General features: G+C 47.0%; 1 protein-coding gene and 1 pseudogene across 1 annotated transcript; one reads left to right on the top strand and one right to left on the bottom strand.

Annotated features, from left to right (window-relative positions):
• Positions 1–23,161: 23,161 nt before the first annotated feature.
• LOC146200037 (uncharacterized) lies at positions 23,162–27,330 on the bottom strand. Its single transcript, XM_084592851.1, has 4 exons — positions 27,290–27,330; positions 27,029–27,079; positions 25,710–25,843; positions 23,162–23,500 (listed from the first exon to the last, which is right to left on the bottom strand). The coding sequence occupies exons 2-4, from the start codon at positions 27,072–27,074 to the stop codon at positions 23,186–23,188; spliced, it is 495 nt and encodes a 164-aa protein (XP_084448977.1). The 5' UTR covers positions 27,075–27,079; positions 27,290–27,330; the 3' UTR covers positions 23,162–23,185.
• Positions 27,331–44,491: 17,161 nt separating this feature from the next.
• On the top strand, positions 44,492–52,562 carry LOC146200036 (uncharacterized; annotated as a pseudogene).
• The last annotated feature ends 19,527 nt before the right edge of the window (positions 52,563–72,089 follow it).

The raw sequence follows: 72,089 nt of genomic DNA, 5'->3' as shown, positions 1-72,089 counted from the left end.
GAGTGTCTACATGTGTGCGGCATTGAGTAGTGGTGTGTGTTTTGTTAATCATGAACAGAATTGTTTGTTCAGCGCTCGACGCTGGAATGGGTTCACCCAAGGTGACCGATGCCACAGCTGGAGGCGCATTGGGTTCACATCCAGTTGGTAAAAGGACCTGTTGAGATGAAAGCATTAAACGCAGATACCAAACAGTGTGCCACTATAACATTGCACTTTAAGCAGGTCGAATGCACTGGTTCTACTAGCACTTCAAACATTTCACCTTTGCCAAGGGCACCACTGCCCTTTGCACCGGAAAACACACTGCAGCCCGCTATGGTACGATGGAATCTTGAGATGCACAAAGTACCGTTCTGGTGTCACAAGTCTTTTTCATGAGACTGGGCACATTCGTATGCTCAAAATAAACTTCACCACTTGCGCAATCGACAGTAGCTCCGCAAAACTTCAAAACGTCTATTCCTAAGATGATGTCATGAGTAGAGCTAAGGATAACGACAAATTCCGCTAGCGAAACGACTCCACACAATTGAAATTCAAGATTACACACTCCAAGAAGACGCAGCGGCTTGCCATTCACACCACAAAACATTGAGGTTTTGTGGAGATGAACCACAGACACTCGTTATAAGGTCTCCACAAATATATTTGGGCAGGACCCGCTGTGCCAGGTGGTTTCGATAGAGGCGAAACGAAAGGCGCCCGTGTGCTGTGCGATGTCAGCGCACGTTGAAAAACCCCAGGTGATCGAAATTTCCGGAGTTCTCCACTACGGCATCTCTCATAGCCGGAGTTGCTTGAGTACGTTAAACCCCACAAACCAAATCAAACCGCTGTGCCAAGCGGCGATGGGACAGCGAACCGCTGTTCTGCGTAGAACGAACTGCGCGTGCTTGGCTGGCGTGCTGAGGCTGTCGTCTTCTTCGCTAAGACGGCAATGACATGCCAAAGGGGTCCCCCTCCTTTTAGCGATGAAGCCATGAGCGAAATGTAATGGCGAAAAGCGGAAACTGGAAGTGGGAACCGTACGCGCCGAGAAGTGGCATGATTGGGAGGGGTTGCAATAGCACAGTTTGCAATGACATCTGAGTCAAGGTTGGCGGGTTTAAGGCGGTCAACGAAGATCGTGTCCTCCTGGTCGTTGATACGCAGAAGGAAGTACTTAGGGGCATGCCGGAGCACCTCGTATGGACCATGGTATGGCAGCTGTAAGGGTGGACGTACAGCGTCGTGGTGAACGAAGACGTGTGGGCACCGCTGCAGGTCGTGGGGAACGTGGATATGGCGGGAATCCTGGCGCTTACGTGGTGGAATAATATTGCTCATAGCGTTACGTAGTTATCAGGCGTAATCTCTGACGTCAGGAGGCGTGAGTCGCGATGGCTCGAAGAACTCGGCAGGGACACTGAGAGTGGTGCCAAATGTTACCTCTAAAGCACAGGTGGAAGAATGACCGTGAATTGGGGTGCGGAGACCAAGCAGGACGAAGGGTAGGTGCTCAATCCATGGTGCAGGGAAAGCGGACGCCATAAGTGTAGCTTTCAACTGCCGCGGGAACATTTAATGTTACCATGCGAAATAGGGTGGTAAGAGGTCGTCTTAATGTCACTGATGCCTAGGAGCCGAGATAGGGTAGCAAATAATGCTGAGTCAAACGGACACCCACGATCAGTCGTAATGGTGGAAGGAATGCCGTATCCGCTCAACCCGTGTGTGATGAGCGCTCTTGCGATCGACTCCGCTGTTATGTCCAGAAGGGGCATAGCTTCGGGCCACCTCGTGAACCAGTCAATGCAGGTTAACAAGAAGCCGTGGTTCCCGCAGAGAGGAAAAGGACCGAAAATGACGTGCAGATGGCTAAATCGGGCGTCAGGGTACGGGAAGAATCCACGAGTAGTCGCAGTGGGTCGGTGCACCTTACTTTGCTGGCAGCTGAGGCACGTGCGCGAACAGCGGCGAACGTCGACGTTGTTGCGAGGCCAGAAATAACCAGCCATGATGAGGCGCTGAGTTGCGCGGATGCCTGGATGGGCCAAAGAATGGAGGGCATCAAAGACGGTTCAGCGGTATGCGGAGGCATGTAGGGGCGAGGGCTACCGCTAAACGTATCGCAGGCGAGAGGAACATCACAGTCTGAAAGCAAGACTCCCAATACACGAGAGGTGTGGCTCGTGCGAAGCTATTGCAGCTCGGCAACGGCTTGTTGAGCAGCAGCCATAGCCGTGAAGTCGATGATTGGCCGTCCATTGCCCGTCGCATTGACTTCAGCGCAAGAGCATCGGCAACAATGTTCGACTTGCGGCTGCCGTGACGAATGTCGCAGGTAAACTCGAAATTTAGGCGAGCTGCTTGATTTCCCAAGGAGCGCAGGAGGAACTTCTGAGAGCCAGCGCAGACGTCAGAGGTTTCTGGTCAGTGAAGATATGAAAAGTGCTTCCTTCGAGAAAATGGCGGAAGGGCTTCACGGTTGCAAATATTGCAAGCAGCTCTCGTCCGAAGGTGCTCTAGCGGCGCTCAGAGGGCGCAAGATTCGTGAAGAAGAAGGCGAGTGGCTACCAAACGTCAGCCACAAACTGTTGCAAGACCGCGTCGAGAGTATAGTGACTGATGCATCAACCATCAGAGATGCGGGCGCGTCACATTTGTGTGCGACGAGGAGCGTGGCGCCGGCGATGGCAGCTTTGATACCGCTTAATGCGTGGTCAGCGGTATCGCTCCAAGCGACAAGAGCTGTCGGCTTGCTGTGGCCTTTGATAAGGTAGTGTAGAGGCTGCAGTATTGCAGCACAACGAGGAATGAAGCGCCGATAATATTTGGCGAGACCAAGAAATTCGTGCAGCTGGCGGGTGGTAGTGGCAGGGGAAATTGAGTGATGGCAATAACATGGGCCAGTAACGGGCCGATGCCACGGGCGTTCACGTGATGGCCGAGAAAGTCCAGCTCTAGAAAGCCAAGCTCGCTTTTCGGCCCATTGACCACAAGACCAAAGCGGCTGCGCCTGGCGAGTACTTGACGCAGGTGGAGCTCGTGGGCCTCTGCTGAAGTGCTGAAGACGAGAATGGTATCAAAATAGGCAAAGCAGCACGTAAAACAGCGTAGGACATGGTCAACAAACCGCTGAAGTCTGTCGGCATTGCGAAGACCGAAAGGCATCCTCAGATATTCAAACATGCTAAAAGATGTACTAATAGCGGTCTTCGAGGTATCCCAGGGCTTTACAGGAATCTGGTGATATGCCTTCACGAGATGAATCTTGCTGAAGATTGTGCAGCCATGAAGGGATCATGTAAAATCCTGGATATATGGAATCGGGTAGCAGTCAGGGACTTTGGCCTTGTTGTGAGCCCGGTAATCGCCGCACAGGCGCCAGTCGCCCTTCCTTTTGGGTACCTTGTAGAGAGGCGTTGCCCAAGGAGTGGAGGAGGAACGAATGAAGCCAAGCTCCAGCATGTGCTAGAAGTTTTCTTAGCAACGGAGAGGCGATTCGTTTTGAGGCGACGAGTGCGAGCAAACACGAGTGCGAGCAAACACGGGAGGCCCAGCCGTCACAATATGGTGAGTCATGCTGTGTGCAGGCGGTGCTTGAAGGGACGGAGGTCGAAAAATGTCCGGAAACTCGGCAATGATGCAGGAACAAGGGTCGGGAACTGTTCTGTGCGGCTGGAGGAGCTGGAGTGGTGGATCGCGGCAAGAGACACCTTGGATGACCAGGCTAGTTTCGGAATCCAGGATTTGCGAGCGCAAGACCGCGATTACAAATACCCAGCGAAAAGTACGGCGGAATCCGATGTCGAGAGTCACCGACGTCTGGCCGTATGTCCGTATGGTCGATCCGTTGACTGCAATCAGAGGCGGAAAGTATGAAGAAAGGCGTCGCTGAGCCAACGTAAGCGGAAGAACACAGGTCTCGGCACTGGTGTCAATTAGGTAGCGGACTGTTGTTATACGGTGAGTAACATGGAAGAGGCGACTGGATCGTGAGCCGAGAACACCGGCCGCGTTAAGTGTTCGGCCGGACCGTTTCCCGCGAAGAAGCAGGGCTGGTGGCATTGGCGTGCGCTAGAGCCATAGCGGCGGTGGTACAAGCAAAATATATTGCAGGGCGGAAAACGGTTGCCAGGCGCACTGGGGCTGCTACGGCGAGGTAGAGATGAGGAACCTGGCCGCCGCTTACTAAGGGCTGCAACTTCAGCTGTAAGCCGCGCTACTTGCCGAGTGAGCTCCTCATTAGTATCGGTGAGGCGGGCATAGTGATCGTTAGGAGCTGCGATGGGCAACATAGGGGTAAGATGACGATGCATTGTCGCCACAGAGGGAGAACCGGCGTCCATGATCTTATCTGCCAGCGTAGCGAGGAATTCTAGTGTCTTAGATGAAGACACGATCAGGATCATGAGCACCTGTGGTGGTAGACCCTGCAGAAGAGTTCTCGCAGGAGTGCACTGTCGTGTGAAGCAGCGGAGTCTCAAGCCAGGGCATTCATGGAACGCAACAGCTCGGTAGGCTTGCGGTCTGCGAGCTCTTCTAATGTAAACAGCTGCTTCAGACGACGCGGCTCTGTTTCAGAAGTTCGCTGGATCTGCGTCACCCGGAGATGATCGTAAGGGCGATCGACAGGTGGAGCGCGCCGGACGTCGCGAAGAATCGCCGCAGTAGTTGGCGTGAGCGCACAATGGCGTTGTCGAACATGGTCACTCGAGAAGTGATGCGGTTACGGCGGAACAAGGCCTCGATGGTGAGGAACCAAAGTTTCGAGTTCGATGATCAGAAGTCAGGGAGCCTCAGAGCGTTGACCGCGGACTCATGATAAGGCGCCTTGTGAGGCGACGGAGACGGTACATGAGTGGGGGAATCCGGGGTACTGGCTTACCGGATCGAACGTAGGCAGCATCTCGAGCTCCGGGCGCTGCTAGACCTAGCGAAGCGGCTGATGCAAGCGCAGGGCAGGACCAGAGAGCGAAGAAGCTAAGTCCGGAGTCACCAATTTTGTGGAGCTAAACCACAGACACTCGTTATCGGGTCTCCACAAATATATTTTTGCAGGACCCGCTTTGCCAGGCAGTAATGGGACAGCGAACCGCCGGCACAGCATTCCACTTTTGAGCTCAACGTTCGAAGTGGGGTACGCGTTTCGTGGGTCTAGGCAATAGCGCCGGCGTCGAGGTGGCGTTCGGCTTGTAATTACCTGGTCTTGTTGGCCGCAACAGATGACTTCCCGTTGAAGCGTGGGCTGAAGCAACGTTGGCGTTCGTGGCGGCGTTGAGGTGAACCATCTGGGCGATGCTTGTGGACGGTGGTACGAGATTTGGAGGTGCCCCTAGACGTAACAGATGGCTGAGCAGTCGCTCAATCTCCGGAACCTATTCGAGAACAGCACGGAGTCTACAGTGCAGTGCCGTAGAACAAGAGGCCAGTGGTACAGCAGCCGGCGTTGCTCACTCACAGCCAAGGCGCTCCTCACCTCCCGGAGCCCCCGCATCTCTGGCTTCCTTTCCCTTACTCATATTCCCGAGAAATTGGTGTGCAATCTGGGCCACCTCATCTAATGAACACAAATTTCTCTATTTCGGGAATACCGCTATATTTGGACTGCAGCATACTAGGAACGGCTTTGTCTTCAACTTGCCACGCACACCTTCAAAACTCCTTTCTGTGTTCGACATCTGAAGCCTCCTGTCGAAATAGTTGGCTAGCTGACAAGAAAACTGCTTAGCAGTTTCAGAATCCTGAGGTTTCGCGGTGCTTAAACGCTCGCGAAAACTCACTGCTCTTAGCCTGAATCTTTGAAAAAGTGCCCTCAAGACTTTATTGTAATCCATGGAATCAGACGCAGGCATCCTACCAAACACATTCAGCGCTTCACTGACTAAACACATGCTCAACGCTGTTGCCCATTCACAGCGCTCCCAACCTTTCCCTGAAGCTATCCGCTCAAATGGTTGCAGATATGCGTTGTCATCAAAGAAGCCATCAAAGAAGCTCTTTTGTCGTCAAAAGAAGCCATCAGCTTCCCCGGACAAACTCTCGTCGATCTAAGCGCCCCTATTCCTACCTCGTAGCACCGATTGTCACCCGCGCTCTGCTCGCGTTTCCGCTCAACTGCTGCTGTTTCCACAGCAAAACTCCTTCTCTCGTTCAATTCTTCTTATTTCACATTTCTCTGTTTCCCTCGCTTCTGCCTTATCACGCGCCACTCTTCTAACCTCGCGTTCCTCTGCTTCATTTGCTTCACGCGCTATTCTTCTTGCCTCGCGTTCCTCCGATTCCTTCGCTTCTTTCGCTTTGATTTCTGCTTCTCGTTCAGCGCCTTCACGCGCTGCTCCACGCTCTCGCTCCGCGGCTTCATGCGCATCTTCACATGCCTGCGCTCTTTCACCTCTTAGACGTTTCACTCCTTGCTCATAGAGACTTATCGCCTCCTTTTTGCTTAGCCCTAGCTAGTGAGCCACCTCTATTGTCTTCGCCAAGTGCATCGTTACTGCCGTTGAGAAATTCGAAAGATCCGAGACAAATAGAAAACAAACAAGAAAATGTATCCTGGCAGGCTCGCCACTTCATTGTCCAGTAGCGTTTGCTCCTCTTTGAGCTGAGGAACTTTGGCTGGTGTAATAAGTTTTCTTTAAATCAACAGTACATGCAGCTCGGTCCTGCGTTCCATATTGGCATTCTTCCATAGTATGCTCTCTCCTGTTGCAACCATGGCATACGACCTGTGTCCTCTGGGCCGCACTGCTAGATCTACAGTCAGCTGCACGGTGTCCCACCCAAATACAGAGGAAACATCTCAGTTAAACGCCCCGCCAGAGGGTATTGGTTTTGCTGAATTTCATTTTGAAATCTTCTGATTTTCTTCCTATGTATCGGTTGTATCCAGAATTTCATCTTGAACATCACTTGAACATTATTTTGTGCCTCAGCAGGAATTTAAATCTCATACTAACCACAGAAACAGTTGCACTGGTATCAAACGAGAGCTAGTGCAGACACGCCATTAATAATACATAAACTTTGTTCTTAAGCATTAAGACGGAAGAAGGATTATCGGAACAAAGCGAGGTTCCAGCGGCCTCATCTTCATCGGTCGCGCTGACTAGTTTTCCGGAAAAGTTGACGAGGGCCGGCGACGAGGTGACAAAGATTGCCGCGTACAAAACATGAGAGGAGGAGTCACGCTTCGATTTGACACCGGGGACAAATTTCGAAGGGTAGGATGTCGAAGTTCTGTTGAAGGAGATGAGTATACAGCCAAGGTAGATTCAACCTGGTAACCCGTTTGGTAACACGTTCGCACTGGTGACATTGGTGGCCCGTATCGATAACAGCAATGCTGATGACTGAGTCTTGCTATATGGCCGGGATTTCAAAAGCGGAAGGAAACCATAGGTGGAGGATCATCGGTCCTTGCTTGGCATTCTTCATAGGAGCGATCAAAGGTCCATGTCTGGTAACGTTAATTGGTGCCAGGATCCATTGAGAAGACGTCACACCTTGCGTTCTGGTCATAAACAGGTGGTGGCCGCTCATAGTAGCGTTTGACCTCGGTGCGTGTATGGTCGAGAATGGTTAGACGTGTGGTGGACCACCACAATTCGCTCCGTTAAATACAAAAAGACTCTCCCGATCGCTGCATAGATGTGGGGGTGTGATCACAAGTGAGTGCCTGGAGCGGCACAGTTCTTCTCGAACTATCCGGCGGATAGTGGAGGCAAGATCAGTGGCTTCGGAAGTTGTTTAAATGACAGCGAATGTTGTCACTGAGTCCAAGCGAACGAACTTTGGTGTTCTTCGGCGCATCTTCATGTTTTCAAATGTTCGGCAATGTTATAGGACATTGTCGACTGTGTTCAGGCTTTCCTTATTGATAACAATCTTATAGATGTCCTCAGCAATGCCCTTGATGAAATGTCCCACTGCATCTTCGTCGAACATACGAGCCAAGGTTACCTTGCAGAACCTCAGTGCTGCCTGAATATACTGTGTACACGTCTCACCAGGAAGTTGAACCCGATGAGCCAATGCCTGCTCACCATTCTTTTTCGCCGAGAAATCACCAACGCACTTTGTTAGTTGTTCCACACAAATGAGGCTATGATGCTAAGGTATCCTCGTGATTTGAGGGCCGTAAACGAGAACGAGGAAACGGCATTCGCCAGTTCGTTATTATTGTCCCACCTGTTATAGCGGCTGACTCATTGGTAGTGGGTCAGCCGTTCGTACACGTACTCACAAGCTGCTCAAGCGAAGGAGCGGGGCTGTCGTTAGGGCGGTCAGTAACCTCTGAGTGTAGACCTAAGTGGGGCTTCTCCGTCGAGCTCGGGCACTTTAGGTGGAAGGCCGGCAAGACGTTGACTCCGACGAGGCTCAGGTTGACCCGTTGTTAATTAGAACGTATACAGAAAACCTCTACGAAGATGTTAAAATGTGAATTAAGCCTGTGCAAAGATCGGGGTCACGTAAGACGTTGGAAGGCAGATCTTAGTTTCGCTCAGCACCGCACTTCCACTTCTTTCACCAGGCACACCTGTGTACTTTCACCACGCACGCCTTCGTTCCTCCGTCGCAATATTATTTCAGCATCAGTGTGCATGTCAAACACGAATTATTACGTCACACGCCCCACTTCTCATTGACCAGGTACACTCTAACAACCTGTAGTTTGCGAGCTCACCTGGCGTGCAGGAGATTAGGTTCGACCTCCAAAACGAAAAGTCTTCTTTATCGGATTCATTGTAAATTCTGAAATAACGCCATTAGAGGGACCGATGCTTCAATTTCGGCTTAACGTGGTCCTTGCTGAATTTCGTTACCTTTATTTAAACGTGGTGTTTGCGAAACTCCCCCTTTAGGTGATTTGATGTGATAACAACTTTATATTTCCACCAGATAAGCAGGCCCCAGTGAAAGGTTTGTGACGTCATGTCCCTGTCAACTGACCTAGATTTATGCCGCCGCAGTTTGTAGCATTTCTCGGCGGCTTTTCGGTGGAATGATTTACGTACGTTATCACATAATGTAAGGCTCTATTACGCGCACATTACAGATGAATTAGCTAAGATTCCGATGGATGACTAAAAACGACCAAAATCTTTCCTGGTTCTTGTATAGTATTTAAAGCTGAATGTTTTTTGTGGTCTGTAGTTTGCGAGCTCACCTGGCGTGCAGGAGATTGGGTTCGAGCTCCAAAACGAAAAGTCTTCTTTATCGGATTCATTGTAAATTCTGAAATGACGCCATTAGAGGGACTGATGCTTCAATTTCGGCTTAACGTGGTCCTTGCTGAATTTCGTTAGCTTTATTTAAACGTGGTGTTTGCGAAACTGCCCCTTTAGGTGATTGGATGTGATAACAACTTTATTTTTCCGCCAGATAAGCAGGCCCCAGTGAAAGGTTTGTGACGTCATGTCCCTGTCAATTGACCTAGATTTTTGCCGCCGCAGTTTGTAGCATTTCTCGGCGGCTTTTTCGTGGAATGATTTACATACGTTATCACATAATGTAAGGCTCTATTGCGCGCATATTAGAGGTGAATTAGCTAAGATTCCGAAGGATGGCTAAAAACGACCAAAATCTTTCCTGGTTCTTGTATAGTATTTAAAGCTGAACGTTTTTGCACAGCGTTTTGCTTCTACAGGGAAAGTGCTAAGTATGCTTTTAGGAAAAATTGTTCTCCGGCTCAAGCCAAATTTTTTGGCCCTATTTTCTGAACTGTAGTGTATAAGTAGTTAGATAACGAAGAAAGGAGTAGCAGAACCTGTGTTTGATATCCCAATAAAGGAAAATCTTTAATATCTGTTGAATATATATTTGCTCTCTCTTGTATGTATTGCCAGCTCAAGGCATTAAGTTCAGTTGGTCAAAATAATGCAGAGCTTGACCGTTCTATTTGTCAGAGATGTTATTTGGCATGGAGGGTCCGATCCAACCATTTAATAATTTTTTAGGCTCGCCAAAGGAGTGTAACATTTTCTCTCAAAGCCAAAGCTTTACGAGCATTATTGGTCAAAAACTGCACAGGAAATGCTGCCATTTTCGAGACTGCAAAGCTCAGCTGCTCATCAGCTGAGCTTTGCAGCTGATGAGCAGCTGAGCTTTGCAGCTGCTCATCAGTAGCGCTATGAAGCCAGCATGCGCTTGCGGAAATGCACAGAAGCAGCCCATCGAATCTTGCGTACGCGTGGTTATGGTACCGCGAGTGCTTGTTGCAGTATGAGTCAGTGGCGACCGTTTTGGGTCATTTCGCCGGAATTACCTAAAAAGAGGTTTTTATATCTCAAGTCATAATGCAGATGTGATGTCATTTATCATATACGTCGTTCGTATTGTATAGTGCTTAAATATTGGATGTCGTTCTCTGTATATTCCTGACTTTTTGGCGCCCCAGTTTTTATTAAGGCGAAACCCTTTCTAGGCTCATGGTAGTATCTCGTGTCTGCTAGATGTATCCATGAGATTCCGCTAGATGTGTTCGCCAGACGTCGCAATTGGTTCTGACTTTAACGTAATGATGCGCACGTCTCAATGGTTGCCGACAACGCAGCCAAAGAAAAGAAAGTTATTAAATTATGTCAAGTATACAAACACGCAAAATATAGGAAGAGAACAGGGAGACTGAAGAGGAAGAATAGAAGGAGGAAAGCCTTCCACTAATAAGGTATAAAACAAAGCTAATTGTATTGCTGTAATTGTTTTATTTCTGCATAATATATTGTGATCACTGTGTGGCGCTTCATCTTCCACACGGCTGAAAGTGCTGCTTCATCTTCACCCTGCTCCCTCTTGTAGATACCCATCGTCATCGCGGAGTGTGTTTGGCTGCAGTGTGCGACCAAGGCTTCAGGTCTGCAATAAAGCCTGATCCCCCAAGTAAGACCTTCGCGTTACCGTACACGTGGTGGAGGTGCGCCTTGATTTCCCCGCTGCTTCGTCACCTACATCCACCTGGAGCTTCGTTCTGGCCGCCGTTTGACCCCGACCACCATCGTCATGAGTCCGCTATTCCGGCTTCTACCAACTCGACTCCAGCTCCCCTTGCCACTTGTCAGTAGCCGTCAGCGCGACCCGCAGATGTTCGCCGGTCTCCGCGGCGACGACACTGATGACCGGCTCGACAGCTACGTCCGGGTCAGTGCTTTCAACCAGTGGCACGATTCTCTTAAACTAATTAATGTGTCCTTTTATTTGACGGATGTGGCCAAAACGTGGTTCCTAAGTCATGAATCGACGATTTCGGACTAGGCTACCTTTAAACAAAAGTTACGCCAGATTTTCTGCGCTCCTACTGTTCGCACGGAGTCCGCCAATAGAAGCTAGAAGCCAGACTTCAGCGGTCCAATGATACCTATACCTCTTATATCGAAGATGCTCTTGCACTTTGTCGGCGCATAAATGACACCATGCCAGAGGCCGAGCGGGTTCGGCACGTCCTTAAAGGTATTGGACCACTCGCCTATAACGCCCTGGCCGTGCAGAACCCTACCACAATCGACGCCATCATATCGACTTGTCAACGCCTTGACGAACTACAGTCAATACGCCTGCAGCCTGATCCCACTTCATTTGGTTTCACTGCCGAAGCTGACGTCCGTGCGCTTATTCGCGGATTAATTCGTGAAGAGCTCTCGGCTCAAGGTAATTTGTGCCGCCCTGCATCTGAGCCACATCCTTCAAGTGCCGGCCTGCGTAGCATTGTCAAAGAAGAGCTGGCCTCAATTACCTATTCCCCCCCAACATCGGTCGCTCCTACCATCTGTCAGGTGCCAACGTACGCCCAGGTCACGTCCTTGCTGCCTGCAGTTGGAGCGCCTACGCCACCGGCGCTTACCACTGCTCATGTCGCTGCATTGGCACCACCTGCCGCGCCGCCGACATACTACCCCAACTGGCGCCCAGCCCGCCCTGTTTGTTATTACTGCGGGTACCGAGGCCATATTTCCCGCTTCTGTCGTCGCAGGCTCCAGAATGAACGCCACGGCTACGAATCATTTGAAGCAGACAACCCTCCTCGCTTTTCCGGCTCTAACCACCGTTCATTCCCTGATTATCCCTCGACGTTCATCACCCCCGCCAGAAAGCCCCGCTCCGCCTGCTGGTTACAGGCCTTCAAGACGCCGTTCTCCTTCGCCTTTTCGCCGCTCAACATTGCCTCTCCGTCAAGCTTCTCTGACGATCCCCCGCCTGTCGGAAAACTGACCACTGCAGTTTTAGGAGGGAAAACTGCACTCTGCGGCCATCCCAAAAATCCTCCGGAACGTCAATGGAATATTATTTTAGTGTGAGTTGAAGGTTTATCTCTCGAGGCTATGGTTGACACGGGCGCTGCTGTTTCTGTGATACACACTGACTTGTGCTCCTGCTTGCGAAAAGTGAAAACGCCTTATGATGGACCTGAACTCCGTGGAGCTAATGGTACAATAATTCGGCCTTTTGCTAAGTGTACTGTGCGAGTTTTTGTTGATGGTGTCCGCCACCATGTACAATTTGCCGTGATGTCACCGTGCGCTCACCCAATTATATTAGGCTGGGACTTTCTGTCTGCCGCATCAGCCAGCATTTCGTGTCGCGACAGGGTCATTTACATGAACGAGAGCGATCCGTCTTCTGAACCTTCTGAGCCCCGTCATCGCCTGCTCGCCGCTACTAACTAAGTGTTGCCCCCTGGATGCGAACAACTTGTCGCGCTTACTTCTACTGACATTGATAAAGGAGATGTGCTAATCGTGCCATCTGATCGCCATCTCACCCGTGGAATCGCGCTACCACCAAGTCTTGTTCGGTTTGAGCATGGCACAGTGCTTGTCGCTGCTTCGAACACTTCCCCAGAGCCCATTCTGCTGAATATAGGGACATGTTTTCCTTGTGCCCAGGTCATTCACCCGGTGTCCGTTACCACCCTTACCGCCCCCTCTTCCTCGCCAGCAGCTTTTTCCGATGCTTCTCTCTGTGTTCTCTTTGGCACCATCAATCCTGACCTTCCTGCGACTCACCGCCAAGCTTTGCAGGAATTACTTCAAAAATACCAAGCCTCCTTTGATGTCACTTCTCCGACCTTGGGCCGAACGTCTTCTGCACAGCACCGCATTATTACAGAAGGTACTTCTATTGTTAGCTGCCGCCCTTACCGTGTTTCCTTATCAGAACGTAAAATCATAGAAGATAATGTGAATGATATGCTCCGACGAGACATTATTCGGCCCTCAGCTAGCCCCTGGTCATCTCCGGTCGTCCTGGCAAAAAAAAAGGATGGGTCCGTGCGTTTTTGCGTTGATTACCGCGAACTTAACAAAGTCACTCGCAAAGATGTTTACCGTATGCCACGAATTGACGACTCCCTCGACTGTCTTCAGGGCGCCGAATATTTCCCCACTTTGGATTTGCGTTCCGGTTACTAGCAGATACCGATGCACGAAGCCGACAAAGAAAAAACCGCATTCGCTACTCCCGATGGGCTTTACGAATTCAAAGTCATGCCTTTTGGACTTTGTAATGCCCAGCCCCGCTACGTTTGAGCGCTTGATTGACACTGTTCTTAGAGGACTTAAGTGGAAAACATGCTTGTGCTACCTGGACGACATAGTTATTTTCTCTGCGAATTTTTCTGATCATTTATGCCGCCTTGATCAAGTATTAGCGTGCCTGGCATCCGCCGGTCTCCAGCTGAACACAAAAAACTGTAATTTCGCCAAGAAAGAAATCCAGATCCTGGGCCACCTCGTCAGCTGCGATGGCATTCGGCCCGACCCTGACAAGCTTGCTGCAGTTTTGAACTTTGCACGCCCTCAGCGGACTAAGGAACTACGCAGTTTCCTTGGCCTATCTTCATACTTTCGCCGTTTCATTCGCAATTTCGCTACCATTGCTGCACCGCTCCGCTGCCTCCTTACCAACCGTACTACTTTCAAATGGTCCAAAGAATGCGAAAGAACTTTCCAAACCCTAAAGAATACCCTCACTACGGACCCTGTTCTCGCTCACTTCGACGACACTGCTGCCACCATTCTTCACACCGATGCCAGCAGCCTCGGTATCGGCGCCGTACTTCTGCAACGTGATACCGCTTCTCGGGAAAAGGTAATTGCGTTTGCCAGTCGAACTCTAACACCAGCGGAACGCAACTACACCATCACTGAGCAAGAGTGCCTCGCAGTCGTTTGGGGAGTTCAGAAATTCCGCCCTTATCTCTACGGCCGCCATTTCACGATCGTTACCGATCACCACGCTCTGTGCTGGTTATCAACCCCCAAAAATTTGACTGGACACCTGGGCCGTTGGATTCTGCGTTTGCAGGAATACCACTTCGATGTCATATTCCAATCGGGTCGCAAACATCGAGATGCCGATGCTCTTTCCCGCAGCCCGCTATCAGAATCACCACCTAGTGCTTCTTCGCGCCTTCCTGCCTGCACCCTCGACGTCCCAATGTCGCCCAGAGCTCTAAACATCACCTGTGCTACTCCTGCCGCTACTCAAGATCGCTACGCCATTATTTCACACCAGCGAGCAGATCCCTACTGTCTTTCCCTAATCAACCTTCTCACCGGTGCTTCTCACCCTCCTACCGCTAGGATGCGCAGGCAACTCCAGAAGTTCAAACTTGACAACGGCGTGCTCTCCCGTTATATTTATTGCTCTGAAGGCACCCGTTGGGTCCCCGTTATTCCGAGAGCGCTTCGCAGCCGTATCCTGGCGGCTTTCCACGATGATGCTACAGCCGGTCACTTAGGCTCTCATAAAACTTACCACCGTGGGAAAACCCGTTTCTTCTGGCCAGGCCTCGCCTCAAGTGTGGCGAAATACGTCGCCTCTTGTCTGCCTTGTCAGCGCCGCAAACGGCCCACTTCTCCTCCTGCTGGCCTACTACAGCCGCTACCTTGCCCTGCTACTCCTTTTGCCGTTGTTGGCATAGACTTATACGGGCCACTTACATTGTCCGCACGAGGTAATAGCTGGATCGTCACCGCCGTCGGCCACCTAACACGCTACGCTGAGACCGCTGCCCTGCCTAATGGCTCAGCACATGACGTCGCGACCTTCTTTTTGGAATCGCTCGTACTGCACCATGGGGCCCCTCAAGTGCTTCTCAGCGATCGTGGTCGGACATTTCTGTCGACGATTGCAGCCGAAGTTATTGAGGCCTCAACCACACATCCCAAATTGACCTCTAGCTGTCACTCGCAGACCAATGGGTTGACTGAGCGGTTCCACCGCACGCTTTCTGACATGTTGTCTATGTACGTCGACCAGGACCACCGAAACTGGGACGTAATACTTCCTTTTGTTACGTTCGCCCTCAATACGGCTGTACAGCGGACCACAGGTTGCACCCCGTTTTTCCTCGTTTACGGCCGTTCTCCCGCTACCTTTCTTGATGCCTATTTCCTTTCTACACATGCCAGTTCCTCATCCTCTCTTCCTGACCAGTTCATTTCCCGAGTGGCCAAATCTCGCCGGCTTGCTCGCGTGAACACGGAAGCTAGCCAGGAAGACCGCAAGTGCCGCTATGATGCAACCCATCGCCAAGTTTCGTTCCGTCCCGGCGACGAGGTGTTACTTTGGACCCCATTACGCACTCCTGCCTTTGTGACAAGTTACAGCACCGTTACATTAGTCCTTACACAGTTCTTGGAAAAACCTCCCCGGTCAACTATCGCGTCTCCCCTGTTTACCCTCCTCCGGACTGTCGTTACCGTGGCACTGGAGTTATCCACGTTTCACGTATGAAACCTTTTATTCGGCGCAATCGTGCGGACTAATTGCGGCCAGGCTGGCCGCTTCAACTGCGCGGGCGAAATAGTGTGAGCACTGTGTGGCGCTTCATCTTCCACACGGCTGAACGTGCTGCTTCATCTTCATCCTGCTCCCTCTTGTAGATACCCATCGTCATTGCGGAGTGTGTTTGGCTGCAGTGTGCGACCAAGGCTTCAGGTCTGCAATAAAGCCTGATCCCCCAAGTCCGACCTTCGCATTATCTTACAACATTTTCACAAGCTCTAGTCCCGCCACGGTGGTGCAGTCCTTAGGGCTCCCTCTTTCTGTGCCCAAGGAGGCCGGGTTAAATCCCGGCGGTGACTGCCGCCTTTTGGTGGAGGCAGAAAGGAAGGCACTCGTGTCCTGCGCGAAGGGATGTTTAAAAAAAGCAAACGACATGAAGACAACTGACGCGGCACTGGTCCATATTAATGGGCAATCATATTTATAGTCACGCATTGCCTACTAGACAACATGAGTACGTAGTGTGAAAACACGTCAACCATGGTGCGTTAAAGCTAAATCCAGATCACCTAATTTAGCGTGACGTGTAACAACTGTGAGCAGCTCACCGGGAAAAATAATACACCAATCTTATACAGCTCATTCGACGAAATTTCGTCGCTGTTGCCGTAACTGAACGCCTTAAATATTCACGTGATTTCGTTAAAACATTTTCAAGTAATCGTGCTTGTGAAGCATGAAGGGTAGCAGAACAGTTTGCTTCACATTCTGCATTGATATTCTAGCCACAGTGGAGGCTAGTGTCTGGCCGGGATTCGAAACAGCAACATATACACCTTTGAAAAGTCTAAGTACTTGCTGCAAAATATACACCACATTTATTTGCTAGAATGTCTCCGAATGCAATAAAATATTAAATTATTTGCGAAAATAAAGACGCTGAGAGATAATATGCTTTCCTTCAGTAAAAACCAGCCTAACCACAAATGCATGAAAATATTCGCGAAATGAAAAGACAATAGAAGTTTTCTCTGACAGCGAGGCTTTAATCACCTTCATATGTTTAAAAACAAAATAAATCAAATATATTCAATCAATTTAAAGGCTGCATTCAGCTGAAGTAAACTGCAATTGACGCTAACCCTCCTCCCCTTTTCCCGCACCCGCTCAACCCTCTAAAAGAGTAAAAATATTTCTAGCTGTATAGAAACTCCTCTCAAAGTTTGTCAAGCTGTATTGATGTCAGAAATCAATGACAATCGTTCTTGATTAAATCGCTGAGCTAGTATGACTTGCGCGGGCATAGGTCACTTACGGTAGTGTTAAAGTTCCTGCACATAGTTTAAAAATACATTTGGTGCACTCCACAACTTCAGGCATGGTGCTAGCGCACAAGGAGGACACACACGGTGCGTAGGCGGACAGGACAAATGCTAGTCCTACCCGCCGTGTGTGTCCTCCTTGTGCGCTAGCACCATGCCTGATTTCGTTCACCAACTAGCCCAGTTAAGAGCATTGGCGCTCCACAACATTGTACGTCGTCAACAGCGCCAAACGGTGACTGCACAATTTGGTGCATAGCTTGCCGCAGTTTAATTCACGCAATTAATCTGCGGATCCAAGTTAGATGAAAAGATAAAGGACTTGATAATCAAATTAGCCGAAAATTAACGGTCGCTGCGAGGGGTTTACATTGCAGTATGCCTATTGATATTTTTAGACGCAGGCGCGCAAATATTTTATTCAGTTACACCGGAACAAAGGTTTGTGGATTCATATAAACATGCGTATACTTTGACTGTTGTTCTAAGCGGTACCTTCACTCCTAATATGTACTTTTCTGTGACCTACGATAAAAAGTAGCTGATTATCAATTATATATAGCGCTGAGTGTTTTCGTCTCAGCATCGTTGATGAAGAGATGAATGATCAGCCAAGTAGAAAGAGCGCTAGACTTATGTATTATTTGGTGGCGTTACCGGCCTATCTCTCTTCTCGCATCAGTCGCTCCTCAGCCGTTACGGACAGCAGACGTGCACGCGCGGTGCTCCCTGGATCTCGGCTCCGAGCCGCTCGCCGCGTCGTATAGCTGCTTGTGCTTACCTCCGGCCTTTGCTGGCGCTCACCTTCAAGCGCGTTTCCTTCTCTCTTTTCTGCCCCTCTGATCCCACCCCAGACCGCTCGGCCGCAGAGCAGTACATTGTAAAGAGGTACAACGTGCCTATTTTCGTTCATTTCTGATGATGGTGTAAGGAAAGCTGTGGCCGCGGCTGTGCCGCGCGCTTGCTTCGCGTCGCAATGGATGAAGCCGGACCGTCAGGCACTGCGGCGCAGGCTCGCCATGCTTGATGTGCTGAACTAGAACGGTTAAACAGTGCTACGCACCTACTTTGCATATCATTAAATCAAATCGACCGTAACGTTTTTTACCTCACCGGGGTGACACAGTGGCTGCGACTACTGATTCGAAGAACGCGGAATGGAATCCCGGCCTCGGCGGCCGCTTTTCGTTGCGAGCGAAAAGCAAGGCACCCGTGTGCTGTGCGATATCAGTGCAAGTTAAAGAACTGCAAGTATTCGAATTTTCCGGAGTCCTTCATTACGGCGTCTCTCATAGCCTGAACCGCTTTGGAACGTTAAACCCCACAAGCCTAACGAAATCTTTTTCTGTATGTTTTATTGGGGCCTGGCAGCTTCAAAAATGAAGAAAGAAGTTCCCAGCAAGACAAAGAAGCAGGTATTTTTCTCATGTTATGAACAAAACAAGACTGAATATTTTTGATACAGGCTAGCTGAATATGCCACAGTCATAAACGTACTGTTAGAAAACATGAATACTGTATTGTACTGAATTTAAAGACTTTGTGCACAGATGAGTGTGTGACCACAAACAATATATATTGGCTATGTTGCACAACAAATAACTCTGCAATCCAGTACACTGTGAACAAAAATACATTGTCTTGAAAATGATAACTTCTGGTATTCTTTATGCTATATAGCGGCAAATAGGGTACGATGTAGTAAGGCGCAAGTTACAGGTATACTGAGTGCGATGCATGAGCGCACTAAAGCATTATATGATATGTTCAACATCAGCAAACATCTCCATGCTTTATCTCCATGTTTTTCGCTTGAAAAAGATATCTGCGGAAAAACTCGGATGTCGGCAGTGCATTCCACCTTCATCACTTACTTAAGACTCCTAATGCATGAGTAATCATTATATATTGATTGGTGCATGATTTCACCCCTTCATGGATCACTGCCTTGTCGTGGCGGAGGGGCTTGCGAAACTCGATGAAGTCGTGAGCTGTGCTGCGTAGGGCCACCCAAGATAGACAGGTCACGGCAGAGAGTTCTGACAAAATGTGATTCACTGGGGAAGGTAATGACAACCCACTCCAGTATTTCCTGCCAAGAAAACCCTATGGCCAGTCACAATAGCATTAATGATATGGCGCCGGAAGATGAGCCCCCCAGTTGGAAGGCGTCCCACATGTTACTGGGGGTGAACAAAGGGCGCTTCCTAGTAGCTCCAGGACGAATGAAGCGGCTGGGCTAAAGCCAAAAGGACGCTCTGTTGTGGATGTGTCGGGAAGCGACCGGAAAGTCCGATGTTGCAATTAGATATATCACGTAGCAACATGGAATGTAAGATCTATGATGCAAGGCAAACTGGATGTCGTCAAGCGAGAAATGGACAGATTGAACTTTGATATCTTGGGTATCAGCAAGCTTAAGTGGACCGGAATGGGAGAATTTAACTCCGGCGACCATTATGTCTTTTACAGTGGGCTCGAATTCAAGAGAAGGAATGGGGTCGCTATCATAGTAAACAGAAGAATGAGCAGAGCAGTGCTAGGGTACAACCCCCAAAACGACCGAATGATTTCACTTCGGATCCAAGGTCACCATTCAACATAACAGTTATCCAAGTCTATGCACCAACCACTACTGCTGAAGAAGCTGACGTTGAGAGATTTTATGCGGACCTGTAATGCCTTTTAGACCGCACTCCATCATCAGACGTCGTTTTTCTCATAGGAGACTCGAACGCTAAGGTTGGGAGTGCAGAAATACCTGGAGTTACAGGCACGTTCGGTCTTGGTGAGCCAAATGAAGCTGGGCAGAGGCTAGTAGAGTTCTGTCAAGAAAACAACCTGACCATAGCGAATACTCATTTTCAACAGCCCAAGAGGCGCATGTACACATGGACTTGACCGGACGGTCTGTACAGGAATCAGATCGATTATATTCTTTGCCGACAGAGATGGAGAAGCGCTATACAAGCAGTAAAAACAAGGCCTGGGGCCGATTGTGGCACCGATCGTCAGCGTCTTGTTGCCAAAATTAAGCTTCGATTGAGGAAAATGCAGAAAACTAGAAGATCTTTCAGGTATGATCTGGATCAAATTCCTTCAGAATATGCTATGGAAGTGAGGAATCGATTTCAAGAATTAGATCTAGAAGACACAGAGCCTGAAGAGATGTGGACTGATCTTCGTGATATAATACAAGAAGTTGCTACTAAGGTAGTTCCAAAGCAAAAGAAATGCAAGAAAGCAAACTGGTTATCGAAGAGGCTTTGCAAATAGCTGAAGAAAGGAGGATGGCAAACGTTATGGGGGAAAGAGAAAGATACAAGGTTCTCAATGCGGATTTTCAGAAAATAGCAAGGAGAGATAAGAATGCCTTCGTGAACATACAGTGCCAAGCCGTTGAGGACAACAGCCAATTAAGGAACACAAGAGATCTGTATAAGACAATCAAAAATATCAAAGGAAGCTTCTGTGCTAAGCTGGGCGTGATAAAGGACAAATGAGGCAAGTACCTCACTGAAGCCTCAGAGATAAAGAAGAGGTGGCAGGAATACACAGAAGAACTGTACAAGAAGGACCCGGATGTGCAAACCCAACATAAGACGGTTGTGATTACTGATCTCGAGCCGAGAATCCTGAACAGTGAAGTTGAATGGGCCTCAGCCAGCCTTGCTAAGAACAAAGCTAGCGGAATTGATAGAATTCCAGCTGAGTTGCTTCAAAACCTCAATCACGACGCTGTTAACATTCTGCGTACATTATGTCAGAAGATTTGGACAACCCTGCAGTGGCCACAGGATTGGAGGAGGTCAGTTTACATCCCCATTCCAAAGAAAGGCAGTGCCAAAGATTGTTCCAACTACCGCACGATAGCGCTTTTTTCGCATGCTACCAAGGTGATGTTGAAAATCCTCCAAGGTAGGCTGCAGCAGTATGTGGATCGGGAGCTTCCGGACGTGCAAGCTGGGTTTCGCAAGGGCAGAGGAACTAGAGACCAAATTGCCAACCTTCGCTGGATCATGGCAAAAGCAAGAGAGTTCCAGAAACCCATCTACTTCGGCTTTATTGATTATGCGAAAGCGTTTGACTGCGTAGATCACAGCAGATTGCAGCAAGCTCTCCAAAAGATGGGAGTTCCAATTCACCTCATCTGTCTCCTCAGGAACCTGTATGAAGGGCAAGAGGCCACAGTCAGAACGGGGCATGGTCTTACTGATTGGCTTCCGATTGAGAAAGGAGTGAGGCAAGCCTGCATACTGTCGCCCTGCCTATTTAACCTATATGCAGAGTGCACCATGAGGAAGGCCGGTCTGGACGAGTCTTCAGCTGGAGTGAAGATTGCTGGAAAACGTATCAACAACCTTAGGTATGCGGATGATACCACTTTGATGGCAGAAAGTGAAGTGGAACTCAAGAGACTTCTGATGCGCGTACAAGAAGAGAGTGAGAAGTTTGGGCTTAAACTGAATATTAAAAAGACAAAGATCATGACGTCTTGCCCTGTCAAGTCCTGGAGCATCAAGGGACGAGAAGTGGAAGTTGTGACAGATTTTCTCTTCTTGGGCTCCAAGATTACTCCGGAAGGAGACTGCAGCCATCCAATTAGGAGACGCCTGCTTCTGGGAAAGAGAGCCATGGTTAGCCTTGAACGCCTAGTAAAGAGCAGAGACATTAGTCTGTCAACCAAGATCCGTATAACTCGTGCTATGGTCTTTCCAGTTGTGATATATGGATGCGAGAGTTGGACTGTGAAGAAGGCTGACCGCCGAAGAACTGACGCGTTTGAATTGTGATGCTGGCGGAGACTCTTGAGAGTTCCTTGGACTGCCAGAAGATCAAATCAGTCGATATTGTCGACCATAAACCTTGACTGCTCATTGGAGGGTCAAATTCTAAAGTTAAAGCTCAGATACTTTGGCCATCTGATGAGAAGAGAGGAGTCGCTGGAGAAAGACGATGTTGGGAAAGGTTGAGTGTCGCCGGAGAAGGAGTAGGCAGCGAACGCGATGGTTAGATAGCATCCTCGAGGCGCTGCAGATGAAGTTATGTGATGTTAGGAAGAGAGTGAGAGACCGGAAAGCGTGGCGTGACATGGTCTTATAGGGTCACGAAGGGTCGGACACGACTGAACGACTGAACTGCATTGATTCAGGTGCATTGGTGGCCCCTCCACCAGTGTCACGACTGAAAGGGCCAGGGCCCTGCGAGTAGGCGTAGGGTGTACAAGGAGTTGAAGGCTGAGCCAAGAATCACTCTTTTTAATCTTCGAACCCAGTCCTGCCAAAGCCCTTCCCGCGCACCAGCAGCCGCTTCGTCGTCGTTGTGGCCCAGCATGGAGGCCGCGTAGTGTTAGACACGTGGCAATATAAACACCTCAAGCTTTGCTATAAAAATTCAATTTTATGACCCCTGCTCTATTACGTAATTATATATATTTTTAATTTCGCCATCTCAAAATATTCAATATGAAGGCGGGAGCTCATCGAGCGTGAAATGTTCTGTATAGCATTTACCAGTAGTCACATTTCGGGAAACCTTAATGCAGTATTTCTGCACCGATCGCGAAAAGCGACAAGGCCAGTCTCACGAGATCCATTCATTGAGATATCAGAGCGCGTTAAAGATCCCCAGGTGGTCAAAATTACTCCGTAGCCCTCCACTACGGCTCCCCATTCTCTCTTTCCACTTTCACAACCACCTTCATTCCTTCCCTTACGGCGCGGTTCAGGTGTCCACAGAGCAAGTGTGACAGATACAGCGCCTTTCCCTTCCTGTGAACCAATTATTATTATTATTATTACATTCATTCATATAGGCCACTGTACACATTACGTGCCAGTGTATACCAATTTTATTGCTAGTGCCCTGACAAGTTAGCAAAGGTAGCTGCTCTGCATCCGTACTTAGTCAAAATCCTTGCTGGTCAAAGGTACAGGCCAAAAGATCCAGAAATACAGGCACAATATTGCAGTGGTTCAGTGGTTTTCGTAGCAACTCATTCGGACAATTGGCGATCCTGTGGAAAGCAATGGCAGGAGAAAGGTGGTTGAAGTTCACTTGCTTGTATGTACTGATTTCTGGACCGAGATGTTATAAACAACAAGAAGTGCTCATCTCTTTCCAGTGGCACAAAGCAAACACGACTGTTTATTTCAAACGTCTGTGTCGTACACATTCAAAATTTTCTCGCCCTGCTCGGTGATTCGTCGCCCAAGTGTTTCCAAACGTGCGTTCAAATTTTTTACAGAGTGTGCACTACTGCTATAATCCTGGGCTGAGTAGGCGGGCGTCGACTTCTCAAGGACTTTTGTAAGAATCTTCGTAGTTCGGTCTTCGAGCTTTTCTTGCATGCTGAAGGAACCAATCTTGTCTCCAGCACCCTTCAGGACATCCCCGGCTGTTGCCACCACAGCTCCAATTACATTCTTGATCTTTCCTAAGAGTTTCCCTATAAAGTACTCGTCAACCTGAAAAATGGGAAGATAGTAGCCAACGTTACATCTATTTGCCTTCAAGGTAAACATCTATATCTGCATGCTTTTGCTGACCTTCTGTCCGATGTTTGAAAATCCGTCTATACATTAACCGTAGCGTTAGAACGTTTTATTTGCGTCACGCAGGGTGAAGAATCTGGCGTTTTCGTTCTTCTACACAGAGCAATCAATCCGCACGCATACACGCACGCGTGCATTACTATATTTGTGCTGCACACATGAAATACACGTCCTCTTGTTTTCTCTATTATAAAGCAAATCTCGAGCATATTTTTTGGCGCAATGAGTCCACCATATTTGCGTCGACCATATATTTAAATGTATATGGTTAGTTGATTTGTGGGGTTTAACGTCCCAAAGGAACTCGGGCTATGAGATGCCGTAGTGGAGGACTCCGGAAATTTCGACCACCTTGGGTTATTTAACGTGCACTGACACCGCAGAGCACACGGGTGCCTTGCTTTTCGATAATTATATATATATATATATAACCATATTTAACTCGAATTAACTTCCTGGATTTATTATTCAATTTGAAGAGGGGGCACTCATCACCAATGTCCACAGAAAACCCACGGACAGACAACAATACCTTCATTTTAAAAGCTGCCACCCGCGCTCCTGCAAAACATTAATTTCTTGCTCTCAAGCAATAAGATTCAAACCATTCTCCTCAAGCTTAAAATAGTTTGCGGAAAATTCTAACCGCATTCGGGAAGTATTGAAACACCATCACTATCCGCCCCTTATTATTGACGATGCCATTTGAAAAGCGGGATTAATTTATTGCAATGGGTCCCGCCGGGGTGGCGCGGTGGTTACGGCGCTCGACTACTTTTCCCAAGAATGCGGGATCGAATCCCGGCCACGGCGGCCGCTTTTCGATGGAGGCGAAAAGCATGGCGCCCGTGTGCTGTGCGATGTCAGTGCACGTTAAAGAACACTCAGGTGGTCAAAATTTCGAGTCCTCCGCTACGGCGTCTCTCATAGCGTGAGTTGCGTTGGGACGTTGAACCCCACAAACTTAACCAAACTAACATTTGATCACAATTTCAGCGCTAACTTCTTGAAAGGCAAATAAATCTGTACGACTTTGTCGCTCGCCCAACATGTCAAGCATACTTTTTTTGGTGTGGCTCCACACGCCAGAATTACAATGCTGCAATATTCCCCTTCTGTGCGTATATGTATATTATTATTACTATAGGGTGATAAACTGTTGCTTCTGTTTTTTTTGGAGTACCTGTCTTCAAGTACCCCGTTAGGCAGTTTAGCACGCAGGAAACTTACAAAAAAATTTTAGTATGTTTTAGCTGAAAATTTAGATGACAAGTAAACTACAGCGCACCTAATTTATTTTACACATTCTCCACTAGGCACAATAGACGGACTACATTGATACAGTTAGGTGTAGATTTAAATCTGAAGAAAAAGCACTCGATTTAAAGGGCCCCGCGAAATGTTAGGCACTCTGAACTGCAGCGCCTCGTATCGCCCCAATTGTCTTGTCATAATTTATATCCAGGTGAGTGCATTAGTTATGGTAAATAAATAGGTCATCAGTGTGCATGCATATTTGGCGATACATTTTCTTCTATTTTGCCACAGCTTGAGCTCTGCCTTCCATACGTAAATCTAGACATCGTACGCATATTCTGGTTCACAATGATTTCGATGTAATCTAATAGGACAAAATATATTCATTATGTTTCTTTGCTCAGACTCATACTTTACGCAATGGTGAAGACCTTTCATGAAGGCTCCAATATCGAGAATAGAAAAAATATTCTTTCGGGTAGCACAGCGCCGTAATCTTATATACGTGATTGCGGACACCACTAAGAATATTTTCGTTTCATACGATCGCTTGAAAAATTATCAGTTTGCTTTTGTCGCGTGTAAGAAATATCACGGGCGCATAAAATTTCAGTTATCACTTTATTTAGCTGTCGTAGGTTTTGGCCTGCCAAAACAGAACTCAAGCCGCCATTTGCCCCGTCTCCACAGTGAAGACGGCATCGCTTGTTATTGATTTTACTAAATATACCATGCGTGCATGCAGTATTGCGAAAACCAAGCTTTACTGCCCGCAACCTACATTTATGATCGCTTCATATAGGTGAAATGAGCGTAATGTCCTCGAACAATGTCTGAAACCTCAGGACAGCGGTACACTTCTCACCTCGCTGCCAAGCGTCTCATCTTCAGCCAGTTGACGAGCCGTTTCTTGAAGAACCTGCCCAACGAGTATGGCTTCCGTAGCGACATGTATAGCCTCAAAATCAATTACCGCTTCATCATGAGCAACCTTGTATGCTGATGGTAAATTTGAAGAATAGATACATCGTCATTAGCTCAGGAAGGACAAAAATATAAAAGGACAAGGCAAAATTATTGCAACCTGATTTAGACACCAAAACATAGGGCTAGCATAATACAAAACTCAAATGGAGATTTTGAGTTTTAGTAAACACTTGAAAAATCATTTCATACTTTGTACAAATTTTTGGATAAGTTGGTGGCCACATAATTTAACTAACATGCGAAATGCCTGTTTTAAACTTATTCATAATAAGAGACAGTGTATGTTTAATTTAAATTAGTATCTTCTGCCTATAGAATTCATTTGAAGAATGAAGTGGCCAGAGCAGCAAGGTTTATCGTTCCAGAACTGTTGTTAAAGGCTGGTAATCATTAAGGTTACACAGGAAGGACCAAGTAAAAATCTATGCTGATTGAAAAAAAAAACTGTGTTCGGTAAACTATTTCATTACACAAGATATCATATGTTCAGCAAACAGCCAAGATATTTTGGATAAAATATTGACCAGTTTTGTTAACAAACTTGCTAATCGCCTGCTTTAAATTTACCCATAACAATAGCAACCCTTAACGATGAGGTACCAGACTGCTTAAATAAACTGAAAACAATCTTTGCTACTCAGTTTTGGTAACTTAATTATTTTGGAGATACACCGTCTCGACCAAGGAGCTAGATAATTTGAATTCTACCCTACGGAATAAGCATTGCTACAAAGCGGTTTAAATGTGAGAAATGACTTTAACAGCTAAACTGACGTTATTTAGCTGGAGACGTTGGTGCTACATTGTGTAACTTATCTTGACCCTAGTAAACCTTTTTACGCGTATTTTCAATTTTTGAAACACATTTTAAACTGAGTTGAAATATTATACATAATTGAGAGGCTTGGGCGTGTCCTTTTCTTCGCCATGTTTTTTGTTTAATTACAGCTGTGCTTTTATGAGAGTTAACACATTGGGAAAACTTTTATTCGGACTCGTGCACTCTAGGAATCGACGTAAACAAAAATAAGGACACCGCCATTTCTCTTCACCACGAGGAATTCAAGCACAAGACAAGAAATTTCACAGATTAGTTACCTCTTCGGACGGGATATCATAGGACACCAGTGTTGTTTGCCATAGGTTAGTTATTTCACGCGTCAAAATGTGCTCAAATGCGCAAGCTTTATTACTCACCTGCGACGATGGAGAAGACGCAGAGGGCAGCAATGATTTCTTTCATGATGCCTGTAGCAAATTTTGAAAAATATTGAGGCTCCGAATGAAGGAATTTCCTTTCTTTCTCCCTAATATCTCTTTAGCAACACTTTTTACAACCCCCGAACACTACCATTAATATCGCTTCTAAAATACTAAACTTTATATGCGGGCGCATAACCATGCAATTTTTTAAGTTTAGAGATTTAAAAAAAAAAAAAAAACATCAGTTTTACTTGCCGTTTCAGTTAGCACCGCTGGTGGATCTTTTGCTTAGCAGTGGTGCTTAGTCAAAACCCGCTCCTATATATGCGAAACTTTACTAGATAGGTTAGCGCCTTTTTCGCTATCATATCTGGCCGTTCAACAGCAAGAAGAGACAAAAAGGAAAAGATACGTCTCCCATGTTCATATCGAGAAAAAAATTCAGAACAAGCAATTTGAAAGACCCTGATAAGGAATATCTTGTTGCATTCACACGATTCACGGCGAATATGTGGCGTGACTCCTGAGTGGCATTCCTCTTATCATGCCCAGAGATGAACTCTCTCTATTATCACTGAAATATTCGACATTTTGTTTTCTTTCTCTCGTCCTCCCATTTGGTACTTGATATAGATTCCGGCTACCGCAATAAAGCGAAATAACAGGTACGTGATGGCATCTTCTAATCTAGAAGGAACTAATTCAAGTGCTCCTCTGTGATATGCTGTGATTAGCAATGCCATAATCTGCTCGCAAGACTCAAGCAAGAGCCGTGTAGCGTGTGTGATGCGCTTTACAAACTTGTAAATTTGTTCTGAATTCAATTACTGCTTTGTGCTTAAGAAATTGCGTTCTCTCTCTTCTTGATGCACAGAAAAATGTTTAACCTATTAATACTGAAATAAGCAATGTCAAGCTTAGTTTATGTCATTGTTGGATTTAAGAAACAGACGCGTTGTTGTCATCAAAATGAAATATCGTGTGGGGTGTATAGGATTTGTTTAACGTATCTGAGTTTGTGGGTTTTATTTGAAACATAAAGCTGTGGGTCTTTGGTTCAGGCAGTGCGAGACATTGTGATCGATATTTTGTGATTCATGAGACCTCCGGAGCTGAGAGAGGCGTCGCTGTCTACGTGGTTCAAGTAATTTGCACCCCCTCCCCCTGGCGTTGTTTTACGCTTACTGGCCGAGGAAATCATGGGAGTGCATTCGCATATCACCCCCAATTGGTGGTGCCATCATGGCTGCAGATGGTACTAACAATATATTTAAGTGAATAACATGCCTCAGTTGACGAAAACCATTCAGAGATGGCTATTTATTTATTTGCTTTTTGTTTATTACCACGATATTGCCGGCCTCAGTCTGGGGCCTTTGGCAGGAGTTACCAGAACAAAACATGAGATGTTTTGTTCTGGGATGAACGATATGTAATCCTCGTCCTTCAGTCTTCTGTATATTGCGTTTCTTTGGATACTGATGACGTAATTTGATCACGGCGCCTTTGGATTTGTGAACAGCTATGTACTGCCGCCAAAATTATTTCATCATTTGAATTGTTTGTTGTTATTACACATTCAATTGCTCGCTAATGGGACAAGGGAGACGTTTGCTCCGTACTGGAGGCTGAAACGTCATTTCTGGGAATGCAAGAATTGAGAACAAATTATTCGTTCTTCTTATTGCTCTCTTCGCTTATCTGAGGCATTGGTAGTATAACCCGCTGTCTGTAATACCTCGCTGCAACGAGGGGAAGTAGCACTGTTTCTTGATAAAAAGCATATTTTAAGTGATTCGCAGTTTGGCTTTAGAGCTGGTAGGTCAACAGAGACCGCATTGCTAGCATTTAAAGAAACAATATTGCAAACTATTGAAAATAATTTTTCCACCGTAGGCATTTGCATCGATTTTAGCAAGGCGTTTGATTGTTTAGACCATAATATCCTAATCAATAAGTTATAGTCAGGTGGGATACGCGGAAAGCCACTATTATTACTGAAAAGTTATCTCAGTTGTAGAACACAATCCGTAATCCTCCATAATCTAACGTCTGAGTTTCTACCCATCCGCTCCGATGTACCGCAAAGTAGTGTTCTGGGGCCCTTGCTGTTCAATATATTCATTAATGATATTATCAACACAGATAGCAAAGTTCAGTTTATAATATACGCTGACGACACTACAATGCTTGCTTCTGGTAGAGACTTTAACAATGTCTTAAAGAAATGTAACACTACTCTAGATAAATTATCAGTTTAGTGCGGCTTAAATCGACCTAAATTAAATGCAGCAAAAACTAAAGCAATCATTTTTCGGGCAATAAATAAAAGTTTGCACCACAATTATGTGTTAAAATTTGAAAAACAGGTGATTGACATTGTTGAAGAGCATAAAACATTACGAGTATATTTTTCATCTAACTTGAGCTGGGAAACGCACAACAATTATATTTGCAAAAAACTTTCTTCTGTTGTAAGTGGACTGTCACGGTGTCGCTGCACTTTGCCCTTAAAATGTAAAATTCAGATTCATTATGCACTCTTCCATTCCCATTTGACTTACTGAAATTTAGTATGGGCTACGACGACAAAGACTAATATGGACAAATTAAATGTACTACAAAAAAGAATCGTTCGTCTGATTGCTAACCTTGAACGATCATTTCCCACAACAGGCGGCTTTCAATCACATATTATCAGTAGCATCGACAATCTTTATGTATTCCGTCTTCTGAAAACAATGTATTTTTCTTCCACCAATGTCACAAATCATTTATCAACTTTGGCATCTTTAGAATTGCGCCATGCTTTGGCGGACACAAGGAATCCAGACACATGGACAATACCGTCTTTTCGTAATAATACAAATTGCAGTCTTTAATTCATAACCTCCCTCGCACTTTGAATACTTTTAAAAACACTGCTGGCTTTACCAAAAAAGATCTACTAAGCTATTTTGTTAAATTATGAAATGAATAAATGTTGCTTTAATTTGTTTATCTATGCATTATTTTCGTATGTATTGTGTTATCTTTGAGCAGATGGCTGTACGGTTCTCTTGTTTACTTGATTTACATTATTATAGCAATCTTCTATTTTCTCTTATTACCTTACAGCTCTATTACTTGTGTAAGAAACTTTTTTTTTTACACGTGAGTCTTTCTGATGTTTCTTTTCTGTTGTATATTGCGAGTTTTCATTATGTTTGTATTATTTCATTGTTACGTTTTTGTTCACACGCTTGCTGTGTACGCCTTGCCTTGCAACGGTTTTCTGGACTTAGTCAAGCTGCTCCAGCAGCTTTTATCCAGGAAACCTTCCAGCAAAACTGGAAAATAAACTGAACTGAAACTGAACTGTTAGGGCCAGAAGACTAGCTTCGTCATTTCTGTTCGTGTGTTTAAAATGATTGGACACCACACCGTATCTTCGTTTTTTACACTTTATAATGCGAGCTTCAGAGCTTCAGTTAGCTAACGTAGCAAAATTAAGGTAAGGAATCGTTTCCGAAAGCAAACTTGACCGCTGCACTCTCGTATGTAAATAAACTGCATGTAAATTCCAGATGCCTGTTTGATCCACAAGGTGGAGGAGGAGGGAGGAAACAACTTTATTCAACGCACTACTAAGCGTTGAGAATGTCCTGGGCCAGAGTCACCAAGGCCAACTGGTCCTTCAGCTGGTCAGAGGCTAACCAAGACCGCCATGTTGGAGGAGGAGGGTGTGGAAAGTGAGGTGACTGTATTGCAACAGGACAGGAAAACATGCGGAGTTCTAAGTTTGAATAATGTTCAGAACAATTTGGCCATGTGGCGGAATGTCTGATTCGGTATAAAAATGATGTTTTCATTTACTCAGCATATTAGTGCGGCTGCCTCGAATCATTGAACTGACGCCGGCACCTATAGCCGCTCAACCGGCTGTGCCCCCCCAAGCTGCTCACTGTCTTATTCCTGAAAAACAAATTGCTGAATGTGTCCGCGGGCGTAGTTTATTTAGGATCCCAGTCCTTCGCCGACAAGACGATCGCCTACTTTCTCAGGCTTCCTTTACACACCGAAAATGTTTTCACATTTATTTAAGATTGAGTGGCCGTTATCAAGACAATAGCACGTTTTTTTCCAGAAACTGAGCATAAAGCACTAGGAACCATGCATTTACGCTTACTACAGAAAAAAATATAACGTTGTTATCACTTTGCAGATCTCTCAGGCGGTCTTGTTCTACACGATACTGACGCCAATGAACACATCGCCGACTCGCAGCTAATACCTTAACAAAGCAAATTGAACGCCGCCAGTGGATGGATGGATGAATGGAATATAGGAGCGTCTTCTTTGAAACGGGGTGGTAGCAGTAGCTATCATGCTCATTTTTCTACCTATATCTTAATTATTGATTTAGATTGCTTAACTAAACCACCATTCTATTAAATTTTTTTTCTACATTAGTAACATTATGTCATTTCTCTGCTTTTAAGCCACCTATCTTCCAGTCGTTTTTTGCTAGTTTCCACCGCCGGTTTATTCACTCGGCCACTGGCATCTATAAATGCCAGAGCTTCAGGAAAAGTGACTGCGCCTGCATCAACTTTCGGATGGATACCATTACATTCAAGTATAATAGGGTCAAACGTTTCACTGGTGTTACCACATACAGCACATGCGTCATCTCCATTGTTCTCTGTCTCTTTTTCATCGAATTTTTCGAATGTTTACATTCTGCGTTTTTTACCTATTGCTTAATGCTCTTTATTTCTCCGTCCTTGTGACTAGCATACTTACTAGTTAGTTTCCTAGTTATTTTCCTCTATTGTGAGTCAGCGCTTTTTAAGTACTGGTATTTAAATACTTTAGCTGTCCATCTGTTAGTGTCCAATTTCCTCAGGCGTTCGTCATATAATATTTTACTCTGACCTTCCGGTACTTCGACAGATGCCCAGCCCATATCTCCCTGTAGCGCCTCATTTGTGGTTTTGCCGTGGGCACCTAGTACTAATCGTCCAACGGATCTCTGATTTCAGGCACAAGTAAGTCTTGGCACCATAATTCTTTTCCAAATACCCCTCGAAACCTCATACCTGTTGTATCCCCACAATGCCCTATGCTTCATTATCCCGGCATTCCTTCGCCCTTTGGCCTTAAGTGATTGCTCATGCTTTCCAATGTATGCCAATCCTTCGTTTACCCATACCCCCGATATTTATATTCTGCTACTCTGGGTATTTCATCGCCTTGTATTTTAAAACCCTTATCAGTTGAGCCGGTCAACATCATCAGACCCGACTTAACTGCGCAAAAACTGAAACCTAGAGCGTCCCCTTCGTCTCCGCAATACTTAACTAGAGTTTGCAGTTCTTCCAGACTCTCAGCTAGCAGCACAATATCGTCTGCATACATCAAACCGGGGAGGCGCTGCTCTACCGCCTTTCCACCTAATCTATATGACAGGTTAAAACCTAGGTTACTGTCTTGTATCCTCCGTTCCAGGTTTATCATATAAAACATGAACGGCAGCGGTGACAGCGGAGAGCCTTGTCTTAATCCTTTGCATACTTTGACATCTTCTAACCAGTTTTAGAGCTCTGCAACACCATCTATAGGTGCCGCGGCGAAACATAGAATGTACACTCGCAAGCCAGGCGACTATTTGCGTGCCTAGGGCTTGTACTCCTTTGTTTTTTTTTTTTTTACGTTTTCAAGACGGCCACTTGTAAACGAATAGATAGTGAGTTTCAGCATCAGGGGCAAAGCTTTTCCGCCCATCGCGCGTTATCAGGGGCAAGCAAAGCTTCCAAAAATGTTGCGAATGGTTCGATTAAGCGCGTGGTACCTTTGTGTACAAAAATACTGCGAATGTGACTTGGGAAATTTAATTTGCACATCCAATATTATGCCAGGTACATGCAAAAGCCTTGCTGTACGCAATATATATTACCTTCGCTTGGCGCCTACAAACGTCTGTCGCGAGCCTGGGCCTCACTAGCCGGCGGCATGCCGCTAGTTAGAGTAAACACGCCGCATTTGCACAGGTTCCGTGATGTCTCATTTTTGTTTCAGCAGGGTTGAATCAAGAAATGGGATTAGATCAGTCAAGCTGAAGCAACGAGGAAGGGCCATTTTTTTTAACAACTGCCGCCGGCTTGGCATTCATGTTCTCTTCCAATAAACAGCACCAACCAGTCACGCGGAATTTCGTGAAGGGTTCTTGTTCCATATCATATCAATTTCATGCCAGCGAGAATTTGTAACAGATAACACTTCTTCGTAGCTCCAGTGCCGTTGATCTGATGCTAATTCTTTGTTCTACACTGCAGAAATAAAACGGAAAAACTCGAGTATTAGCCCAAATGGGATGTCATTACACGTACTTGCAACACGCCGCCCGCTTTTAGCGCCGAGTACCAACATATTTTTGTATACACCATGTGAAGTTAAAGAGGCGTGTAAATCTAACTGAAACCGTCACAGCCGCAATATGTTTGAACATAAAGTTAACGTACATGCGCTTAATCGAACCATTCGCTCCATATAAGAATGGTAATGCATTCCCCTGCCATCGCGAGATGTGGAGAACAACCTTGCCTGTAGGCTGCAACTAATGGTCGACTATTTTACCAAATGCACTCCTTAAAGCATCAAACAAACATAAAACCGTAAGGGCTACGTAAAGCGTGGCCGTCTGTTTTGGCAGTCAAGAGTCATTGTCTCACTGCGGCGCCTATAGATAGTGCTACTGCGATTTTAAAATGACGACCTTCATATTACCCTTACCCGCCGTGGTCTAATCTATAGGAAAAATCAGATTATCGCGCCTATTTGGCTTTAGCGCTGCAGAAATACTAAAGCGCAACGCATTACTGCCCGAAACAGAAGAGGAGAACAGATGCTATTATCTGGATAACGTTGAAATTGCCGTTCTACGAGAACGCACGGCGGTCGCGCACGGAAACTCATGCCACCTATGAGGCTATCTGAAACGTGACGTCATAATGAATGTATGGGATGAAAGAGATTTAAAAAACCGGGGAATGCCAGTGAAGTCTCCCCCCCCCCCCCCCCCTTCACATGTCTAAAAAAAATCGGTTTGTAACGTGAGAGATTTCCGCTTTTAAAGACTTAAAAAAACACATTTCATCGGTATTAGAATCAGCAACTGTTACATTGCGGGTCACTCACGTTACTTTTATTAAACACCGGCAAACTTATACATGCCGGCTAATATATTCAACAAGTGGGGTTTAATCGTTCGTGGTGTGGCCCTTCACCTACAATGCTATCATATGAATGATTGCTGTTATGTGTGCAATTATAGAGATTTGTTCTAAGAAAATAGTAGCCTCGCCGGCATGCCTTGGCTACGGAACCACCCTGATGTTGGCCACTGCTCCCGCACTTTGCAGCAAGCAGCACAAAGTTCACTTTGTCTTTATTTTCTAAGTGTGGAGCTTGCGTTCTGATGCAATGCTTCTGCGTAGCTACAGCATTTTCAATTTCGAAGCATTCTTCAGAGTATATAATACGAAACTACCCAGAACACCGCAAGCACAAAACAACCCTGTTACGCTGTCACATCATCATTATGGAGCTCAATATTGCCTTCATTTTTAAGTTAGTGCGCATTTGAAATAAGTATCTTTGCACGTGCCGCGCCCAGACTACGAATTGTGGTTAAGGCATTTTCTCAACGCAGCAAACTTATTTCTAGTTTTTTGATAAATACTTATTTACATGAATGAATGAACGTTTCATTTTATTTATACTATAATGTCCCAAAATGTTTCAAGCTATGAGGTGTCGCCGGAAATTGCGACGACCTTGGACTTTTCAATATGCAATACGCAATTCACAGTAGAGGACATCTGCTTCTAAAGCGAAAGCTTTACTGTCCTCCTCTAGATACCTAGTGGCACGGGCAGAGGCACCTTATTTTATTTTTTTTTTTTTGTAGCCTCACCATAATATATGTCCTTCTCTAGACAAGGACATCGCCGCCGGGAATCAGTACCCGAGTGCGGCGTGAGGAACCTGCGCCGCACTTCGCATGTGCCGCGCGTGGAGGCGGAGGCGCTTCTTCACGTATCTCGCAAACTATTTGTAATCTCCCCAAATAAACAACATTGCCTGATACAATGCCACACCGCCTTCCAGGCCCCTGCCTGCCCTTTCCCTCCATCACCACTGCTGCACAGCTGTCTCGCCTCTTAGAATCTCCGCTTTCAAAATACCCTCGACCATTTTGTGTCGTCAAGACCCGGCTGTGGTGTCCTTGATGTTTGAGACAGCCATGGAGGAGTTTCGCGCTAGAATAAGTGCTTGGGCTGCAATTCTTTGATGAATTCGCATGCAGCCATGCACGCTCCCAGACAGCCCCGCAGCATAACCGGACTCAGCCGAGCTAAGCCACAGCCATTTTTTCGCATCCATTGTAAAGGAGGATCATCGGCCAGGATTTGCTTCACACACAGCCTAGCGCTCTAACCACTAAGTCGCTGCTGTAAGGCGAATGAATGAGCGCACTGACATTTAAATGCTCCCTAGATGTGTGGTGCATGACGCAAAATAAACGTCACACAACTGGACAGAAACCTATATTAATGCGCTCAGACGATGTAATTTATTGTGAGAAAATTCTCATATGGTTGACCGAAAATATAGATTTTTTTCGCATTCTTACAAGACTGACCGAAGCGCTCGGCTATTCGTACATTTTAAACAATAAGATTAAATTTGAGGTGATCTAAAAAATCAGCGTCAGCGTTCCCGGCGTCCACATCGTGACTGATAAACGACACGCAAAGCAGTCGTAGATGGAACTTGGCCAGGTGACATGGCCGCGCTCTGGATTGTTGGTTGTTAAAACCAGTTGGTAAAACTGGATTTCGGTTTTACTGGGATTATCAAATACCACCTTAGACAGATTGACCCTTGGCCGCACAGGCACGGCTTCGTGTGAAGTGGAATTCATATTTACTTTAGATGGTCTTTCAAATGTTGTGGTATCTTAGGACTGTATGCAGATGAGTATGTGCGGGACGATATAGGGAGGAATAACAAAAACTACTGATTAGGCAAGTAGCTTCGCAGATCACGAAAGAAGAACAGACAAATGTGTCATAGCCTGAAAAGAAACGCTTAACTCGTATCTCCTCTTTGTTTTTTTCTCACCGATGAAATTCTGTCGCACTGCGCATTAACCTACACATAATTATGGGAGAGGCCTTCGCCCTGCAGTGGGTATAATCAGGCTGATGATGATGATGATGTATATATCTCTGCGTACTTTGGGCTGATTGTGTATTTGGCGGTAACACATATTTGTGGCTTTTCGTCATTTTCGAATTGCTTTTTAGTGTGCAGACTATGAGTACAAAATTATTTCAATTATTATTTGGTGGTGTAATCTTTCTTGCTATTACGTAGGGCTCCAAATAAATTAGCAGCAAATAGGGTTACACCGGCACCATTCCTTTTTTTCTAGGCGGGATCTGTTTCTGTTCTTCTAAAACGCAATGCTTGAAAAGAGGTGTGACTGGCGCAGCAACAGGCTTAATGAAGGAAGTTTTATGAGGTGTAACTCGTTGCTAGGTTGCAATTCTTTTAGTTCCTTTTTGTTATCAGGGAATTACAAAAGTGTGTATATGTTGACTGTCAGACCTCACAGTTGAGTGGAAAAGCTCATTCTGCGGAGAATTATTGCTGTCTTATCTATGCGGAACTGTTGCACCAGCTCGAACAATGATGTGGCCAGTTTTGTTTTCTTTTTTTTTTAGTAGAAAGGATGACCATGTATTTCCACAAGCAACATGTTGAAAGCAGCGCTGAAACAGGACTAAAATGAGAAACAAAACAAAAGCGCTGAACAGCAAAGCTTGTCAGCGCATGTGCTGTGTCTTCTATTTTTTTTTTTTTGCTCTCTTTTCAACAAGATCAATGACCTCACTTGCCTGATAAAACTGTTTTGCGCTGCGCCGTGAAACGTTTCGCTGCCATGAGCAGCTAGGTGTAAGCATTCATTAATAAAATTGAAATTAATATTTATGTTCTTTCGCTGTATTGCGAAAAGCAGGCTTCCATTATTCATTTGGGAGCACACTTACTTCTGTTTGTTTAGTTATTGGTAAAAAATTTCAAATTTCGATTTTCCACCTTGATTTGCGTCTTGCCAACATTTTAATGATCATCTTCCCTGCGAACTGAAATATTTTTTTTGGCAATTAGTCAGCACAAAACACATATAGAAAGCAAACATTTCACCGATCGACTGAGGTAATGAGATCGATAGCAGCAATTACGGTTTATATTTTCATAGGCGTGAGACGGTGAACATGCACACAACTAGGGCTTTCTGTCATCAACGTTTAGTGTATTTGTACTGCAAATGTTTAACAAACGTCGCTACCACCTATTTTTAAGTGAAACATGAAGCTATTCAAAATTTATAACGACTATAGAGTAACGTTGAACAACTGACAATCCGCTCTAATGTGCTATTATGTAGTTTCAAATAGTAATCGTAAGTATAACATCTGCTGAACTGCAGATAGGGAGCGAACTAAGAGCGAACATAAACGTACTAAAGACAGTTCGGGCGCAGATATACCTTACATGCTCTGCTGGAATGCTTTTCTAATGCTTCTTCGCCGTACTCTTTTTCTTTCTTATCTTTTTTTCTTACCTTTAAAGGATAAGAAGGGTCGTCGTCCCGTAGCACCGATAAGTTTGGTTCTTCTTCTATATAGTCGCATGTGCCGCGGTCATGAATGACCTTATACCCACATATTTTGAACTCAGACCTTAAGCTTAACATACTGCGTCTTTCGTTTGATTCAGTTCGGGATTCAGTTTGGTGTGGAAACTAAATGCAACCTCTGTGGGCCTGGAATTTGCTAGCACTGCACGTAATATATGATCTTAGATTTGGTCCTCTCGCTGCCTGTAGAAACACCTCCCATACACGAACGCAAACGAAGGTGCTTCTGATTGACAGCTGTAGTGAAGAATGGCACTATTATAAAGTTAACGTCAATTTCCATTGGCAGCGGTTGTATTTTGAAATGGGATATTACGGTACTTTTAGATATATAATAGAAGTGCGTATGAAATATGCAAAGTTCACAAACTTTATTTAATAAATCTGCTGCAAAAGCCAATCCAGGGTACAACGAGAAGAACATGGCAACGTAATATGAAAAAAGTATTAAATACCGTTGAGCGGGAGCCTCAGTTCGAAAGACAAGCCAACGTTTCACAAAGGGACTTGTCCTGGTTGGGCTAACTCGACATTCACTGGCAGCGTTTAAGAGCGCTTTGGCGTCCGGAGACGAAAAACAAGGAAGGGATAGAAACTTAGAAGCAGGGCAAAGAGGGGAAAAATGTTTTCTTTGGTACGAACCTCTATGAACCAAGACGCGGTGGTCACCCACATGAAAAAGAAAATAAAGAGGTGGGAGTAGCAGGACACGTAAAATTTAATTATTGAATTTTTTTTCTACATTAGTAACATAAAGTCCCTTTTCTACTTTTAAGCCACCAATCTTCCAATCACTTTTGCTATCTTCCACCGCAGATTTATTCACGTGACCGCTGGTATCTCTACACTCCAGGGCCTCAGGAAGAGTAAGTGCGCTTGTTGCGACATCCGGATGGATACCATCACATTCGAATATAAGATGTTAATGGTTTCTATGGATTTACTCTTACAACAAAAACCCACAGTATACCACATCACATGGGCCTGTCAAAACATAGACTTGGTCCCCAAAATACGAAACCTGAGAGTGGAGCATTGGGAGACTTTTCCAGTGACCACTGCGAAGACCAGCAAGGTCTGGTACAGCGAGCTCCACGGGACCTCCCGAGCGACATGGACACCACTTGCAGCGGCGAGCGCGTCCCTGTCATGACGTCTAGAGAAGACGACGGCGCCTGCTATGCTGTGCCGTGCTGTGCGCATCGTCACGAATGTGCTCTGCGCCCATTTCTCGATCAAAAATGCTGCATAAAACAACCGGACACACTGCTGCGTTGAAGGCTGCAATATACTTACATGAGTTTGCCTCCTGGAACAAAATGTTACGGCTTTGCGAGACGGAACGACATATGACGTTGGATAAAGGCGCCGTAAATAGTTCTTTGCATATCCGTAGCAGGGCATGCTGCTAGTGTTTTTTATATTTACCTTTGAAGCGATGATTGCACAGATTGAGTGCCTTTTACAAAATACAAGATATGCAGCAGCAATTTTATGGGAAATGCTAAATAAAACGAAGAACGGCACCCGTCTAAGACCCAATAATTTTCCCCTCAGTATACAAAAGAGAGAAATTCCCCTAACGAAGAGAGCAGCACAAGGCAGACGTCAGACAAACGAGAAGAGACCGTAGCGCAGTCGGCGTACACTGCGATACATTCCAACGCTTGAAAGTCTTGGAAAACAAAGCACTGTGCTGGGCATAGAGCCGCGCTCATTGGAAACTTGCTGGCATCATAGTAGGCGCAAGGAAATATAAACCGGTACCCACGATCCCTCTGCGTCCACTTCCCCTCCCTCATCCTATCTTACATTCACGGGCTACGTTCATTGGCCCGGCGGAATACTAATCTCTGGATTAAAAAAAAGACAAGCTGCATTTCTCTTATATCCTGTCCCTTTTCTTTACGCCATCCGCAGCTTAGGTACTTAAGATATTAGATACCATTTGCCGCGGCCGGCAACATTCCTTTACTTCCTCTTTGTATATTTTTAATAAACCACCGAACCCACCACCAAGAACTCGCTTGCAGTTACGCCTGATGGAGGAACCAAGTAGGTTCCGGAAAGTCGTGTGTTTTGCTTCCCCTTTTTGTTGCTGTTCATGTCTTTTGGTCCACCACCGCTTAGGTAGTGGACGATGGCTGTTGCGGCGCCCGTCTTCCTCTCCATATTCTTTTTCTTTCTTCTCTAATTTTTCAGTTCTGTCCGGAAGAGGCAGCGGAGGTGGCTCATCTACAGAGGCTGTAGCAGGCCTGTACAGTTTGTTTTCCTTCATGCTATAGCCACAACAGTTTAAAGTTCTAAGAATATGTAGCGGTAATCCGGATAGGCTGTTGTATAGCACAAACCTAGCAGCGAAATTGTCAGCATAGTAAAAGACAGCAAAAGCTATATTTTTTACTACTAATTTGATAGTTTTTGATGGCGGATTGATTCTTGTCTACGCAACGCACTAGGTTGTTACTCACGGAATCTCATCACGCAAAATTATCTCCTTGAATTCGTGTACATGGTTTGTGTAAAAAAACTTCGATCCCTTTCCTGATGTTTCCGCCTCAAAAGAGTTGGTAATCCCCATTAGGAGCTCCAAGTCCCGCCTCTACCTTCAGTGACACACCGCTAGCAGACGGCATTCCTGCGGAGACGCAGAAGGAGCCTTCATGACAGGGACGAGGAACTAGCCGCGTGGGGCGCTGAACGCAGCCTCTATGATTGAGAAGAGCTGGGTGTCAAAGATTATCAGGTATACGCTGGTGCAGAATTTATACGAAATATATGACAAGACCTCGATGGCTTAGAAACAAATTCGAACGTAATGAGCAAGAAAACGATAGAAAACTCACCTTGAAACAAATAGTAAAATTCTCTCAAAATAACTGGGTAGACCGCTACAACACGGCGGCCAGACGACTGTCGAGCCGGAGCACGCGGTCCCTCTTCCACGTCCTAATTGAACCGACGCAAACCAGCGCCGACAAACAAAAACATCTCCGACGAGATATTCATAGCTTCGATGGAAATACATCAAAATTAGCATGCAAACTGCGCGACCAGATTTTTTGCACTAAGCACGACTCCGGAGGACCCGCGTACTCGTATGCAGGTTCAGAGAACGCGGATCTGGATCAACAGTTCCTTGTTGCACGACCCGAAGGCGGCCCTGGACAAAATTAAACGTTGAACGGACAAGATAACTGTGAAACTGCTTGCCAATTTTCCCGACCCCGCCTACGAAACCCTCCTCGCTTTCATTAACTCGATCTGGCCTTGTGAGGCACCTCTACCAATTGAATGAAAGACCGCGTTGGTAACTTTCATTCCGAAAGCCAGCAAAGCCATTAAAACAGAGAACCTCCACCCAATCTCCCTCACGTCTCGTGCTGGAAAGCTGATGGAGACCATGGTGCGGGACAGGCTGTCTGGATTTCAGGAAACTGAACATACATTCCAAGACACCATGTTCGGCTTCCGCCAGCAAAGGTCCGCTCAGAATATTCTGCTTCAACTCGACCGAGAAATTCTCAACCCTGTCGAGTATCCCTTCAATGATAAGGCAGTACTCGCCCTTTACATGAAGGAGGCTTTCGACAATGTCCCCCACGAAATCATCCTGCAACATCTCTCCCAGACGAATTGTGGACATAACACATTTCAGTACATCCAGCAATTTCTCTCGGATCGACAATCTTTGATTCGAATACAAAACGAGGAACACGGCCTATATAAACTGGGAACAAAAGGAACCCCACAAGGCGCGGTCCTATCACCATTACTTTTCAATCTGGCCATGATGAAACTCCCGGCTCAATTGGCGAACGTCGAAGGCATCCAACACGCGCTGTACGCCGACGACATAACCATCTGGGCCAAACACGGATCGGTTGGAGACATTGAGGCCAACCTGCAGCAAGCAGCGCAGATCGTAGACGCTTACGCCCGCCGCTACGGCCTTCAATTCTCACCGTCAAAATCCGAATTTCTGCACATTCGCCCGTCGCCTAAGTGCACCACCAAAATGGAACTGTCCTCGGCCAGCGGTCCGATACCCGAACACGAGATTAGAGTACTTGGTTTCCTTATCCACAAACATCGACGGGCTGACATAACACTAGCGCGATGTGGGGGACCAGGTGGGCCGGGTGGTTCGCCGGGTTTCCAAACAAACGCGGGAGGTTACGGTGCACAGACGCTTTGCAGCTGGCGCATGCATTCTTGACCAGTCGAGTACTCTACTCGACTCCTTACCTCCACCTGGGCAGGTTTGATGAGAACGCCCTCGAAGTGATTCTCAGAAAGATGTACAAGCGTGCCCCCGATCTCCCGATCAACACATACAACCAGCGTCCTATCGGCCTGGGGATGATAAACACATTCGCGGAACTCCGAGAGGCGCACTTGACTAATCAATACACAGAACTATCAAAAACACCGTCGGGACGACGCCTATTATCCCGACTACACATCCACCACCCAGCATTTAGGGAAGATCGCATAGGCATTCCTGAAATCTGGAGATACGCCCTGCACGTACGCCCTCGTCCGGCCAACATGACACGTGACGACCACAGTGGCAGGCGCCTTGCGCGGGCGGAGGCACTGGCCCGTCACTATGGGAACAAACACGGAATTTTCTACGTGAACGCCTCCGGCCCTCACCATGGGGGGGTGGTACACAGCCGCAATCGTTCATCAAAAAATTCAAGGTTAATGGCCTAACGTTCCGAGCTCCAGACATAACACATGCGAAAGAAGTTGCCATCGCGTTAGCCGCCGCAGACAAGGATCCGAGAGTCATCATCACTGACTCGAGAGGGGCCTGCAGAAATATTACACAGGGGTACATTCCTCACTTTACGCACCGCATCCTTCAAAACAGTGACTACCTCGTGGCCCCCGCGTCTCGAACGATTGTATGGACTCCAGCTCACATGGGTTTCGGGCAACACCTTCAGAACCTTACTTTACCGATCCAGAACCCAATCCGGCTCTCACTTTTCGACAAATTACTGATTTATTTCAATTCGACCATGCAATTTATCCTAAGCCTTATAAGGGTCTTACAAAGGTGGAGGAACGCACACTCCTCCGCCTTTACACCACAACGCTGCTCTGCCCGGCAGTTTTAAAACACTTTGATCTTGCCTGTACAGAAAAATACCCGCACTATGCGGAAAAGTCTTCGGACATCTTCCATATGGTGTGGGCATGCCAGTCAACCCTGAACCTCGTCCCCAAACCCAACCTCACCCGGGAGGACATGGGAGGCAGCCCTTCTCGGCTACTCCGACCTGACAAGCCAGAAGGCCGTGGTCCGCCAAGCCGGAGCCTCGGCGGTCGCCAATGGGCTCCTGTAATGATGAGCCCACCTAGTGTTCGCGTGAGGTTGCCCCGGGTACATCAAGCTTCCTCCAAATAAAGTTGTTCCACACACACGCACACAACCATTGGCAAAAGAGAATGCTGGACAAACCTACGATGGAACTCTATAAGGCGGCTAAGACCAAAGTTTGAAAGAAAACTTTTTTTGACAATTTCAAAGGTAGTGTTTCATTTTTGAGGCGAGGGCTGGGAGCTTGAGGGCGAAATAGTAAGTAGTAATTGGTTCACAGGAAGGGAAAGCGCAGCATCTGTCACACTAGTTCTGTGAACACCTGAATCGCAAAGTAAGGGAAGGGAGGAAGGTTGGTGTGAAAGTGGAAAGGGAGAAAGGGGAGTTTTAGTGATGGCTAGGGAGTAATTTCGACCACCTCGGATGTTTAATGTGCTTTGAAATCGCGCAGCACGCGGACGCCACCTTGTTTCGCCCGCATCGAAACGCAGCCGTAGCGGCCGGGATCGAACCCGGGAACTCCGGCACAGTAGTCGTACGCCTTACCGCTGCACCACCACGGCGGGTCAGAGAGCAAAATTGTACCGGCCAACATTTGATAGCACAGATGACATTTGCTGCTGCTGCATTTAAGCAGTTGAAATATTGAACATTTTATAGAATGTAACGCACTTCAACTACCAGTGTAGGACGACGATGCAAAGAATCGAGAAGCGTTTGGGGTTTCGGGACGTCCATGATACGCTAAATTATGTGAACTTTAAGGGAGTTCTAGCATTCCTTGAACGTAGGGATATAGCGAACGCTGTGTTGCAGTGATGGCCTGCTTAACACCGGTTTACAATCCGCGATTTTTCATAATTTTTATTCAAATGAGGTTTTGGGGAAAAGAAGGAGCGTTGACTCCACAGAATTTTGGACACCTACACTTAATCAGTTTTTAGGGGGGCTGCGAGCGCGCGACGTGAGCAGACGCGTGTGTTTCGGCTCCGCCAATTTGCGGCTGGGGCCGCGTCTCAAATCATCCTACCCCGGCAAAACTGGCATTGATCGATCCGAAAAACCAAGCGGAACAACTGGATACAAAAGTCGTCCAGGTGGGCCGATTTTCTTCAAATCTACGGCCATTTTTTGACCGACCACGTTGGCGCCGTCGTTAAGCCTAACGGCGTCGCCGACGCCTAGCCTGGCGGACTCGGCCCCCGAGGACAAAATGGCGACTTCCGCGGATGAAATATGCGGCTACGACCGTGAGGTAATGTTGTGGACCTCGGTACCCACCACCGGAGACACAAATTAGACGGTTATCACGAAAATTCGGGGTCAAGCTTTACTTCAAGCGGCTGCACGCCGCTCCCAAGACAAAGCCCAGATGGCGGCGTTCGGCACCGCCCCGGCCGTCATTTCGTCGGTCGGAAACATGAACGCTTCCGCGACGTGCGCCACGGGAAGCAAGGATAAGGCGTTCTCGAAGTGGAAGCCGCGTCCAATGCCCAAACCGACTCCCGAAGACTACGTTATAGTCATAAAGCCCAGAGAAAGTGTTTCTCTTCACGAGGCGTTCACAGAAACCGGCTACGGCACTGCCATTTCGGCGTACCTCTGGCTGAAACGGGCCCGCGCCCCGTCTGTTCTACCCTCACGAGAACAAAACATCACCATTGTGCATACCCCGGACATCGAGGCGGCCGACCAGCTCATCAGGGATTTCGCAGTAAACACCGAGAAGGGGTCGATCCCGCTTCGGGGTTACCTCAGACAAGCCGGCGGCAACATATGCCACGGCGTGATCGTGGTCCGTAACTCGGACACCACAGAAACTCTGCAAAACCGAGTGTGCTGGCGCGCCGCCCCCATCCTAGATATCCGGAAATTCGGAGCATCTAACAAAGCACGCATCACTTTCACGGGTAAAGAGAAGCCCCGTTACGTGCACTATGATAACATGGTCGTCTCTGTGCGAAACTAGTACAAAATTATTCCTGCATGCGGCCAGTGTGAGGCCGTCGGGCATCGCGCGGATGCATGTCCAAACCTGCAGACGAACACCTGTGGACTTTGCGGATTCCAAGCTCCGCTAGTGGAGGGGGTGCGGGCTCCTAACAACTGTGTTGCGCGGTGTTCTGTGTGCGGTGGCTCCCATGCCACCAACTCTCGCGACTTTGCGGCAAAATTTTGCACACCCAAGAAAAAAGAGAAAAAAAATGGCGTCCAAGAAGAAACGCCGCCATGGTAGGCCTCCCGGTGATCAGCCTCGCCAGAAAATTTCCAACTTCGAGAACCCACCTACAGAAGGTGTTGAAAAACGACCATCGAAGGTGTCGCCACCACATGGCGGACTGGCGAAACAAGCGACGGAAACGCGCGGTGATACCAGGGCCTGGGTCAACGCAGTCAAAAACCGACACCAGGTGAGCGGTTCGGGTGAGGCTGCTTTTCTCTCCCCCTTTCCACTCCCTTCCCAAGGGCGCGTAGCGCCGAGCAAGATCAAATAGCAGCACTTAGTCCCAAAACGCGATGCTGCCTAAGAAAATAACGAATTGGAATCCAAAATTACCCAGTCTTCTCTGCCCTCTCCTCCCGCGGCTGAGGTGATGGAGAGTGAGCTCGTGGTGCCAAAGGCGGTAACAAGCTTGTAGGCAGCATTCGAGGCCCGGTTCGGGGCCACGGAAGCACGATTCATTGCCATAGAAAATCAAATTTCAATGATGGTCGACGCCATCTCCAAATTGCAAGAGACAATTCCCGCGATGATTGCCAAACGAATTGTGCATTCCTTGCGCTCCTCGCGCAGGCCCGACGGTCCCTCACCCGGCCGTCCTACCAAAACTTCTAGACGCACCCCTGAGGTAGATGATGACGACAACTGCTCGCTCTTCGGTATGGAAGATGCCCCTTTCTCGCGAGTGTTGGCTCCGGAGCCGCGTCACTACAACCCCTCGTCAGCCTAAATGACCATGGCGAGCAGCCCTAAGATCAGGCCCTCCCCAAGAACCAATTCGGCCACCCCCATCCAAATTGTCCAATGGAACTGTCGGGGCTTCCGTTCTCGCGCAAAGAGGGCGGATCTCCGACTTTACCTTTCAACTTTCGACTCTCTTCCCGCGGTGGTTGCCCTCCAGGAGCCAGGGAGTGGCGTCACCCTTACAAATTACATCCCGTTTCAGCAGAACCCCTCTTCCTGCGTCTTTGTGCATTATCCCTTTCAGTCACACATTATGTTCTGGCGTTGATAAAAATGTGCAAACTTTTGTGCGTACAGTTTTACATTGATTTATCACAAAAATAATATCAATTGCTCAAAAAATGCTAAACTAAAAAATTAGGTCACGTGCACATTTGTGCACATTGTGACTCAACGACACCAAGGGTCAGAAACCAAAAAAACATTTATTAAACAGAAAAGTGAGAATGAACATTATATAACATGTTATATTGATGTTCAGTTATTCAGCTCAGAGTAAAATGTCTATTTTGAGTGAAATTTAAAAAAGCAATCATTAGTTGAAGACAAGCACAAAAAGACACCACACTTTCTGCAGCGCACACGAGACTTTGATGTGCAGCCTGCTCTTCTGCATCGTCGCGAAAAGTGCGTGGCTACGTGCTGAGGTCAGTGTTCTTTCCCGTCAAGCCGTACCGAGTTGGTCGGAAGAGGCTCGGCGTTGTGCTGTAGCCTTGCTGCATTCTGAATGTTTTCGGAGCTGGGTCTACCTCTTTTTTTCCCTACTGTCTTGTTACAGTGAACAAGGCTGAGTGAAACATCCGTTTGAAATTCCAGCATGTCTTTCGTGCTTTTCCTTGGGAGGCCTTCGGCTGCAGCATCTCTCAAATATTCCAGCCACGAATTTGCAAGTGCAAAGGAAAGCATATGCGAAACCATTCTTACTGGCCATTTCTTTGTTTTAGTGCGGATTGGATAAAGCGACATAACAAAGTCCAGCTTGTCGACTCCACCCATATGTCGGTTGTACTCAACAATCGCTTCAGGGCACTCAACCTGAATACTCTCCTTCTTTGCCGCGCTCCATCTCTTGACAAGTTTCAAGACACCTAACCGAACTTGCGTTGAAGCAACCGTCACAAGGTTATTGTCTTTCCACCTGATGAGCACATCACCGTCCTCTGTCACTTTCAGGTCTTGTTCCACGTTTAAAAATAAATTGGTTCCCAGGAAGGGAAAGGCGCAGTAACTGTCACACTTGCTCTGTGGACACCCGAACCGCGCCGTAAGGGAAGAGAGGAGGGTGGGAATGAAAGTGGAAAGAGAGAAAGAGGAGCCGTAGTGGAGGGCTACGGAGTAATTTCGACCACCTGGGGATCTTTAACGTGCGCTGACATCGCACAGCACACGACGCCTCTTCATTTCGCCTCCATCGAAACGCAGCCGCCGCGGTCGGGTTCGAACCCGGGAACTCCGGCACAGTAGTCGGGCGTCTTACCACTGTACCACCCCGGCGGGGCTTGTTCCACGTTTACAGTTTTTCATTTCTTTTTCCCCCTTCAATTGACAACCAAGAAGCCTGTTGGAACGTATTGTGCCTGTGGCAAGGATTCCCAGCATTTTCAGTTCTCGAAGAAACAAAACTGACGTAAAGTAATTATCAAAAAATAACTTCAGGTTCAGGTGGTGTGGAAGGGTCTCAATGAGCCTCATTACAACGCAACCGCCCAGACCGAGATATGAGTACTCACGGTCGATTCCTGTGCCTTTCCCTTGATAAACTGCGAAGTCATGGGCCAGTCCATCGCTGCTGCACCGCACAAAAATCTTTACTTCAACAGGGTTTGGTTTGCTTTTGATTACTTGTTTCGCTGGTACCCTCCCTGAGAATGGCGCCATCTGCTCGTGAATGCTGTTCTGTTCAAGAACCTCAAGTTCAAGGCAGCGCTTCCTAATGCTATCAAGCAGTGGTCTAACTTTCCAAAATTTGTCCACTGATGATGGATCTCGGGGCTCGTTTTGGTCAGTTATGTGCAAAGCGGACCTGATCTTAAAAAATCTGTTCACAGGCATCGAGTCTGCAATTACAGGTATGCGAGTGCCATTGCTCCAGTACATTCGAATTCTTGGAAACTTTAGCACTCCCATGTAGGCTAGCATTCCAAAAAAAGTCTTGACTTCTTCTAGAGTGCAAGAAAGTTCGGTACCCGTATTTTGCAGGTAATAGATGTTAGTGTACTTCGTTAGTTCTTCAAAAACAGAGTTCGCAAAATAGCGTTCGAAGTACTTGAGTGGATCCATAGGAGTGGAAGCACCTTGTGGCTGGTAGACGCAGTCGATGTTATCTGGCTCGAATTTTTTTCGGCACCACTTGACCATTCTGCTTTTCTTTGACAGTGGCTGGTGTTCATCATCGCTGGTTCCCTCAATTTCAGCTTCATCGCTAGGAGCCGCCGGGACCTCCTCATCATTGTTCACCTGAAAAATTATTTAAAGAACATTACAATACAGAAAGCGCTAAAGGGAATTTTGCACTCACCACTGCTGGTTGCTCTATTTCATTCTCTTCATCGTCAGATAGATCCGCATCAGAGACATCTCCATTCAGTGTTGACGTAAACAACCGGTCAGCAACTGAATTTGGGGTCTTGCGTCGAGTCCTGCCATGGTTCTGGATATCTACAAAAACAAATCTACGTTTATATATCAAAAAGACTAGACTAGGATACTTCGGATCCACTGAGAACAATTTCTCGATTAAGTCTAGTTGAAGCACAACGTGCACAAATGTACACGCACGTGAGCATGGAACCTCGTTCACCGATAAGAATATACTGCTGCACAAATTTTTGACATCCCAGTGATCTACATGTCTTTCTCTACACAGTCATATCAAGAATTATTATTCCCGAATGCACTGCACTGCGTAAGACAATGAAAACGGGACAGCACTCACTTGGCGCACCATAGAACGTAGCGGCGTCCATTTTCTTCGTTTGTTTGGGCAAACAATTCCCGCTTTAGACAAGAGATGGCGCTAGCTGCATTTTCAGCGGGAATTTCAAATATGGTTTGAATCAGTTCCGAGGACGAAATTGCGCTAGACGCAGCGATAAAAATCGCGAAAAGTCGCGTGCACAATCGTAGACGCCATGCCGCAAAGATAAAAATGATGCGGTTACTCTAGTTGACTTAGAACGTCACACTGAATATTCCTACGTGATGGTGACTCTTCTTCCGCTCAAGAAACAAGACGCACCGCTCCACGTACTCAACATCTACTGTTCCCCAAGACTCAAAAATTTAACGTTCGCAGCACTCTTTAGCCGCGCTCTAAAGGCTGCCGGCAGGAACACCCTGGTGATTTTGGGTGATTTCAACGCCCACAGAACAGTCTGGGGATACGTGCGTGAAGAGAAGCGGGGACGCAAGCTAGCGGAACTCGCGTCCACACTGGGCCTGACTCTTCACACTGACCCTGCATATCCAACGCGGATGGGTAATTCAGTGACCCGGGATACATGCCCGGATCTCACCTTTACTAAAAACATTGTACACGCAGAATGGATCAACACCGAGGAAACCCTCGGTAGTGACCACTGCCTTATCAATACCACTGTAAGAACTAAACCATTGGCAAGACCCCACGCACAAGCTCGGCTACCCGACTAGAATAAGTTCCGGCAAAGATACAGCAATTCGGCCTCTATCCAGGAATAAGGATACCACCCGTGGGCACAAGGATTGGTTACACATCTTCGTTCGGAGGAAACACAAATTCAACTCTCGGAGGCCACACCAGAGGTGGACAACCACCTTCGGCACCTTTGGGAAGCCCGGCACAGCCTTGTCTGCAGATGGCGCCGCCAAAAACATAACAGAAAGCTCAAAATTCGTATCGCCGAGCTCACTCAGCGAGCGGCAGAGTACGCGGCCCAACTCGCCGACTCGAACTGGGTAGACCGCTGTAACACGGTGGCCAGACATATGTCGAGCCGGAGCACGTGCCGCCTTTTCCGTGCCCTGATTGACCCGACTCAAACCCGCGCCGAGGCACAAAAACGTCTCCAACGAGCTATTCATAGCTTCGATGGAAATACATCAAATTTAGCATGCAAACTGCGCGACCAGTATCTTTGCACTAAGCAGGACCCCGGAGGACCGTGTACTCGTATGCAGGTTCAGAGAACGCGGATATGGATCAACCGTTCCAGTTGCACGACCTGAAGGCGGCCCTGGCTAAAATGAAACGGGGGACGGCACCGGGTCGGGACAAGATAACTGTGAAACTGCTTGCCAATCTTCCCGACCCCGCCTACGAAACCCTCTTCGCTTTCATCAACTCGATCTGGCTTGGCGAGGCACCTCTACCAATTGAATGGAAGACCGCACTGATAACTTTCATTCCGAAAGCCGGCAAAGCCATAAACACAGACAACCTCCGCCCCATCTCCCTCACGGCTTGTGCGGGAAAGCTGATGGAGACCATGGTGCGGGACAGACTGTCTGGGATTCTGGAAAATAAACATACATTCGCAGACACCATTTTCGGTTTCGGCCCGCAAAGGTCCGCTCAGGATGTTCTGCTCCAACTCGACCGAGAAATTCTCAACCCTGTCGAATATCCCTTCAACGATATGGCAGTACTCGCCCTTGACTTATGGGGGGCTTTCGACAATGCAACATACGAAATCATACTGCTACATCTCGCCCAGACGAACTGTGGACATAACACATTTCAGTACATCAAGCAATTTCTCTCAGATCGACAATCTTTCATTCGAATACAAGACGAGGAACACGGCCTATATAAACTGGGAACAAGAGGAACCCCACAGGGCGTGGTCCTCTTGCCGTTACTTTTCAATCTGGCCATAATGAAATTCCCGGCTCAGTTAGCGATGGTCGAAGGCATCCAGCACATGCTGTATGCTGACGACAGAACCATCTGGACCAAACGCGGATCGGTTGGAGACATTGATGCCAACCTGCAGCAAGCGGCGCAGATCGTAGACGCTTACGCCTGCCGCTACGGCCTTCAATGCTCACCGTCCAAATCCAAATTTGTGCACATTCGCCCGTCGCCTAAGTGCACCACAAAAATGGAACTATCGCTGGCCAGCGGTCCGATATCCGAACACAATGAGATTAGAGTACTTGGTCTCCTTATCCACAAACATCGACGGGCTGATACAACACTAGCAGAACTGCGCAAGGTGGGGGACTAGGTAAGCCGGATGGCGCGCCGGGTTTCCAACAAACGCGGGAGGTTACGGTGCACAGGCGCTTTACGGCTGGCGCATGCATTCGTGACCAGTCGAGTACTCTATGCGACTCCTTACCTCCACCTGCGCAGGTTTGATGAGAACGCGCTCGAAGTGATTCTCAGAAAGATGTACATGCGTGCCCCCGATCTCCCGATAAACACATCCAACCAGTGTCTTATAGGCCTGGGGATGATGAACACATTCGCGGAGCTCCGAGAGGCCCACTTGACTAATCAATACACAAGACTATCAAAAACGTCGTCGGGACGCCGCCTATTAGCCCGACTACACATCCACCACCCTACATTTACGGAAGAGCGTGTACGCATTCCTGAAATATGGAGATACGCCCTGCACGTAGGCCCTCTTCCGGCCAACATGACACGTGACGACCATAGTGGCAGGCGCCTTGCGCGGGCGGAGGCACTGGCCCGTCACTATGGGAACAAACACGGTATTTTCTACTTGGACGCCTCCGGCCCTCATCATGGGGGGTGGTATACAGCCGCAATCGTCCATCAAAAAATCACGGTGAACGGCCTAACGTTCAGAGTTCAAGAAATAACACATGCGGAAGAAGTTGCCATCGCGTTAGCCGCCGCAGACAAGGACTCACGAGTCATCATCACCGACTCGAGAGGGGCCTGCAGAAATATTAAACAAGGGTATATGCCTCTGTTTGCGCACCGCATCCTTCAAAACAGTGACTACCTCGGGGCCCCCGCGTCTCGAACGATTGTATGGGCTCCAGCTCACATTGGCCTCGAAGGCAATTAAACGGCCGACGCCGCTGCCCGCGCGCTCACTCTACAGGCAACGCCTTCTGACCCTTATGATGCGGATCTCGAACCCAATCCGGCTCTCACTTTTCGACAAATTACTGAATTATTTCAATTCGGCCATGCAATTTTTTCTAAGCCTTATAATATGAGGGCCTTACAAAGGTGGAGGAACGCACACTCCTCCGCCTTTACACAAAAACGCTGCTGTGACCGGCAGTTTTAAAACACTTTGATCCTGCCTGTACAGGAAAGTGCCCACACTGTGCGAAGAAGTCTTCGGACATCTTCCACGTGGTGTGGGCATGTCAGTCAACCCCGAACCTCACCCCCAAACCCAACCCCACCTGGGAGGACTGGGAGGCAGCCCTGCACGGCTTCTCCGATCTGGCAAGCCAGAAGACCCTGGTCCACCGAGCCCGAGCCGCAGCGGTCGCCCATGGGCTCCTGTAATGAGCAGCCCACCTAGTGTTTGCGTGAGGTTGCCCCGACTACCTCAAGCTTCCTCCGAATAAGGTTTTTATACACACACACACACCTAATCAGTTCAAAATTCATAATTTTCTTGTGTATTCTACATCTGATAATGCTTTATTTTTTCCTTTATATTCTACATTTGGTTACAAGAAAGGAAAGGTGCCGTATATGGCATTGTCCCTAAAGATTGTTCAAGGTGACATCGCACAACCGTTTTTTAAGTAAAACATATGAAAGCAAAGGCGCTGTATCTGTCACAACTGTTTTGTGGACACGTGAACCGTGCCGGTAGGAAAGGAAGGAAGTTGTGAGTGAAAGCAGACAGGGCGGTGCAACCATGGTAGTAATTGATGCCATGGCGAAATCGCGGCAGCACCGCCAATGAAGCTTTTGCCTCAAAACAGTGGAAGCAAGCAAGAGGCGAATTGAGGATTGTTGGAAAAGGGCGAGGGAGTAGTGTTAAATTACACAAAAGGAAATAATCAATTAACCTGAAAAATTTTGAGTACTCAACTTATATTGATATACGTCACACTACGCATCTCCCCGTTAAAAAAGGTTGCGAACAATTATCTATCATGGTGGAGGCGCTTAGCGTGTGTGGCGTGCCTAAACGACCTATATGATGAATCAGCGCGTAAAGTAAGTTCGATACTTGGAGGCGTTCTTTGAAAGGCAACAGGCTTTCCAAAGAGACCTGATAAGAAAATATGTCTGAGGCACTTGAGGCCCGGCCCCGCCGAGCTGGCGCAGCGATCACGGCGCTCGACTACTGTGCCCAATGAAGCAGGATCGGATCCCGGCCTCGGCGGCTGCGTTTCGATTAAGGCGAAACGGAGTGCCGTCGACGTTCTGTGCGATGTTAGTGCACGTTAAAGAAACTCAGATGGTCGAAATTGCCGGAACTTTGCACTACGGCGCCTCTCATAGCCTGAGTCGCTTTGTGACGTTAAACCCCACAAATCACAATCAAAATCGCACTTGAGGCTTCTTAAAACAAATATAGCGAAAGCCTTTGGTGCTCGCTGTACTGTAGTCCTTAGGATAGCCCCCGCCGAAAGCTGCGTTGACCTACCAGTCCAAGCCCCATGGGGCCAAGAACACCCGCCCTTCACCTCTCCTAAAGAGGAGCTCCCTCCGCTGCCTCGTGTGAACAGACGAGAAAATAGAGAAGAAAGAAAAAGAACAGGGAGAGAAAGACGTGCGTCTACACAGCCGTTGTCCACCACCGAAACCAAATGAAAGACAGTGGGAGGCTTTGCTGGCCAGCTCTGACCCGGAGGCTCAGCTCTACCTGGTCACAAGAGCTCGCAAACTGGCGAAAGCCAGTGGTGCCCTGGACTGGGGGCGCCAACCGCTCGTCAGCCTCGGTTGAAGAGGCGAAGAAAAAGATCCCCGAGCAGTTAATAAAGTTCACTCACTCACTCACTCACTCCACCACCGAAAGGGGAGCTGGTGCAATGACGACCAACAACAGATAAAAAAATTACAAAAGTTCTACGCGGCTGAACAAAATATTGAGCGAAAGATTAGCTTCGGGTGACCGAGCTTTCTTCTTTTCTTTTTCTTCTTCCTCAGCCCACATATAAAGCCCCGCCGTACATGGGGAGGTGACCTTTGGGTGACTCAATTTCAAATTCACGCAGAAGCTTGTCAGCGACGTGCGGTTGTCGAGTGCCTGCGACGATAAGATTTTGCTCCCACGTGGGGAGGAGGCTGAATGCGGCTGCCGGGGCCGGGATTCGATCCCGCATTCTTGGGAACAGTAGTCGAGCGCCGTAACCACTGCGCCACCCCGGCAGGGCTTGTAGGGGGTGACGTGAATGCCAGAGTCCTAGCAGGTTGATTCGGACATAACCGTCCAATGTGAAACGAGAGACCCAAATTGGCAGCTCCTGCCAACTGAGCAGCGGCTCCGACCGCCCTTGGCCGACCACTTGAGTTGGGAATGAATTAATGAAAACATTATTTCCACCGAAAAGGAGCCCTTCATCTCCCGCCCCCGGCACGCAGGCCGGGGAGCGGGTCAGGAGGACCCCGCAGGCTGAGGTCAGGTGAGGTTACAAGCCCTCTTCACGGCCTCAGTCGCCAGGCGGGTCGCGTGCCGCTGAACGGTGGGATCTCCGCTCCGCAGCCAAACCTCCGAGGCTTCTCTACTATCAATGTTAATGCCGGCGCCTGGGGAATCGGCGCATTGCTATATTATATGATCTAAAGTGCCTTTTTGGCCGCAATGTTTACTTTTAGAATCTTCTTCCTCCCCGGTCTGTGTTAAGAAAACCCATACAGAAGAGATGTAGTTATCGGCTTGTAATCGCCTCCAGATGCGTGCTTCATTGTTAGTGGGTCAGAATCTCTCAACTGGAAAGACTGAAAAGTCAGACGGATACAGGCAGAGCCATCCTAGACTGGGTCGGACTCCAGTAAAACAGAGGCCCACAGACGAAAACATCTATCCCACCCAACATAAAGGAATACATATTGGTACCACCCTTACCTCGAAACATGCACCCAGGCTACAACAAAGAACGCAGAGTACACAGAGCCAAAGCCATCGCTAAAAGAATGAAACGCAAAGCAGCCGATGAAGTTGCTTATGTAGACGCATCATGCGGACGACACAGCTGTATCGGCAGTAGTAAATGGTGAAGGTGCACCTAAAATTGCGGCCTCAACACGCACCCGTGACATCAGTACAGCTGAAGAGGTCGCAATAGCACTCGCATGCACTGGTACACAGGCCAAAACTATAATCAGCGATAGCAAAACGGCTGTCTGGAATTTTGCAAAAGGACGGATCTCAGAGGAGGCTAAAAAGATTCTTCTCACAAATCCCATTACAAGAGCCATATCCACCGTATGGATACCAGCACACGAGTCTGTCCCTGGAAACGAAGCTGCGCACCTGCTGGCCCGAGATCTCTACCACCGGGCAGCGGCAGAACAGTCCGAATGCAAGGGAATTAAAGATTGCGCTTGCGCTATCACATACAATGAGATCACAGAATCTTACAAACTAGATCGAAAAGTATACCTCGCCCAGATCGGTCTCTCACTTGAGTTGGGAGCCCACCTCGCTTTTGTGTCACGTGAGGCGTGACGTCACAACGTCACATGGGTAAGACTGGGCTACCACCACGCTGCGCTGAAGGCTAGAAACCTAGAGTAGTATTGCTTTCGCAAATAAATATGGTGGCAGGCTGGCCTCTACCGCAAGCGGCAATGACCTACCGTCCCAGCCCCGTAGAGCCAGGAGCAACAACCAACCTCCACTTAAGTCTCTAGATATACTGAGATTGCCGATAACTTTCACAGTACTGCGATGCTTCTCTGCGACGCTACGCCAGCGGGTGGTCAGCATGGGGCACGTGGTGTGCCCCGGCTCGTGCTGGTCATCAAGCTTTGTCACAGCGTGGACACCTTTCACCTCATTACGCATGCGGAATTTGCGGTATTTCGCGTCTGGGTTTTCATGCTCCGGTTTTTCGCATGGCTTATGCAGCGAAAATCTGCGCAGGAGCTGTGCGCGGAAGATGTGCGCGTGATCTGTGCGCTGACATGTCACTCGCAGATAGCGGACTTGTGAGGAGGGGGATTAAGAAGGCAAACAATTTATGGTGGCAGGTTATGAATAAACGTTGTAAATAGACATTGATAGAGTTACTCACTGTTGCGAATGTAGAATAATGATGATCAATTATCACTTAAAATGCCGTTTTGACTAATATATCAAACTATTACTTGGAATGACTACAACCTAATGCAAATGAGTAAAAATGCTTAGCCATGAGTGGTAATGAGTACAATGAGCAGGCATGACTCATCATGGCGGCTAATGACTACGAAACTACCAATTTGTCAAACGACAATTTGTAATGATAGCAAAATGGTTAGCGAAGAGTTATAATAATGACAATAACTATGCATGACTCATCATGAATACGAAACGAGAAATATGTCAACCGACGACTTTAAATGACAGAAATTAATTGTAAATAAGTAAAATGACAAGGCATGACTCATTATGATTGCTAATGACTAAAATAATGACCAATCTGCAACAGGACGACAGGAAACTGTTTGGGGATGAGTAAAAAGGCTTCGCTTTGAGTGATAATAACTGCAATGACTAGGCATCACTCATTATGACTAATAAGCGGCCAATATGCATCGCGACAACATGAATGGCCCTGACTGGAAACGAGTAAAAATTCTTAATGATGAGATATAAGGATTATTGATTAGGCATTACTCATCACTACGAAATAACCAACATGTCGAACAACAACTTGATGGTAGGTTTTCGCCGTTCTCCTCTTATGAGACACTTAAGAGACCATCTAATTTTTTTTGCAAGAAGTACTTCATAGCAGAATGCCGGGCTGCTGCGCTTTCGGCTGCAGCAACGGATAGAGTCTGGAAATAATGTTTTTCTCTATGCCGATGGAAGGAATGACGTCTTGGCGGAATCCATAAAATCAACTGTGATAATTTCGTGACGACCAGCCCAAAATTATTTCTTAATTGAAGATGTGTGCTAGCATGGTAATCGGCAGCAAGTGGTCCAGGCGTGCGCAGACATTGTAATCCTGCAGAGTGTTGGAAGCGCATTTAAATGGCAAAAGACATGTTAAAGAGAGCGTTAAAAAATTGCATGTGAGAAAAGACTGATGTCAACATTGCGCGCTCGAATGGCACAGCACAATGTGTGTTTTTGCTTTGTCTGGCCTTGGAAGCACGAAATGCGGCCCTCTGAGTGTTTGTGTTCGTTTGCGCTATGGTCACAATCTAAAAGATTCTCTTCAGAAGAGCAATCTCCTGGGTTAGTAAAATATATATCTTTTTTGTTGAAGTGTTTGTTTCTTGAAAAATTAATACTACCTTCTACGAGGACATAGGGCTGAATATTTAACGTGACAGTGCTGAAAGTATGAAGATTCCCTTTTTCGTCACGCAACTATATAGCCGTTCTGATTTTTGATTTTCACAAGCCATTGAAGCAGCAAACAACAATGACCATATATTTGCATTCGAAAGTTTTGTTTGCGATTCAGCATTCGGCGCTACCTTTAAAATTAAATTGACATCTATTTAATTTACGCAACCCGGCTTTCTGCATTCAGTAGAGCTGACTTTTCTTTAAAGCCACTGATAGACTGAAACTACCTTTTTGCTTATGATATTCCTTAAACGAAATAATGTGAGCTTTGAGGCATCAATAAGATGCCATCTATTGCAAACGTGTAGGTTTGATATAAAAACGTTGAAGTGTCTTACTGGAAGTGCTTGACTTTGATCACAACCCTAATGCTGAGATCAATTTTACTGCTCATATTTGACAGCTCGTCCCAAACGAAGCTGTGCTGTATAAACTTCATATTTGCGCATAACAAATGTTGACTAGTCGACCAGATATTCGTTGAATTAGAAGTAAATGTCGGATAATAATACTGTAATAATTCCGACCAACCTGATACCACCTAGTGTTCCCATTGCTTCTGTGCAAGCCCCACTGACTTACGCCGAGGTAACTTGTAGACGCGTTTTATGTTTCCCACTCCGTCCTTCCAGAGCCGCCCTACATTCAATGGTTCACCCCCATTTATGCCGCTGTAGTCTCCTTCAATTCTTCGACCACTAAGACACATGACCACCCCATAACGCTCCGCCGACAATCGCCGAATCTGCTAGGGTTGCGGCCTTCCGGGCTAAACCGCTCCTCTTTGCCGTCACAGTCCGCATAATCCTGGAAATGATGTGTAACAATACTACTACGATCTCTAGCTTCCCATGTCCAATCTCTCTTCCCGATCGTTCCCACCTCTTGCTCAACACCACCACACAATGCCTGCTTTCACCTTCGCGACGTTTTATTTGACCGATGCTCTTGCAATAGGGCTCTACGCAAGAGGAAAACTAAATGTCGCAATTCCAGAGGGAAGAACTGCGCGTTTGACGAACTCGTTAAGTGCTCCGTCTTTTCCCGCCAATGTGTTCGAAGTATTCGTTGACGGCTTTCCCGCTCTCGCGCCGGTGGATAGGGTTGCTGCAGTGTTCGTTGTTAGAGATTCCCCTCGCCGCAAAACTCGCAAGGTCACGATACCGCTTTCTGCCTTTTCGCTTCGTACAGCCCCGTTCACTGTGCATCAACCCCGAGGCAGTGTGCGCCGTACGAGTTTGTATAAAAGGCATTGCGTATATCGCCGATATCGTGGTGCTCTGTGACTGCTTTCACGATTTAAACCTCGCTTACGACTTTCTGCCGTCCCACAGTGCGGGGTTGCATTATGTCCGTACTGAATTTCTGCTTTCCCGCGTGTGTAATACTTCCCTGTGCGTTCCGCATGTGCACCCTGCTAAATGCCTAGTAGCTAAAGACGCCGACACTCCTCCCTTTTATTCTTCTCTCATTTAACCTAATTCGACCTCAGATCTCTTTTTAAGTGCTCTTTATGTCCATCGCCAACTCCACTCACCCACCATTACCGGCTTCTCCCTTTGCCGTTCTCGCGATTTCCGATGGCCGCTGTGCCATCTATATGCCGCCAACCCGTTTCCCTGTTCTGGCTGTTCTTCGTTGGCTGTTCTTCGTGGCGAGTGCCTCGGCTACATTGAGAAGCTGGTCCCTGACCTAGATTACGAGTTCTCTGAACCTCGTGTTTTTCCCACATCGATACCCTGGCATGTTGTGCAGCTAGGAGCGATAAAACTTCCTGTCGACGCTCTTCATCGAGTCATCCTTAACCACCTTCTGAAAGCTCAACGTGAAATTGCGTGTGAAAGTGTGCGACACCGATTCTCTTTTTTTCTCATTTATTTCCCCTTCCCCTCCCACACTCTGTCACCCTCGTCCCTCAACCCTCATCCGGAGTAGCATGCTAGGCTTACCACCAGGCAGACATCTCCTGTTGCCATTAAAAAAAAATATATATATATATATATATATATAGATCTCTCTCAACGTGACCAGATAAGAACCCTGCTTGAAGCTTCAGTGCTTCCTTTGACGCTCAGCATTCCTTGGTAGTCGCCTTAGCCGTCTCACGAAATTGACAATGATACACACGCTCTCTTTCGGCAGCGACCATACCGCGTATCGCGCACTGAGCGTCGCATCGTCCCTCAAAATTTCGACGATATGCTTCAACGCGGAATCATACAACCGTCTCACAGTACTCGGGCCTCCCTCGTCGTCCTGGTGACGAAAAAGATGGCACGATCCGCTTTTGTGTGGTATACCGCCTTCTGAATAAGATCGCCCGCAAGGTTGTTTATCCCCTACCACGAATTGACGATTCGCTAGACTGCGAGGAGCGGAGTTCTTTGCGTCGTCAGATTTTCGCTCCGGCTATCGGCAAGTAGCGATGGCTTTCACTGACCGCCCGAAAACAGGCCTAGTCACCCCCGACGTCTGAAATGAATTCAACGTAATGCCATTCGGCCTGTAATGCCCCACTCATCTTCCAGAGAATCATGGATGATATTCTCAGTTGGCTCAAATGGGAAACGTGTCTTATTGTGATGAGATCTCGTTTTCTCTAAAGATTTTTCTTCCCGCCTCCTGCGCTTTATGTGCGTACTCAGGTGCCTTACTTAAGTCAGCCTACAATTCAGCTTGAGAAAAATGTTACTTCGCTGCTATCAAGCTGACAATTCTTGGCCATGTCAACTCCAAAGATGGCATTCTACCGGAGTCTAGCTGACTTCGGGGCGTCGCAGACTTCCCCAAGCCGACTACCTTGAAAGAACTTCGTAGTTTTATCGACCTGTGCTCAGTTTTTTCCGTTTCATCGCATCTTCGCATTATCATTGCCCCTTTAACGCAGCTTCTCGCCGGCAGCCGAATCTCTCCTCTTGGTTACCAGCCTGTGATACTGCGTTCTTTACGCTGCCTACTGGTCTCTACCCCTATACTCTGCCATGTTGGCCCTAACTGCTCGACCAAAATGCACACTAATGCAGACGGCGTGGGTCTGGGCGCTGTTCTGGACCAACGGAAATCTGGATATTAGGAGTATGTCACCGCTTACGCTAGCCACATACTCACTAATTCGAAATCGAACTGTTCTGCGACCTTTATTTTTGGCCGTCATCTAGGCAATTGCCATGCTTTGTCTTTATATTTACGGTCGCCCATTTCACGTCGTTACAGACCACCACTCACTCTGTCGGCTGTCCAAAATCAAAGATCACACCCATGTCATGTCGGATGTCCACGTCATATATTCATCTGGATGCAAGCACACCGACGCTGATGCCCCTTCCCGTTCGAAGCTTTAAAACGAATCGATGGCTATCTTCGCCTGCGCCTACGATATGTCATCGTTCATCATTACCGACCTCCTTTTTGAGCAACTGGAAGATCCGCGGATTTCCTCCTTTTTAACATTCCTGTCCACGCCCACAGCTACGTCTCCGCCCCGTACACTTCGTCGTCACGCCCACCATTCGCCATTCATGATCGACTTTCATACCAACGCAATTCGCATCCTACAGGGTGACACTGGCTGGTCGTGTTCTCTCAACATCTCCGAGCTGCCATCTGTGCCTCTTTCTACAGATCCCCAGTGCGGCCAAGCAGGTGTTCTGAAAACTTATGCTCGACTGCTTATGAGATATTACTGGTGCAGCATGTACCACTTCGTTCGTCAATACATCGGATCATGTACCACCTGCCAACGCCGGAAGACCCCTCCCCACCGTGCACGGGAAAAAATAGCCCTTGCAATCAACAGGATGTTGCTTCGTTCATCTTGCGCCGGCTGGTTGTTCGTCACGACGCACCGTAGGCACTCCTCCGTGACCAGGACGTGTTTTTTCCAAAGCTGGTGAAGCCCTCCTTAAACAGTGTCAGATCGCACAGCAGTGTACACCAGTTAATCACCCGCAAACTAAATTCACGACTGAACCATTGATTCGCACTTTAGTGATGTGCTAGCCATGCATGTTGATACCGCTCCCTGAAATTGGGGCCAGGGGCTGCTTTTCGTCGCGTATAGGCCTACAATACGGTTACGCAGACCATGGCTGGGTTCTCCCCGTTCTTTCTTTTGTAAGGTCGTGAATCCACATCCACCATAGATACCATCCTGCTCTACAACTCGGACGATTTGCAGGCCACTCTACTGTCTGAATCATACACATTTGCCGAGGAATGCCGACAATTGGAGCGCTATCCTCAACGGAGATTCAGACTCGCCAAAAGCACAGTCGAGAGCCTTCACATCCAACGCTTCCAACATCCAACGGTGCACTCGTTCGGCTCTGGGTGACTTCTTCCACTCCTGGCCTTTGAAATAAACTCCTATCTCGTTATCAAGGATCTTAACGCAGGTTTGGAACGATCTTTTCTCATTTATTACATATTTGAGCACCTGGATCCATCTTCAAACCATCGTCGCCACGGCCGAGAAACTGCAGATGTCGTCCGCCGCAAGCTCTATTATGATCCGCGCACCATTTTCTCATCATGAGCCGCCAGGACGGCTCCTTTTCTTTCGGGGGGGGGGGGGGGGGGAAGGGGGGCTTGTATGGTGATAATACCCACCGACAGAAGCTCGCGATAAGTTGAAGAGGTCGACGAAGTGGAGGCGAAACTTAGTTGGTGTACACTGGAGAGCTTGTTCGAGCGATACCTAGTCGCTTGATACTCAGGCAGTGGTCGTCTACCATCCTGGTTTTCCAATAAACATTTTACAATATGTGCATTATACTTTTAAACAATGCTCAATGCAAACGTTTCCAGGAAAACTTTAATAGGCCTGTGCAAAACATATTGTACGTCAATTACGCTGCGCCTCACACTACTGCCATATATTTGAAGCTTTAAAAATGCAGCGTATTATACTCAAATTTGGACGCCTCTCCAACGTCCCAACAGTTGCTAGCGTTGACTACACTGTTCACGATGCTCTCCCCTCTCTGGTCCGCAGTGTTGTGAGTGAAGAGCTGGCCAAGCACCTGGAAAGCGCCGACGCGCGACCTGTGTACTCGGAATGCGCCGTTCAACCACAGCAGGCTGAACATCAAGCCTCACGGGCGTGTTAACCAGAACTTCCGCGCTACTCCTACGGCAATATGCGCGCCTCTTCACATCTGACCAGCCGCTTTTCTCCACATTCGAACGTGAGTCTTGCAGCTCCTATCGTCTTTCAACCACCGTAAAATTCTTCCGGATCCAGCGCCTACACTTCTCGTGAGTCGCCCGTTTGCTACAACTGCGGCCGCTGCGGGCACATCGCGTCGTTTTTGTAAGTGCCTGTGGCAGCAGGCCTCACGTTCTGGGACCCGCCCTTTGGCAGGTTTCCGTTACCATGACAACATTGAGAGGCGTCAACCTCGTCCACTACCGACTAGCCCAGGTGTCTTTTGCAGTGGATCTCCCGCTTCTGACCGCAGCTTCACCCTACCCCCCCCCCCCCCCCCCCGTGCCGAGTACGGTCTCGCGCAACAGTCATCTTCACCAATTCCTCTGCCTACTGTGATGTTGAAGAACAAAGTGCCTGTTACTGTAAATGGTGTAAAGAAGAACTGAACAAGGGTAAATGGGGTACGCCTCAGTTCTTAGGTCAGCCAACGTTTCGACAAGAAACGTTGCTTCCGAAGAAGAAAAGCTGGGGAGGGGAAAGTAGGTGTGAAGGAGTGGGGAGGAGAGGATGGGTTAGAAGAAAGTGGGTCATGAAGTGAAAGAAAAAAGAAAAAGAGAAATCTTCAGCATGTATTTATCAGCCTGGACCAGGGGTTCTGTGGCCCGCAAAAGAAGTAAAAGCGGCATACCAGGAAAAATTACACTACTGGGTAGGTGATTAGTCACCACTTAAGCGGGTTTGGTGCAGATACACCTTACAAAGGGAGAGGCTATGCAAAGGACCCTGATAAGGCATATATCTAGGGGGACAATTCATAAAAGGTAGGGCGTGAGGGGGGAGTACAATGTCACAGGATAATAATCGCACATTGAACCACAACTGACAAAAAAAGATAATAATCTTAAGTATGTATCTCAACCTAGAACCAGAGATCCTGTGGCCTGCAAAAGAAGTAAAAGCGGCAGTACCAGGAAAAACCACAGTACCCGGTAGATGATTATTCACCACTTAGGCGGGTTTGGGGCAGATACACCTTACAAAGGGACAAGCTTTCCGAAGGGCCCTGATAAAGCATATATCTAAGGGGGACGATTCTTAAAACTTTCTTTAAAAGTGGGGGGTGAGAAATACAAAGTCACAGGATAATAACCGCACAGGGAATCGCAACTGACATGAAAAACAAATTATAATATTAAAAAAATGTTTGAGGACAAATTCAAGCAATAAGTGAGAAGGAGGAAATGTGTTTAGAGGAACATGTAAGGTTATGCTATTGCGGAAGGGAATAGAGTGTACATGCGTTGTGAATAAACTGTACACTTAACGATATGTGGAATTGTTTCCCCGAAATATACCCAGTATATTTTGTAAGTATTAAACCCATTTCCCCGTAACAATGTGAATGCAGTGCCGGCATTCACCATCTTCGAGAGCCCACCTCCTCTTCGATTGCGCCACGAACGGTTGTACAGAAGAAAGCACGATTCATCAGTGTGCGCGCATATGTGCTGCGACGTACAGTCAGTGGGAATCTGCATCGCTATCGACAATTACTCGATGTGCTCATTTATGGTGGTAATTTAGCAAGGAAATAAAGTGCAAGATTAGAATACCAAAATCACGAAAATAGGAAGGTGTCGGATTAATCAGTAGATCTATTGGGCAGGACGGGAATGATCCGCAAGCACACTGCCGCGCAGCCTTTCACAGAACCTCACCGTTCACAGATAACAAAGTATAGTTTCTAAAACTAGCTGGGGTGCTCCTCAAGACAGTAACACCGGCAAATGGCCTTGATACATTCAAAATGTCCTCTGCGTTTGACTTGCATATAGCCGCATCAGAAGCACGCCTCGAGCAGTTGGAAGCTTCATGGCCGCGCCGGTCATTGTTGCCAGCTCGCGATTGCAGCTTCGCGGTACTCTGAAAATTATCGAGTGAATCTATCCCTCCTGGAGACCGAGGTGAAGACGTCGTCGTCGAAGCCCTCCGTTACCTTTGAGAAGAGAGGTACGCTAGACAAGGAGCTTTCATTGATGGCGGCAGATGGCGTGCGCAATGCTCCCTCATTGAGAACGGGTTCAAGGCTTCGTCTTCGCGTTACCATGGAGACGTCAAGAACGCTTAACTTAATATATTTCTCAATTTCCCGGCAACCAGTTTACGCACTCGGCTGGCGGTCGGAGGGGTAGTAGTTGAAATCCCGGTGGAGGATAATTATTTCCTCAATTTTCGACAAAACCCCGCCGATATCCCGCAGAATCTCAACACTTGTCGCGGACAAATCTTCCAGACCCAGATGTCGGCGACAGATCCGTGCTCGCGTGTTTTTCACCAAGAGCCAAGTAAAAGTTTGGCCATAATACAGCAGCAGCGGAATAGTTACCAGGAACTTTCCAGCAGCGTTCAGGCACTAGAATAGACAAGGAATGTTAGATAAATGTAAAGTAAGGAAGTCAACTGCAACAAAAAGCTTAAATATAAAAGGCGCCAATTGTTTTTTTTGCCACCCGGGACATTATTAGAAGAAAATCATTCAACCAGAACTAAACAATGAAGTCGTGAGAAGGAAACATGTTTCTAAAATACGTGGAGGTTATCCTCTTAGGGTGGTGGGACGTGCAGATTCTGTGAACAAATTTCACGCAGGCTTCATGTGATTGTCTTTTCGAATAATTATGTCGCTGAGAAAATTAGTTAAAAATGTTACTATTCCTATCAATATATGTATTCGTGTTAGTGCCAGTGTTCTAAATTTATGAATCAGAAATGCCTCGGTATATTATCCTGCTCCTTGAAGGCTTAAAGTCTAACTCCAGGCGATTGAACATTCAAGCATCAAAATTACGGCCTTTCTGACTGAAATGCTGGGGAAGTGATTTCGTGAGGTTCTGGCTGTGTATGTGGACGATTTATTCCTGCGCCTATATGTTTTCGTCTCTTTCCGATGTATTGTTTATGGCAGACGTATTCTAGAATGTAGACAACGTTTGACGCCTTGCAATGAAAGCCTCATTTTATCTGTGAAGTCAAACAGCTTGCACTAAATTTTGGCCGCGGTTCCCGTTTTTAAATGACTGCATGTCTTATATCTGGATCGAGAGTGAGCTTGTGACTGTGTTATACGCATTTTGTCGATAGACAAATACGCTACAAATATCTGACGTTTTGTCACGTTGGCAAATTACCTTGGCGCCTCCGGGAATCTTTGCTTCAGTTTTCCGAAAAAGACGCAACAAGCGACTCTCCTTCAGACATGCCACTTCCCATGTGCAAACCCAGGTGGATATTGTATCGCTTTTTCAAAATATTTCTGGGTTGAACGAATGACACGTTTATAGCGACTTTAATCAATGAGAAACAAAATATTTAAACGAATGAAATTTTCTAGGATGACTGTTACGCATGAATGCGAAATTTGATCGCCGTGCTCTACATCGTTTGCGCCGCTATATATATTTTTCTTGGTTGTTCATGGAAAGCAACATAGGAGCGGCGTCACCAGCGCAATCTGTCGTGCAAACTGCCGCATGCGGTTTCTGCTTCATACGCCCGGCTCTTCCGAACGGAGCACCTGGCTTCAACTCTGCCTCTCATCTTGTAACTTACGTCCACAACCCCGGAGTTGACCGGAGCAGCCTGTGTCATATAATGCCATGTTGGTGCCGGTGTCAAAATGTATTTCATGGCCTCTAAGAAACATGCACAAAACGGAATAGATTTGATGTGTAATAACTAACAAATCATACACAGCGACTAACCTTGTTCTTCCTGAGTATTCTAATTTTTGCATTGCTTTTGACCATGCAAGGTTGAACTTTGTCTTGTCCACATATCAGCACAGCCGGTACTCTAAGAGATGCCACTAGGTTATAAACTAGCTTATCTGTCCACCCATGCTCATGGTGGTCAACAAAAATTGGATTACAATCATGTTCTGGACTGCAATGTTCTGATTTTCGCACATGTTTTATTTGAACTTTTCGGATTCAATACAAAAAATGAGGTGCTCAACGTATCTAGCAGGATGAATTGCATATTTGCCTAATGCAATATGCTCGTCTTGTTCTGGTCCTACTGCTCTTTTTTGGATTAGGACAGAGCCATGGAGGTGAGCGTGTAGGATTTATAACCTGAATCTGGAGGTGAATCGAGAGCTGGAGAACTCGCAAACATACCCGAAGGCGAAAGCGGAACCAAGCCTAAGCACCCTGAAGACCAGATCTTTGCACCCGTGTCTCTGGCAATAACCATACTATCTCTCAGCATAGCTTTTTGTCTGTGGCATAAAAAATGTGCTACAATTTATTCCACGCAGTGAAGGCGTAGGAGTGAAAATTTCTCTTAGGAATTAAATAGATCGACATTTGGTTTCAACAGAAGCAAAGGTAGCTTTGTCGCGTCCGTTGCGTTTAGGAGATATTTTTTGGTAATATACCATCAGGAAATGCAGCTGCGCGCTAACAATTTGGCGGATGTGAACACTGAAAGGTCCGTTATTTAAGTGATGCCATCCGTTGTTACAACGAGTGCAGTGTTCCGAAAAGGCCCTTGGCTATAATGTGGCTCGCGAAGTGTGACTTGACTGGTATGGTGTTTCATGTTGAAAAAAGTCTAATACGTCCCACAACCAACACTCGAAATACGTACACTCCAGTATACACGCATCGAAGTCCCTCAGCAGCGTGTTGAAAAACAATGAAACATGAAATATTATTTCATCGCCAAGATATATACTGTAATTAAACGGCGTTGAATAAAGTCATTCTTACCAGTGTTGCTTCTTGAAAAAGCTTGGTTGTTGCAATCAGCTAGCTTTTTTTACTGATCACAGCTCTAACCTCCACCTAAATAATGACATTTCTTTCTGCATATATCCAGTAATTATAGTTCGAACACTGTCAACGTTCTGTGGGTGCCTAAAAAGTAGATTCGAAATATTGAAACGTGTTGAGCACGCGGTAGGTCACAAAACGGTGGTATCTAAAAATACCTTAATTATAGCGACATAATTGCATTATTTTGTGACTAGAGTGCAAATCAAGCCCTCACTCTCAGGCGCAATTCCCAGCAAATCTCTAGGAGCAGCGCAAAACAGGCGGAAAGTGTGCCGCAGGCGTAGATCATAAAGTTGCCCCAGAACGAGATGGGGACCATTACCACTGCGTCAGATGTCGCGCAGGAAATCTGGTGCTTATTTCGCCAAGTATACATGCAGGATTATTTTTGCTGGTGCCCGGGTTCCCTTAGCTCCACGTCAAGTAGCTTCAGCGCCGGTCCGCCAGGAAAACCCTTGGCTATCATTGGCGCACTAGGCTGAAACCGGAAACGGTCGTCGCTGGCCACCAATCCTTAGAGGTTCCAGTAGACTGCACTGATGTCGTCGTACACTCGCACGTAAACATGAGTTCCGTGTTTAGCGAGTACCACGCATGTGTTATTCTGCCCAGTCTTAGCACTCAGGCAGTTGCGACAGTTTTTGAGACTTTTGTGCAGTTCCTCGCCACTTTCTGTGGTTGAAGTTAAAATGAATCTCTCAGAGTAAGAGCCCTGCTCCACACATGGTAATATCCGCTTCGCTTTGGCAAACTTCAGCAGATCATCACTGTTTTTTTATTTTTCTCGCTAAAATTGGCGCATTCACCTCAGATGTTATCACCGATTGCAGATATGCGCATACTGAGAGCATGAAAATGTCCAGAACAAGGCAAGCAGCCGAGTTCCATGATATTGTTGCGGTGGCGGATTGGGGTAGCCACGTCTGAGCAGAGTTGAGATAAGGAAGAGCAAACACCTGGTCAAGCTAGTGCGGAAGCCTAGCAAAGGAGTCTGGCAGATATATATGGTAAGTACCAGAAGAGCCGAGCCAATCACTGCAGCAAGGAAGTAACCCGAAGACCGAATGATGTGAATCATTCAAGAGGGAAGGTGCATTCCATTGCGGGAGATAAACTTGATGGACTGAAATGCATTGATAGCGCGGGCGTCGAATAGGGCATCTTCCTCTTCCGAAAGCCCCGCTGGAAACAAGGAGATGTCGACTTGTTTGCTGTGTACCTTGTAGTGTAGGCGGTCGTGGCCTTTTTCCGTACCCTTGAAGTGATACGGATTGATGGTGGCGTTGAAATCGCGCCGGGCGTTCATCAGAAGGACTGACTCGGGCATTCTGGTGTAGTGAGAATATACGTTTACCAACGTCGTGGTAATTTCAGTATCGAGAGTGAGTTTCATCATGTTGTAGACGTTGTACGTCGGGCTTGCATTGTAATCAAAGAGCTCTGCTGGTTCTCGCAAAACATTCCTTCGAGTGCAGTTGCTGTAGCCGTCTCTGGACACATCGATGACCCTTTTGGTAACGCCAACCAGAAGGCAAGCAAGTTCCCGGAACTCGCCGTATGGAAGTGTAACGAAATCGGCACACATTTTTATCAATCCGGCACGGTGCGAGGCCCGCGCGACGCCGCATAGAAGTTTCCACAAAGTTCGAGAAAAGCCGCCTTCCCCGCGCGAGAGAGTGCGTAGCTTTGTACGCGTCGCCGTCATCCTCTTTTTAATCACCCGGCGATGACGGTGATTCATCAGTCAGGAATATGCCAGAGCTCTCCGGAATTTTCTACGGATCCTAGCCAATGACGACGCGCGGCTTGGCGGGAGGAAAAGGGAGCGCTCTAACCAGCGAAGCTAAGTGTGTGTGCGCGCTAGCCTTAGCGAGCCTTAACAGACAGACGCGGCGCGCCCTATTTATTGAGGCCGTGCCGCTTGTAGTCAGTCAGTCAGCCAGGTGTTCGCTAGTTCGACAACTGGACTCCCGGAGATCACCCGCTGCTGGCAAGCCCACGGACCTGCGAGGGAGCGGCACTCGTCTTGCATGGAGGCCATATCGTGACTCTCGAGGCGTCGGACTGCAACAGTGCCCGGTGAACAATTTGGCGTTTGTTTATGTGACTCTCTCGTGTTTGATCTGTTGTAAATCCTCTGTGTTATTGAATACCACTGTAATTGCATGCTTAGCGTTTGTTTTTCTGTGAACCTCTCGTCTGTGCAATTGTAGTGTTTGTGTATCCCTTTGTATCGTCTCTTGCTGTGCATAAACTGTGTTTTGTTTGCTACTTCTGACTCCGACCCTAACTCTGGCTTGAACCGGCGACAGCTGGGCACCAAACGGCCACCCCCTTCAGTCACTACAAGGTAGTTGCATTCCGGCTGAGCTTGCCATGCAGGTCAAGGGCATCCCCTGGGCGACCGGAACAGCTACCCCCACTCACTCTAAGGGTGTCTGGGAGTGTGCGCACCGTTGAGGGCGCATCGTTAATAATCCCTCTAATTATTAACGGGTGACAGGAAGGCGTTTACCTGTCCTAAGCTGAAAGATAAAATGCACTAGTGATAGGTCAAAGACAGAGTCATTTATCTTGGCGAAAAGATTTTTTCGCTGCTCCTCGCTGGACTCCGGTATTAGGACCCAAACACTATTTGCCTCTTTGACGTGGTCCATGAGCAGTTGCAACTCCAGTCTACTAAATTCATCCTCTGCAGCACAGGCACCTTCAGGTTGTCCATCCACATCCTGGTCTCTGTCGAAGCTCGCTCTGTAATCCACAACAGCACCAAAATCTTAGGACAGCGCCCTGAGCGTACTAGTTTGCGCATCAGCTGAGAGGCATCCGCGTGAATTAATGAAATAATTATTGATGCTAGAATCAAGCGATAAAAAATGTTGCTACAGTGATTCGGTTTATGTTACTAACTTAAGTCGCGCTGTCCAGGCCTAAAGCTTAGATGGAAAATCGCAGTTCCTGTCTACGCTGTTAATAACAATATGCTTAGAATAACTAACCTCGCTGCGTTAAGTTTGCCTGTGTATAAAAGGCAGGTCAAGGGAAGTAGTCAAATTTAGTGAAAAATTACAGCAGGCTTCTTCAGTAGGTCTTATAGCGATTGCGTGCAAAGCAGTTTTAACCAAGCCATTAAATATTATAGTGCAGACTACGTACAAAAATTCGTTTTTTCGCTCCGCAGTAATTGCTTACGCAGGCTCGGAGCCATACAGGTCGTAAATGATTACACGTTTTTCTTATTGCAAATCGATTTCAGTAACCAAAATAAAGTTAACACTCAGGACACAGGTGCAAAACAGGTGTTCAAATTATGAGAGCATAACTGAGAATATCGAACCTTGTAGCTCAAGTTGTTTTTCAGATTTAGCTTTCTTCTGCGCGATCGATATTCATTTTCGTATTGACTTCCTGTTTTGTAGAAAGCGTTTCGATCAACTTCAAGCTTCATAAGTATTATAAGTAATAATTTTGCCTCGCTCTGCTTAGGATATAGTTTTAGAAGCGGGTGACTTAGCGTAGAATACGTATGAAATTTAAATCTATGGAGACAGGCCTTCACTCCTTGACATGAAAAATAATCAATGATACTGCCAACAAAGGTACCCATGGGTGCATGTCCACCGAAGGTCACACCTACCTCCTACAACTGCTGAAATGTTTCGACGAAAAGCTTATGAATATATACAAGTAGTCATGTTCATATTAAGCGCACGATGTGGCATTGTAAGTCGTTTTTTGATTTCCGCAATGTAGTTTGTGGCACATGTAGCGGAGGACGCACCTCTAAGCGCGTTGCCCACGTTATTGCGGGATTTAACAGCGGTCCCTGGTTTATTTAGGGAGTTTAAATGAAAGCCTCATAAATATATATTAATATGGCCGTCTCGACTAGTTATTCAGTGCACCCATGCTGATGTACGTTGGTTTTATTAGTCACCTACGCGTTCGGGCCCACAGCTGCAGTGGATGGCCTTTCGGACTTAATGGCCACGCTATTTTGTCTTGTGGGAGAGAGGACGAAATTGATATTTATGGCAACTTTATTGTCAAAAGCTGCGACTGACATCGATTGCTGCATTGATGTAGTGCCCTAGGTGTGTTCGGACTATGAACCTTTTAGTTCATTTTCACGTGAAGCGTAGCCTAGCACGTAGTGATATTTGAGTGCGATTCAGTTGGAAGCATATCCCGCATAACGTTTCCTAGTGAAAATTATTTGTCATATAGTATCCACCGTCAACCATGTGTAGGTGCACTAAGTCCAAAAGTTGTACATGTTATCGAACCAACCCACAGAAAGCGTCGCCCCAATAAGAGATGGTGAATCGAGGTCGCGTATAGGGAGCTCTGCACTTGGATACTAAATAGCTTTACACAAAGGTTGAATACAATTGGTACTGTTTTTAGGGAGCCCCAGGAAAACATATGCATCTTATTTTTGACATGAGAGAACATAAATTGTTTGATACTTATATCAATAAAGATAACCGACTAGGGAAATTTGAAACTTCTTGCCATAATTATTCTAGCCAAGCAGTAGGCTCATTGATCCTCGAAGCACTTCACATGCTTATTCC

The sequence above is a fragment of the Amblyomma maculatum genome, chromosome 2 (assembly GCF_055883805.1).
Source record: "Amblyomma maculatum isolate TAMU_Amacu chromosome 2, ASM5588380v1, whole genome shotgun sequence".
Taxonomy (NCBI): domain Eukaryota; kingdom Metazoa; phylum Arthropoda; class Arachnida; order Ixodida; family Ixodidae; genus Amblyomma; species Amblyomma maculatum.
This window is presented reverse-complemented; position numbering and strand designations above follow the sequence as displayed.

What these genes read in the sequence shown, in the direction of transcription:
- LOC146200037 (XM_084592851.1), bottom strand. Translation starts at nt 27,074, where the DNA reads ATGAAAGAAATCATTGCTGCCCTCTGCGTCTTCTCCATCGTCGCAG. An exon ending in CGTCTTCTCCATCGTCGCAG is followed by an intron (nt 25,844 to 27,028) that starts GTGAGTAATAAA and finishes ATTTACCATCAG; the next exon opens with CATACAAGGTTGCTCATGAT. An exon ending in ATGAGACGCTTGGCAGCGAG is followed by an intron (nt 23,501 to 25,709) that starts GTGAGAAGTGTA and finishes CCCATTTTTCAG; the next exon opens with GTTGACGAGTACTTTATAGG.